Source organism: Phodopus roborovskii, unplaced genomic scaffold, assembly GCF_943737965.1.
Source record: "Phodopus roborovskii unplaced genomic scaffold, PHOROB, whole genome shotgun sequence".
NCBI classification, from domain to species: Eukaryota; Metazoa; Chordata; class Mammalia; order Rodentia; family Cricetidae; genus Phodopus; species Phodopus roborovskii.
In genome coordinates this window covers 2,486,057-2,539,018 of record NW_026126423.1, presented here as the reverse complement: position 1 = coordinate 2,539,018, position 52,962 = coordinate 2,486,057, and the positions used below count along the sequence as shown (strand labels likewise).

Here is a 52,962-nt window from a genome sequence, read left to right as displayed (position 1 = left end):
CCAGAGGGTGTTTTGCAAGCGCTGGGCTGCTGCACTTACACCCCACTCCCCTGACATCCCCAGCATAGCTGCTGTTTTACCCTCCTTTCCCATATAAGACCATTTTGTAGGTCTTGTCTACACGGGATATGCACTTGTTTTTAAAAACGGTTCTGGCGGTTGGTTCTTATTGTTTTGAGTAAGGATTTCACATAACTCAAGCAGGCCTTGACGTTGCTAGGTAGCCAGGGATGATCTTGCTCTTGTGAGCACCCTTTATCCACATTGCTTATACTGGGCTTACAGGCATGTACCACCATGTGGGCCTTTATGAGGAGCACGAGACTGAAGCCAGAGCCTGTGAGACCAGATCCAAGGAACGCAGGAACGCAGACTGGTGTTTGCTTCTTTTTTTCCTCCTCCTCTTCTTCCTCATCCGCCTCCTCTTCCTCCTCCTGTCTCCCTTCCCCTCCTGCTGCTGTTCCTCTCCTCCCCCTCCTCCTCATCTCTCCATCCTTTCTTCATCCCTAACCAATATGACTGTTAAGAATCACTCAGCTCCAGGTAACACCAGCAGGAAACTAACACAAAACACTGACAAGCAGTGATCAGAAGTTTGTGCACCCACAGAGTGCAGAGGAGTCACCCAAACCGGCCTTGAAGGGACAGCTCCTTGTCATGCTCTGCTCTGTCCTTCCCCCGTATGCATCTGACCATTAAACCCACACCACAGCTGCTGCTCAGAAAGAGGAGCAGGAGCCAGCACCTCCTGAGAGGCATCACCTTGCCCTTCAAGGAAGAAACCCTCAGAAAGTGCAGCCTGCATCTCCCTGGCCGGATCTGTGTGGTGGCCAGCCTGGCAACAAAGGAGGCTAGGATTCGATAGCTTTGTTTTGTAGCCTTCACAGCGCAAGAGGCCATGGCAAAGTGTGCCGCACACGCATTGAGTGCCCCGATTTATGTAGCCTTCTTTTGTTGTGGTGTGTATTTTTAGTGACAGTAACTGCATGGGTTTATTTTGGGAGCCTCTGTTCAATTCTATTCAGTATATCTGTTAGTGCCAGGACTGTGCTGTTTTTCTTCCTGTGGCCGTGTAGAAACACTTGAAATAATGTATGGTAAGATGTCCATCATTGTTCTTTTGGATCAGGTTGCTTTGGCTCTCCAGGGTCTGTTATGCTTGAATTTTACATTTTTTTCTACTTCTGTGAAGAATGGATTTGGGCTATTAATGGGGCCGCATCAAGTCTGTATTTTGCTTTTGGCAGCATAGACATTTTCACAAGGTAAATTCTTCTAACCCATGAGCATGAGAGAGAGCTTTCTGTCTCCTACTATTTTCCTGAGGCAATTATAAATGGGATTCTCTTTCTTGTTCTTTAGTATGTTTGTTAATATGAAGGGTACTGATCTTTGTATGTTAATATTGTATTCTGCCTCTGCTAAAAGTATTTATCATATGTAAGAATTTTCTGCTGGAGTCTTCAGGATCTTTTGTGTGTAGAATAATATTATCTGTAAATAAGGATAATTGGATTTTGTTGTTTACTGTTTATATCCCCCTTATTTTTAGGCTTTTTTTTTTTAATTGTTGATTCCTTGTGGATTTCACATCACGATTCCTGATCCCACTCATCTCCCCATTCCTTCATATCTGCCCTCTGCCCTCGTAACCTCCCCCAACAAAAAATACATGTAAAAGACAAACAGACCTTTTCAAACAGCTGATATTACACAAAAGATCTTTCAGATCCAATTCAGGTGTGATGGTCTCTACGGAACATCTATTAAGCATTCATTTGAGTGCGGGAAACACAACTCAAATTGGCTTTTTAAAAGGAGGCATTATTGACTTACCTGACAGAAAAAAATATTTACTTCCAGATGTTCCAATAAAGTGGTTATCAAATTGCAGCTGGATCATTATCTTTCCATATTGAGATTATATTGTCCTCTGTGGCTACTTAATTCTTCTTCTTTAGATTCCCCCCCCCCCTTGGGATTCATGAGGATTTTCAATATCCAGGCTTAGCAGCCCCACAGAAGGAAAACTCTTTCACAATGATTGTGAAACCCTCAGAATGTGGAGTCTCCCAGTTTCGGTTGGTATCCCAGAAACTCAATGTCCAGTCCAGCTGCTGCAACATGCAAGAGGCTTTATTGAACAGGAATCATTTGCGCAAACGGGCTCCCTCAAAGCGCAGGCTAGAGAGAAGCCCCCTCCCCCGGGCACAGGTGTTTTAAAAAGCAAAACCCACAAGCTTAGGGAGGGGGTGGGACCCTCTGTCCATTGAGTATGTGACCCTTTGAGGCCTGATGGCCTCGCTGTTAGGGTCAACAGACCTTAGGGCCTCGGGGTGTGCTAATTAATCTTGTCTGGGCAAACCGGAGGTGCAGCTATCTCTTTGTTTCTTAAGGACCCTATTCACCACCTGCTGACTCATGGAAAGGAGGGGCAGTGTGAATTCTTAGTATACTGCTATCTCAGGTCTGGTGGTTAGCAAATTCCACCCAGCATTCCAATTATTTGGGCTTCATTTCCTTTCTTTGCTATTTTAAGTCTTTCATAGACACTACAGACAACCACTCACTAGGCGGGAGTTATGTCTCCTGTGTGAAGCCTTTTCTCAATGGGAGAAGACGCTATCCCATAACCTGTGCTGTCCTCATCCCTGGATCACTGTTAGAGTGTGGGAGCTGGAGGGGCGAGCACAGCCTCATACAGATCGCATGGATAGAGAAGAGAGTGTGTGGATTCCAGAACGGGTGAGGATGGGATAATTTGGGGTTCCAGAGCTACAGATGCCCTGTGAAAAACCACTCATCCCAGCACGGGCTCTCAGATTACTCTTTTCCATCTCTTTGTCACCTGTCCCTCAGGCTGCTCTTGGATGGATGGCCTTTATCATCACACTCTCTTCCTCACAGTGTAGCCCCGACTGTCCCAGAACTCGCTCTGTAGACCAGGCTGGCCTCAAACTCACAGACATCTGCCTGCCTTCGCCTCCTGAGTATTGGGATTAAAGACATGCACCACCACTGCCTGGCTCCAAATTTTAATTTAGAAACCTCTTTGGACAGTTTGCAAACCAGGTGGTCAAGACATTTCAAATTATTTCCAGAGGAGACATAATGGGTCCTGAGTAGAGTCTCCGCAGTATCTCTAAGAGAAAGGATTATAGAATCTGATGGCTTATTCTATGGACCTTAACAGTCATTCTTGCACTTTAAATTTTTTTCTTTGCACCTCTGCCTTCTTATTAGGTAAATCCAAAACCCAACGAGCATGAACAGTAGACATCATGGACACGGTTGCTTTATTTCTATGTTTCCCTAAAGTTAAGTGGGTTTTTTACAAGATAGATACACCATTTTGCCTTCCTGTTTATAGTACCTTTCTGACTTCAAATACGGTTTGACATTCCGAATTATGGGAGAAAAGAGTTTTTTGTTTTTTTTTTTTTAAATCTATAAGTTCCCACACATAGCATACATTTTATGGCACGTTAAGTTTTGATTGTCAAGTTTAGGACAATCACAATTACACAAAGCTTTCCAATGTTTCCTTTTAAACTTCCGTTTCTGTTTGTAAATAGTATTATTCCTGTTGTTCAGAGGCGGCCAAGGTGGCTGATGCTGAGCACTGACAAGGGTGACTTGTTGGCCTATGTAGTTTGACTAACAAAAAGGGTAAAGAAACGAAAACATCTGCCATCTATAGAGTTGGGTTTGAGGCCAGCGAAAGCCACTGACAACCGCAGCACTGTTCAAAAACAAACACAACCCAAAACAAAACACAAAACATCTGGCCTTGAAATGAGGTGAAAAGTGAACCGCGATCCATGCCATTAGGATTTCCTTTAAGGGCCCCGCCCCCGCCCCGCCCCGGAGCCCGCCCTTCTGCTTCCAGAAAGCACAGCTCAGTTTCGGTCTTGGAGGTTGGCTCCCTGGCTTTCCCGACGCCCTGCCCTGCCCTGCCCTGCGCGCGGCTTGTGCGATGACGGTTGCTGGGTTCCTGGGCCGGTGAGACTTGCTAAAGGAATTGTAGGTCCGCCCGGTTTTCTCCATCCTTCTGCTCCAGGTCCTTGGGTACTGTTCCTGCTGTGGCCTCCAGGCGTTAGCTAAGGAAGGCCCCCTCCCTCCCCTCCCCTCCCACCTTCCCTCTCCTCCCATCTTCCCTTCCTTCCCCTCCCTTCCCTTCTTCCTTCCCTCACCTTCCATCTTCCCTCCCCTCTACCCCATCTCCTCCCTGATTCATTTCTTTCCTCCCTCAAAGTGTGTCTCTGGTTTTTCTTTTCTCAACAGCCCTTGCAAGTAAGAAAGAAGAGATCTTTCCATCAAGACCGACGGCAAAATTAACCCACTGGGCAGATGCTGTTTATACAAATGGCGAATCCGGGGAGATGAAGCTTCTTCACATGCACCTGTAATTGCAGATGTGTCCCAGGATTGGTTTCTGATTTCCTGAAGGCTTTCGTTCCTTCCCCCACACCCCTGACCCGGATTTCCCCTTGGACTTATTACACTGGACAAGCAATTAACATCAATGCTTTTGAAGGATTAAGGACTGTAATCGCAACACACAGTGAGTGTGTCGGGCATAGCGTTCAGGATCCCCGACGTGCTCTGTGGTGGCATTGTGCTTGGAATACTACCCTGTTAAGATGCCTTAAAAGCTTGTCACCATTAGGTTGTAAGGTTCCCTGCAGGAACTCAAGGTATCTTAAGACTGCAAACAAACTCCTGAAAGAACAGGTAGGTTGAGCAAAAGAATGCTAAATAGTTGCCTTTAAAATTGATTTTGCATATTTAATAGTTAGAATCCAGCCATATGTATACTTTTTCACACAGTACCTCAAACTCCATGAAAGATCAAATTGATTGATGGAGAGATGCAGTTAGCTCCTAGGATCTCATACTTCTGATTTTCTACAGGGATAAACTGAATTCACTGAGTCAAATAATTGTGGAACAGAAAAAAAAAAAAAAAAAAAAAAGCCTTACTATTGCCTGTGGGGAACTCATTTTCCATTTTCATTATCATGCCTATGAAAGGTATATACAGAAGCTGGGAAGGCAGTTTAGTCTATAGAGAGCCTCTTGTGCAGACAACTACAGAAAACAAAGCAGAATTCAAATACCTATCCTACATATGCCAGGCATCATGGCATGCCTCTATGACCCTAGCTGGAAGGATGAAGACAGATGGCCAGCCAGTCTAACCAGTGGGTGAGCCCCAGGGTCAATGAGAGACCCTGGCTCAAAAAGCAAAAGGAAACAGTTGGGGACATAGTCTAGTGAGAGCATTTTCATGGTGATCATGATGACCTGGGGTCAAGTCTCTGAATTTCAAGAAATGTTCATCACCCCTAGTAATTAGGGGTAAAAGTCATAAGGCATCATAGTATCTGTCATCTATCTATTTAAAATTCTATTTAGTATATATAAGTATACACTTACACATATAGTTTAAGTAAATATTTCCCATCTGGGACGACAGTGTGTATATACTAACAAAACCCCCAACATCAGGCATGAGAAGCCTCTGATTGTTGGTCAGGGTTGTCCAAGAGACTTCTAAACATAAGCTATTGCTCTTGCCGTTGATTGTGTCCCAGAGGTAGAAGTTAAGTCCCTTTTACTTAAGACATGTAACACAATAAGAAAAGACCCAGAGACAGATATTGGGGTTCAAGCTTCAAGCTGAAGATCATATAAGCAAAGCAGCCAGCCACTAGCTCTTACGTCTGTCTCAAGCTGAAAGGGCTCATCCTGTCCCCATGAATCCTCAGGCAAGAAGCTCTCACCGAGCCTCAGACTGCTGCCTCTCCTCACGGTGGCTGGAGAATTCAATGCCATAGCATCCTCAATGTGGCTGGAGAATGAATGCCAGCTCTGAGGCCCTGTTCTGTTTTCAATGAGTCCTGGAACTAAAGATGTGTGATCCCACGTGCTGAGATCATCTTTGTGTAATCTGTTTCTCTTTAGGACTGGATATATTTATTGTAGCTCAGTGTGGCCTTGAACTAACAAGAGATCTGTCTACCTCTTAATCCTGAGTCCTGGGATTAAAGGTGTGTACTACCCCTGTCTGAGCTCTACAGCTTGAGGCTGACTTTGCCTTCTAAATTCTCAGGCAAGCTTTAATGAATCACAAATATCACCACAAAGACACCATGCACTTCATACACAGTACCCTGATGATCTGACCTGGATGTCACCTGAAACCTCCCTGCATGAGGAGTAGCTAAGAAATATCTCAAAAGATGTTCACCATCCCTAGTAATTAGGGAAATACAAAGCAAAACAACCAGGATTTTACCATATCCTAGTCAGAATGGCAAAGATCAACAAATGCTGGACATGTGGAGAAATGGGAACCTTCATTTTTTTTTTTTTTTTTAAATTTTGACCACATTCTGTTCAGATCCTAAACCTATTTTTGAATGGGTCACTTTTTTAATTCATTGTTTTCTAAATTATTTATATGTTCTGGATAGTATCCCTCTCTCTCTGTCATATGGATAGCTGGTAGATTCACTCACATTCCATGGGCTTCCTCTTCACAACATTGTTTCTTTAGCTATGCAGAAACTTTTAGTCTTATGAGGTCCCATTTGTCATTTATTGCCTTTAGTTCCTGGGCAAATGGGATCCAGTTCAGAAAGTCCTTTCCTGTAGGGTATTGCCTATGTTTCATTCTGACAATTTCACATTTAAGTTCTTGGTCTAGTTAGAGCTGACTTTTGTTCTTTTTTGTTTTTTTCTCTTGTCTTTTTTGTTCAGGATGATATATAATTTCATTATTCTGTATGTGAACATCCAGTTTTCTCAGTACAGTTGATACTCTCTTCTCCAGTGTGTTTTTGGCATCTTTGTTGAACACTAAATGGTTGTACTATGGATATTCATGTTTAGGTCACTGATGTCAGAAAGCTCATGCTCTCCTACAACTCCAGCTCTAGGGGAAATCTAATATCTCTGGCCTCTGCACATGCACACACATGCACAAACCCACATGAAAATACACATAACAATTTAAAATTTAAAAACATCTTTAAAAATCTTGTTGCTTTCTAGATTTAGGCCATTATCTTTAGAGAAGGCATGTGCTGTGGTTTCTACTTTTTGAATTGGTTGAGGCTTTTTTATGGTCTGACATATCCTTGAGAATATTCCATGATGAGAATAATGAATATTCTTCATCCAAAAGGACATTTCCCACCAAATCTGTTTGGGATTCTTTGAAACTCTTTGGTCTGAGCACTCATAATATCTTTCTCAAGTTTTGTTTATGTATCTTATTTTATGCTTTTCCTGTGCCTTCCCTCTTCTGAAATATCCATAAATTAAGTATAGAAATATTTGTTTGGTGATAGTGCTAACTTCATTGTTTTTTAAAGTGCTTTTTGAGAAAAGGTTTCTCTGTGTAGCCCCGGTTGTTCTGAAACTTGGTATGTAGTCTAGGCTGGCCTAAAATAAAACCAGAGATCTACCTGCCTCTGCCTCCCAAGTACTGGAATTAAAGTTATGTCTGTCCCACCATGCCATGATTTTTTTATTATTATTATTAATTGATCTCACAAGAGCTGCATCAGGTTCAAAAATCCCTCCTACTACTTGACACCTAGTTTGTTGTTGAGAATCTTTTTTAAAAAAATAAAATCTCATTATTGTAATGAACTCAGAAACAAAAGTATCACACAGCTATATTAAGGTAGCCATTCAAACAGATTCCCAGTCCCAAACTGTACATATGATTCGGCTTGTAAACAGTTAGAATAGCCATTCTGAAGCATGGAGTTTTGTGTAGGTTTTACACTTTCACTGTCAATGGTGTTTTTCTTCATGTATCTGCTACAAAGGGGAAAGGGTGTTTTGGCATAATTGAAACTAGAAAAACAATGACCTTATGTCCTCTCTCATGACTCATGTGTTCTTTTCCTGTATACATCCTTCCTCATCATCTAGTATTACCCTTTCTAAGTAATCCCCGATTCTAGGGATGTTGAACACCTTTTAAACTGATTCTTGGCCCTTTGTGTTTCTTTTTTGGGAAACCACATTAATCACTTAACTCGTCTTAACTCTTTATTTTTTAATTTCACTTAACAAGTATTTCAGATCCAAGATTATTTGTTTCTTTTTGTGGTCCCTCTCTTTACTGAATTTCTTTTTCATGTAATAAATTTGTTTTTATTTTTGTTTGTTATTTTAGGATTCCCACTAGGTATTCTTCTGTGTACTAAATCTGCCCGGGATCATTGTTTTGAAGTCTTTTGGGGGCTCCTGCATCCTCCTTTCCTTTGGCCTCCATACTGCCTTTGGAGATGTGTACTGCCCTACTTTTTCATGATTCATATATCCCTATGTCTTGCATGCCTTGGATGTCCCGTTCATCTGTGACTTTCTCCTGACGACGGTTGATGTGTGTAGGTGACGCTGGCTTTGATTCCAGGTGGAGGCCATAGTGGGATCTTGATGGAGGCTCCTGAGGTATCATCATTTTTTCCAACCCTATGGCATCAAGTTTGCCGATGCCCCCATGTGTGCGGCCCATGCAGCCCCACAAACAGAATTCCCAGCAATTTCCCTGGGCTGCGTGTGTCTGCAGGGCTGGTGTGGCAGGCCATGAGGAGGATATGGCTAGTGAAAAAGCGGAAACACGGTCCTGTCAGGTGTTTGTGGCTGTGTAGGACAAGTCAGCGCTGGCAGACAGGCAGGTGTGATGCAAGTGGGCAGCAGCAGGAATGTGCTAGGTAAATATCAGTGGACTGGTGAGGCTGGGGTGGCTGTCCATGGAGCCTTGGTGGTGGTGGTGGTGCTTGACCCACTGTAGCACCAGCCCATCCACATAGTTGTGTGACAAAAGCCTTGGTCAAGGAGGGAACAGTATGAATGGATCGTCACTGCAACAGTGCAATGGTATCTCTCCAGCAGCTCTCCATACCAACATCAGTGTCCATGAGAGCTGTCAGGTCACCTAGCAGCAGAATTTCAGGTGTCCGTGGCATCAGTGGGGTTACTGTTTTCTTGTCATGGTAAACATTCTTAGTTTCAAAAGCTGTGGGCTTTTCTGGGTCTCTGCTCCTTGTTGTCTGCCTTAGCCACACTGTAGCCCAGCACTCTCTCCCATGTACTCCACCTCAGCATCAGCTTAGCTTTCTCTTCTTCTGGTCCATTGTGAAAGAGGAACTTCCGCAGGTCCTGTATAAGCATTCCTCCAGGTTTCATGTGTCGACTAGTATTCAGATGTTAACCCACCAGAGGAATGATTCTCTGATGGAGGAAAAGCACACACAGGAAGTAGCTTGTGGGAATCAGTTCTTGCCTTCCACCCTGTAATTCCCAGGGATTGAACTCTGTAACAAGTAAGGTTTTTCCGCCTGCCGCCTGGTCAGCCCCAAATAACACACTGAGACTCTGTATTAGATACAATTCTGTTGGCCAGTTACTTGTTTCTTATCGGCTAGCTCTGTCTTAATTATTAACCTATTTCTATGTATTTCCACGTGGTCTCCTTACTGGGGAGTGCGGCAGGCATCTGGTCTCCCCGTCTCTCCATCTTGTCCCTCCTTACTACTTCCTCCTTGTCTCCTAGTCCCTCCTATCTTCATTTCCTATTGGCCAACAGTGCTTTATTCATTAACCAGTATAAGAAACATATACAGAATGACATCTCCCATCATCTCCTCTTTTTTGTCTAAATAAAAAGAAGGGTTTTAACCTTAACATAGCAAAATATATCACACAACATTTATCAAATAAGAATCACAGTTAACAATATTTAGTCCATTAACATTTAGCGAGATTTAAGAAAATATTCTATCATCTATCCTGTCTTTGTATGTCTAAAGTTTATGTAACTTATCTGTAATCCTAAGAAAAACTATAACCATAACTATCTGTCTTCAACTCCTTCAAAGTATAGTATATAAACTCTAGAAATGACAGAGACATCTTGCCTGATCAGTCACCTGAAGTTCTTTTGTAATCTTCCATCTTCAGCCCATAGGCCATAGTGTGTCTGGCAGACTCTTCAGCAAAGCAGGAAACTTTAAACTGTCTTTTTGTATTGGCAGTTTGTCAGTCACTTTTCTCTGTGTCCTGTAGACTGTCTGGCAGACTCTTTCATGAAGCAGGAAATCTGTAGCAGTGTCCATCTTGAATCAGCAGTCACTTTCCTGTGGGTCCTGCATGTCCAGTTTATACAGCACAAAGTCAAACAGTCCAGACAAGAGCAGTATCTTGTCCAAATGGCTAGTCTTGCTATATTGAAAGTAAACATCATAACGTGTTTCTTCGATGTCCATCTTCCTTTCTGGTACAGGTAGTATTGCCAAGAGCAATTATGTCTCACTGTCACGAAAACCCTAAACCATTTTAAATGCCGCATTCTGTAAGTCTTTGAAAGGTTTGAAGAATGCCTATTCATTTTAAATACATCTCTGTATATCTAGAAAACTAACTAACTTAACTATAAGTTTTGACTATTATAGGTAACTATAATCTGCACTAAATTATACATTACATTTCTAAATGAGCTATAAAAACACAATACCTAAATAAGAGGAGAAATATACATATCATAAAATTGATCTTAAATTGTATCAATAAATGAAAATCCATTCCAAAGCAAAGTATCCATTTCTATACCATAATCCCCTATTTACCTTTAAAAAGAATTGGCTGTGATCATTAAACATTTATAACCAACCCCATTTAAATGAAAACAAACATTTATAAACAATATTTGGGAATTTGGGCATCGTTCTTTCCAAACTACTTCCTGCTGATTGGGGGCGCTGTTATGGGGAATCCTAAGAAGACACAGATATCCTGGCTGTAGTCTGCAAGGCTGCCTTGTTTAAGCTGTTTTGAATGGTGGATCACCAGGAACGCTGTTTCAGGGGGTCTGGCTTGATCAAACCACATTAGTCTGGAAGGAATCCACAGCTTTTTATTTTCTGTGGAAACAAAAATAGGAATCCTTTTCCCCAGTAACTTGTCCTTAGACTTAAATTTTGAAGTCAAAGCATTTTTAAAATATATAAATTGGATGGATCCAGCAGCATTTGTTTTAACAGTTATTGTTATTTTCTCAGCAGTCAAAAGATACAAAGACAATATAACACCATACAGTAACCAGATTCTCTCTGAGCTTTTCATCTTTAGGTGGCTTTATTATTACTCTGTTTCTTTTACTTTTTAGTTTTTATTTTTTGAGACAAGGTTTCTCTGTGTAACTCTTATTTGTCCTGGAATTCACTCTGCATACCAGGTTTACTTTGAAATCACAAGAGATCTAAATGCTTCTGTCTCCCAATTGCTGGGATTAAAGGCGTGTGTTACCCAGCTCCTCTCTGTCTATTTAAAACCATTTTATTTATTTATTTATTTATTTATTTATTTATTTATTTATTTATTTTTCCCAAGCCTATGTATTTTTAAAAACACACTGTAAACCTTTAGCTTTTACTTAATGTGAATCTGTCTTTACTGTAAATCTTTTTCTGGCCACGAGTCTTTTATCTGGTAAACAACAACATTGTTAAAATGAAAGTCTGTTGTTTATGCCGTGGTTTACCAAAGATGGTGGCGGGTACCTTTACCGCCAGCAATGACAGGTGTGGTCACTGCCCTGGTCAGCGCTGCCATCCAGCAGGCATGCTGCCGGCTTGGAGATGTGGTTACTGCCATTGCCATCTCTCAGACACACCAATAAATTGTTAGCAGAGTTATTTAAAAGCCATGCGGTTTTTTGCCACTTATGCTGAGTCAGGAAACTTTTCTTAAAGGAGCCGCGCGAATATCTGCTTGTTTCTCCCAAAGCAGAGTCCAACCGAGAAAAATGCTACTACCAAGAAATCTTGCTTGTCTCTGTTCTTTTGTTTCTAAAACTCTTTTTTAAGCTTTTGTTAAATTTTAAGTGGAAGTTCTTATTAACCATGTGGACACCATATCTAAGGATTAGGGTTTTTCTGCCCGCCACCGGTCTTGTCCCGCCGCCGCACCAGCCCCAATTAACACACCGAGACTCTGTATTAGATACAATTCTGTTGGCCAGTTATTTGTTTCTTATCGGCTAGCTCTGTCTTAGTTATTAACCCATTTCTATGTATTTCCACGTGGTCTCCTTGCCGGGGAGTGCAGCAGGCGTCTGGTCTCCCCAGTCTCTCCATGCTGACTCCCTCCTTACTACTTCCTCTTTCCTCCTTGTCTCCCAGTCCCTCCTATCTTGCTTTCCTATTGGCCAACAGTGCTTTATTCATTAGCCAGTATGAGAAACATATATACATAATGGCATCTCCCATCAGAACTCCGCTCATCAGACTTGGCAGCTGTTAGTATTACTCCATGAGCCATCATTGGCCTTAAGTGAGGATTTAGTTATTTATTGGGTTTTTTGTTTTGGGGTGTTTTTTTTGTTTGTTTGTTTGTTTGTTTGTTTTCTATAAAGGTATCTGACTTGGCTATGATAAAATTTTAGTATTTAAATATTGTAAACATTAATGTTACTTAACCAAATTTGTTTCCATATGGATTTATAGATTTGCCTCTTCTTTCTAATAATTATCTTTTAAATATCAGCATGTATGACACAGAATCAGTCAAGGAGGATGTTAATCTCCAACCACCGTCTACAAATGAGCAACCACCTGTAGCTACTGAAGAGCCTACTACAATTACTCAGGTAAAAACTCAAAACTACACTGTGATATAGGATGTTGAAATCCATGTTGAGTTCTGGGGAGATGGCTCACTGGGAGAGCATGAGGATCTGAGCACCCATATGGGAAGCCAAGTGTGGTGCATGTACTTAGAGCAGAGGCAGGCGACAACTACCCTTGCTGAAACAGAGAGCCTCCTCTTCACTGAGGAATCTCAGGCCATGTAGCAAGACACCGTTTGGTTCTTTTATATAGATATATAGATTTCTCTTAGATGTGTCTGTAAAAAGTGACAGAAACATAATTTTGAAATGGCTATTAAATTTTAATGGGTTCTAGAAAATGAGCAGAAAGGGTAAGACAGATGAAAGGAATTACAGCAGAGTGCTTTGGACCTAGATTTGGTAGGTTTTTAGGAATATGGCAAATAATCACTTCCTTCTGTGTGGTAGAAAATTTCAGCAATTAAAATCAACAAAAGTTATGTATTTTGAAGAAACTGGAGGGGGTTTGTCTTCTAAGCATATAGAGTAAGCCATTAGGCCTTTTGTTAGTCTAGTTTTACTAAATAATTGCTTATGGTTGGAATTGTAAATTGCTGTCTTTTTAAATAGAGACACCAACAATTCTTAAGCCAGAAAGCCCAATGTAATATTATAAACCTCCCTCCTTTCTCTGTAATTAATTCATCCTAGTCTACATCCACTTATTGTACACTCTGAATTATAACGAAGGATGCTCTGATTTACTCTGGTGACTTGTGACTTATGAAAGTCAGCTGCCATGCTTTCAGCATTCCATACAGTGATGGAGACTCCAGAGAACCCTCTCCTGCACACTCAACAGACTGCTCATTAGATCTGAGAACCTTGTCTCGAAGAGCTGCAGAATGTTGGCTCATGAATCCATTTTAGCCCTCTGAGCCCTTGGTTATCGGTGCAGCCTAGCCTACAGTTCTGCAGAAGTACACTCAGAATGTCAGCAGCACACTTGCTGTTGGCACATATGTACACCTGGCCATCATGACAATGGTACGGTAGACACAAAGGTCACTATTCCAGGTTAACTCTGGGCTTGTTTATATTAGGAGAGGTTTCTCTTCATTCTCACAAACCACATGTATTTCACTAAGCCAGCAGTTTTGTAATTACATTAGCATTCAAAGGTTGGGAGAGAAGACTGACATATACCATAAATACCAAAATGTTATGTGTAAATATTAATGGAGGCAAGCTTGAATTTCTGAGGATGTGGCCTCTGATGTTCTCATCTTTTCAGTTACATTATTTTTCATATTTAATTTTGCAATTTCGTCATATTTTCACTTCAGGAAAGTTTCAGTGATTAATCTGAGGGAGATAAAGAAAGGGTGGACAGGTTCAGTTGTTGAGCCTGCACTAGAGACTCACTTGTTCAGTATAAAATGCTAACAGCAATGATGGAGACACAACTGTATTAACATGGTTCCTTGCAAAAAAGTCTACTATTATGTCCCCTCATTCTGAAGAGTGTGATGTGTGTTTACCATGTTGACAGTAATACAAATTTAGTTATGAAATGTAGCAAATGCCTACATTCATAAAATTACGTGGAGAGTACAGATCTTAAAAGAGTTCTTGTTTTATCTCAGATGTCCAGTGACCCCGGGAATGTTTCACATGAGGGAACAAAGGAAACAAAACAACAGGTGAACAGAAGTACAAATAGTTATTGTCCTCCACATGGAACAGTCAATAAAATAATTACAGATGGTATGTGAAATAAATGTACATGGGGAGGAAATGCGAAGTATATGTACCAAATAAAATGCAGATAATAAGGCCACTGCAGAAGGTGTATATCTCAGCTGGCAAGTTCAGTTCTGGGCAGTAATATGTAGACAAAATAAATATTTCCTCATTTTTTTTTTCAAACCCAAAGTATTACTGGATTTACAGTTTATTCTTTTCCATGTATTCTAATGTTAATTTGGGGGGTTAGAAGACACATTAATTGAAGGTGCTTGTTGGAGACTTCCTTTTGATGGTCTCAGTTAGCTAGAAGTAATATTATCCCTGGCAATATTAGGTTCTGAACATTAGGCTCCAGATTTTAAAACAGCTGTGGCCTTATGTAAAATTTGCATCTTATTGTTGCCAAATATTCGTGAAGAGTTTTTTCTTATTTTTTTAATTTACTTATTTTAATACATTGGTACTTTGCCTGCATATATGTCTATATGAGGTTGTCAGATCCCCTAGAATTGGAGTTGCGGACTGATGGGAGATGTCATTCTGTAAATATGTTTCTCTTATTGGTTAATGAATAAAGCACTGTTGGCCAATAGGAAAGCAAGATAGGTGGGACTAGGAGACAAGAAGGTTTCAGGAATAGGGAGGAGGAGGAGATCCAACATGTAGGACTTGAGAGAACAGAGGACCGGATCCTCTCTCCGGTAAGATAAGACCAAGTGGAAATACTTAGATTGATAGAAATGGGTTAATATTTAAGACAGAGATAGCCAATAAGAAATGCTAGGAGCAGGCTAACAACTTTGTATCTAATAAAGCGTCTCTGTGTGTTAATTGGGGCTTGTGCAGCTGTGGGACCAGGCTGGTGGGAAGACATGCTTGTAACAACAGACACCTGGGGCTGCCATGTGGATACTGGGAATTAAACCTGGATCCTTTGGAAGAGCAGCCAGTGCTCTTAACTGTGGAGCCATCTCTCCAGCCCCCTGGTTTTTTATTTCTTTATGAATGTTCTACACAATTGATGTAGGAGAGATTTTAACAACTTATACAGAACAAATATTAAAGAAGATTGTGGGTCAGTTCAGCAGCTTTCCTTTGAGAAAGGCAGATCCAGTGTAAAGAGAAGGAAGAAATGTTGAAAAGTTTGGGGATGTCATGCTAGAGCACATCTCCGAGGCTCTCGGCTAGGAGTGATGAATGTGAACAGAGAATTAGTGAAGAGATGGTTGACTTATTTCTTACCCAAACCATTGCCAAGATCTAAAACACCTTCTAGCAAAGGTAGTAAAAAGAACAGAGGAATCAAAGCAAACAGACGTCCTGAAATTGCCGGATAAATTCAGTAGTGATGAAGATGAAAATAAAAATGAGGGGTCTTTTAGAAGGCTGAGATACAGAGGAGAGGCAGCCACCAAAAAAAAAAAAAAAAAAGTCTAAAAAGGAAACGCCAAAGCTACTGCTAAAAGAAAAAAACAACCCCCCCAAAAAAAACGTAAAAAGTGCTAACGCTAAGAAGGCAGAAAGCACACAAGATGAGCGAAGGCAATTCAAACATGCAAGAAACCACCTCCAGACAAAGAGTTAAAGGAAATAGCAAAGAAATTATTGGCTGATGCTAACTTGAAGAAGTAACAATGAAGCAGATTTGAAGAGTGGCATATGAAAATTACTTAACTGAGAGAAAAGATCTCATTCAAATAACAGGAAAACTAGGCAGTAGTGACGCCCGCCTTTAGTTCCAGCACTGGGAAGGTGGAGGCAGGCAGATCTCTGTGAGTTCGAGGCCAGCCTGATCTACAGAGTGAGTTCCAGGACCGCCAGGGCCACACAGAGAAACCCTGACTCGGAAAACCACAAAAATCTAACAAACAGAATAAAAGCTGTAAAGACTGGTTCCTTGTTATGGTGGTGGGGTGGCTTGTCAGAAGAAGAAAGAGAATGTGCTTTCTTTTCTAAGCCTACTGGGTTTGGAGAACTCACTGCCAAACATTTGAGCTTGCTGCTTTAAGTTGGATTTCTCTACAGCTTTTAGCTTCAGCCTTGCATGATAATAATTGAGTCTGCTTTTTATGATTGCATATTTTGGATTTCTTTATGTAGTGTCTTACGTTCCTGAATTCTAGCTTGCTTAAGATACACTTTAATCAAGTAAAGCAAAAACTATTATAACCAGCCTTTATATGTGCTGAGAATAATGGAGTATTTACTATATGAAATATTGTGAATACATTGCTTCTGTCATTGTTTGCTCATATTACAGCACAGATGACGGTGTTGGAACTTTTTCTACCTGTGTATATATGTCAAGTTGTTGGCGTGATAGAAGTGACAGATGTTAGTTTGTATTTTTAAAACCACTTTAGGGCTGCAAAGATGACTCACCCGTTAAAGGCTAGGCTCACAACCAATTGTAAAAACCAATTTTCTTTACATAAGTTATTATTAGCATTTTTGTGCAGATCAGGTTTTAAACCCATATAGGTAAGTGCCTATGCACTTATAAACTAAAGACTGTCAGTGTTGAGGCAGGTGGCAAGACAGAGCAGTCAGAGTTCAGCGATGGGGACACTAAAGTGCTTTGCCCTGAAAGTGGCATCAGTTTGTGGTTGTGGCATTCAGTGTCAATGAAATTTTATATTGAGGATAAACCAAAATCAATATGCCAGATCTCCAAAAACTGGGAAAGGGTGAAATTAAGCACATTGGACTAGTGAATAGGTAACGTCTTTGAACCATATAAATTTTACTTACAGGAAACCTGGATATCTTCATAATTATGATTTAAAGTATCAGATGTAATGCCCAAAGACGGTGTGTAGGCAGTGTAGGTATCCCTGACTAGTAGTTCTCAAAAATGATAAATTTCCTTAATATTAAAAGTATTTGCAAAATCAAGGTTATTGGATTTTAAGTTTTTATCAATCAACATTTTAGGCGATAAACATGGTCCACCCCTGAATTTAACTAAATTTTGTTTTTTGACTGTCTTAATAAATAACCTATATTTAATTATAAAGACAAGCTGCTTGAAAAAAAATGGTATTTTATGTGTTTAACCTTTGAATCATATCATATATGGAGCAGACACAATAAAATAATGTTGAGCATTAACAGGTATTTCCATATATCTGACTTGGTTGGTATGCTTAAGAGTGACTGGAATAAGCAACATTAAATGGGAACTAAAAATTGCCCTTTCCTTTTAAATAATTTGCTATAAACCTTGGCACTGAAGAACAAATCAATGTGAAGAAGATGTTAAAGCCAGAGTGTTATAAGAAGTGTTCTCTCTTTTGGGGGGCCTTCCACCCAGCTTCCAAATGAATCACGCATGGAGGCTTATTCTTAGTTATGAATGCCGGCCTTAGCTTGGCTTGTTGCTAGCCAGCTTTTCTTAACTTGAATTAACCCTTCCACCTTTTCCCTCTGGGCTTTTATCTTTCTGCTTCTCTGTATCTTACTCCCTTCTTACTCTGTGGCTGCCAGGGTGGCTGGGTGGCCCTGATGTCCTCCTCTCCGCGCTTTGTTGTTGCTTTCTCCTCTTCTTCCTCCTTTCTCCTCCTATTCATCCTCTCTGCCTGCAGGCTCAGCCCATCCTTGCCCTGCCTCGCTATGGGCGGTTCAGCTCTTTATTAGGACCATCAAGTGTTTTAGACACGCACAGTAACACAGCTTCACAGAGTTAAACAAATGCAGCATGAACAGAAGTCACACCCCTTAAAATAATAACCTACCACACCTGAGTGAAGCTCCAGAGCTTTAGATTGGCTGTTCTAACTGTATAGAAGTTCTGCACAATGTGCAGTCTTTGATCACTGAGTTTTACTTTATTTTATTTTTGATTTTTTTTTTTTTTTTTTTTTTTTTTTTTGAGACAGGGTTTCTTCACATAGCTTTGTAGATCAGGGTGGTCTTGAACTCACAGAGATCCACCTGCCTCTGCCTCCTGAGTGCTGGGATTAAAGGTGTGGGCCACCACTGCCTGGGTAATAACCCATTTTTATTAAGTTGTTTGATTTCTTCTTCCCAAGATATTTTTTTGAGACAATTATGAATAGAATTCTTTTGTCTGGTTTCTTTTTTCTGTTGGCATTTTGGAAGGCTACTTATTTTTGTAGTTCATTTGTGCTATTTAATTTTGTTTTAGTTACGTCATGTGCATGTGTCTATCATGAGGTCTTTGCTTGACCTTGTCTGTATTTTCCCTTCCTCTCTTTATCTTTTCACCTAATCAGACCTTGCTAGTTTATTTTGTATATTCTACACTTGATGTTGGACAAAATACCAAATAGATTTATTTTAAAAGAAGTGCTTATTTAGTGAATATAAAATTAATAAAATTTTGTGAAATATGATTAAATATTAGAAAATATTTGGGCACATATTTATTTTATAGCCTTGGTAGAAGGAAAATATTAGGAATATGGCAAGAGGCAGGAAGTCCTAAGACCTCTTTTGTTAGTCTGTCTCTTCTTGAACAGTGAGTTTCTTCTGTCCCATAGCTCCTTGTACCTAAGGCCTTTATAAATGTCTGCTGTCAATGTTGTTTTGTTTTTCTTCTTGTGGGTTCACTGTGGACCCATTATGAAACTTAGTAGGCATCTGGTGATGTAGAAGGGCATTCTATTCAGGTAAGGGAACACTTTGAGGTGAGTTCATTTTCTCCTTCTACCTTGGCTTTGAGAAAAGATGTCTTCTTATTTCAGATCTCCAACTCCTTCCAGCTCTTTTGACTGCAGCACACATCTTCCTCTTGAGCTGGTTCTTCTCCCTGTTAGCAGCTCTCCTTGGTAGGCGTCCCATGGCTCCGGCATCTCCAACACCTTGGGTTCTCCAAGGCAATCCAGACTTCATCTTCACAGCTTCACACAATGCCCTTCATGCAGGGACACCCCGATGCATGCCTGGCCTCAGCAACTTTCATTAGTCATGGAGGGTGCTTCATTACCCTTTTCTTCTGTCCTCAACTCTAAAGTCAGAATCACATTGTTACTGAAAGACCCACAGAGTGCGGACCTTCACGCTCCCACTCAGGAAAGGCACCTCCCCCCAATCACTCACGAGAAGCAGTCTTGATGTAAAAGCATGAGGTCTTTTATATTCCAAGTGCACTGGGGTCCACAGTCATACGTCACGCAGGGGTAGAGGACTGAGGAACCATGAGGGCAAAAGTAAGATAACTTTTATAGGATTACAACAAAGCCCGCACATCTTAAACCAATCATCTCATAGCATCCAGAGCCCTCACGGTGCAGACCAATCAATTTAAACCATCCAAGCCCGCGCTTTATAGACCAATAAGTTTCCTATAGCCCCAGAGGTTTGCATTCGTACGGGTTCCTGGGTGGGGTGACAAAGCTCATGTACTCATAGGTCCTGTCCTAAATAGCAAAGAATGTGACCTTTCATCTATTTACTGGCTAAGGGTGTAAGACCCTCAGAATGAGGAGTCTCCCAGTTTCAGTCAGTACCCCCAAAAACTCAATGTCCAGTCCAGTTGCTGCAACTCGCAAGAGGCTTTAACGAACAGGAAACGTTTGTGCAAACGGGCTCCCACAGAGTGCAGGCCAGAGAGAAGCCCCATCCCCAAGGCACAGGTGTTTTTAAAGGCAAAACCCACAAGCTTAGGGAAGGGATGTGACCCTCTGACCATTGAGTATGTGACCCTTGGAGGCCTGATGGTCTTGCTATTAGGGTCAACAGACCTTAGGGCCTCGGGGTGTGCTAATTAATCTTGTCTGGGCAAACCGGAGGTACAGTTATCTCTTTGTTTCTTAAGGACCCTATTCACCACCTGCTGACTCACAAGAAAGGAGGGGCAGTGTGAATTCTTGGTATCTTGTTATCTCAGGGCCTTGTGAGGGGAAGTTAGCAAATTCCAAGGAACAGATACTGGTCTGGGTTAGCTTTCCAGGTTAGTCTGTCAGCTGATGGGGGCCACACCTATCAAACCACCACACCATGGAAGTGCTAGTATTGGGGTTAGAAGTGAGCCACAGCATAAAACTGTGCTTGGATGCTAACAACCACACTTAGGTAGTCAGAGTTGTGTGGCAAATGCTCTTACCTGCTGAGCCATCTCACTAGCCCTGTCCACCAATACTTCCTGCATATAAGGTACCTTGTAACTATTTCCACAGTGTCCAGGTTCATCTTCCCTCAGGCTTTGCCCCTTCTAATACTTATAAAAATATTACCCAAGTAGTTTTTTTAGTACTCAAGTTTAAAAATTTACTCTGCCATTGTGGTCTTGAATTAAGTTGATGATTTGTATCATAACCAGTCAGGCTTGTATTCCTCCTATAAAAATGTTTTAAAGCTCAAAAAAATCTCATCATATTTTTATGACATTTCTTCATAATGTGATGTTACGTTGTAGGCCATTGTGCCTCTAATAGGGGCAGAAGCAAGAAGACAACTTGGAAGCCAGCCTAAGTGACAAAGCCACATCCTACCTTAAAACAAAAAGAAAGGGAAAAATACTAAGATATTAGAAGAAACCTTTGTGCCTTGCAGAACTCAGGGTAGAGTACTAGCCTAGAATGTGTGAGATCCTAGGTTACAAAGAACAACAGTTCACATAGTATCTGTGTGTGTGTGTGTGTGTGTGTGTGTGTGTGTGTGTGTGTGTGCGCGCGCGCGCGCATGCATGTGTGGACATGTGTGTGTAATGAGAAGACAGGTGTTCTATTGTACATGTGTTGAACTCAGGACAAGTTCTGATTTCTCCTTCAATATTTACATGAGATCCAGAGAATGCCCTTAGATCATTGGGTTTTATGGCAAACACTTTTACCTGGCCTCCTTAAAATGCTTTTAAAAAAGAATCTAAGACTTATCCTATAAACTGATAGGATTTCTGAAAGATATCTTAATAGCTAACTTAATAAAAATATCTTAATAATAACAAGTATGTACTAGTAATCTACACTGTGTATAACTACATAAGTCTGCATGTGAATCTATTTAATAGATTCATTTTGGTCACATGTATTTGTCTATATAGAATTAATTCTTTTTTATATATTTCAGGAGTTACACTCATCGTATTATGGACTCTTCTCTGGTCCCTTATGGGCAATGAAGTTCTCCCTGGTGGAAATTTGTTTGGACTTATAATTATTTTTTACAGTGCCTTTCTTGGGGGGAAGATTTTAGAGCTCATTAGGATACCTGTGGTGCCCCCCCTTCCGCCTCTCCTTGGTGAGTGTATAATCAACTGTAGTCTTTGCTGACTGATTGTAAATTTTGAACATTTTCTGCATCTATTTAGTGTATTTACTGTATGTGGATAAGTAGGTTTATTCTCCACACACAGATTTCTTTACAGGCTAGTTTTGAAAATCCTCTACACAATTTGGGTTATTATTTAATAAGCTTCAACTTAGTTTAAAATACATTCCAGAAGAAAGGATACTTAGAAAAGGCTGAAGCTTTGTACCTGTCATGTAACTAATACTCTACACATATGATGATTATGACAAATGGGGCACTAGTATCCTATGATAACTGAGTATCATGTGTGGGCATTCCATCTGGATTGCATATACCCATCTGCCACTCCTGTATTGTTTCTTTATTCTTTTCTTCTTTTGTTCTGTGACTCTCCAGGTGGAAAGGAAAGTCAGTGGGAGATTTTTTCCCCCCTGAGGTCTTATGTCTTCTAAGCAACCAATACATCTAAATAGTAGAGATTATCTCAGTATCTTTTAACATGTGTATGATGCTCTTGAATCCAAAGCTCTCTTAATACTCACTGAATCTTTAACCCCTCCTCCACAAGCAGTGGCTTATCCTTCTTACTGATCTCTGTGGCCTGTTTTATCACTGTCCAATTCACCAAGACCAACACATAAGAGCTGCAAGATTCTTACCTCAATTCCTCTATGAAACCTTCCAGAGCCCCTGATTCTGCCAAAGAAGAGACTCCTTCCATGACCTGGCTTCTGCCTACTGTCTGAACGCTAATCCTTGCTGTGGATTAGCTGTGGATGCTGTGTCCCAGCATCACCACACTCAGGCATATTTGTGCTTCACATTCCTGTATCCATCCCACTTCCTCTGCTCGTACGAGACCTACCCCTGTGTATCTCTCTTGGAAACATTAACTTACTCAGATGCGCTTTGTTTTCTACTTTCTTTTTCTCCTCTCCCTCTGCTCTTAGGGATGTTACTGGCTGGTTTCACTATCAGGAATGTTCCGATTATTTATGAATTTGTCCGTATTCCTACCACGTGGTCTTCAGCTTTAAGAAACACTGCCCTTACTATTATCCTAATACGAGCTGGGCTTGGACTGGATCCACAAGTAAGATTCCTTTTCAATTTTGAGTAAAATTCTTTTACATATTAGAAAATAACAGATAAAAAGAAAGGATTTTTGTTATAGTTAGAAATTTCTAAGTAGAGTTTGAATGTAAACCAAAGTTAACAAAGACTTGACCGAAATACTGGTTTCACAATTTCTATTTCCAACCAATTATTTATATGAAGAGAAATCACCATAAGATCTCAATTAGAGATCATATCCAATAAGATGTGTAGAAATAGATGTACCTTAGGCAGTATCACTATTAACTGGGAGGCTTTTCTATGGGTACTATTTACTTCCAGTTAAGAAAGGATGATGTAATCCTATAAAAGCTTCCTTGTCTCCTTGTCTTCTTGTCTCTCTGTCTTAAAAAAGAGAGATTAAAATTTCAATAATTTGTTTTATGACTAACTGGAAATATTTTCCTGATTAACTTTACATTACTGCAACAGCTTATTTAAAATATTTCTTAAGATGGTATAACCTGGAGATCAGAAATTTGTTTGAATTACTGAAAGGTGACTAGTCATGGATATGAGAGCTGTAGAATCAAGTGTGGGAAGCATATATAGATTTAATGAAATTATACCAAGAAGGTAAATAATTATCTCTCGTGACATTATGAACCATTAAGAAAATAGAAAAGTACTTCCTTTTGAAATAGATTAATTTTTTATGTGATGTGTTAATATTTTTACTATTATTATTGTTACGTTAAATCATTCACCACTAATTAACTGGTGGGGAAAATCCAGTGAGATATTATCACTGTCATGTGAAGTGGAAAAATTAAAGAAGATATATGTAATCATGGCAAAGAAGCCTTTGAAGTCCCTGTAAGAGCACTTTATAAAGTGCGAAGTGCTATCCTTCAGAGAAATGCGGTGTCACAAATGTGTGCTCAGATGATCTTCTTGTTGACCACTGTAACTGTCTGAGCACTGCGCCTTCTCTGTTTCAGGCTTTGAAGCACCTGAAGGGCGTTTGTCTGAGGCTGTCGTTCGGTCCGTGCATCATAGAGGCCTGCTCAGCTGCTTTTTTCTCCCACTTCCTTATGAAGTTCCCTTGGCAATGGGGGTTCCTACTGGGGTAATATTTCCTTCCTTCCATGAAATCACACACTTAATTGTGTTTGGTTAAAGCTCTGGATACTCCAAATATTGTATAGCCAAGTTCTCCATTAAAATTGTTCTACCACGGGTGGGCAAGGACCCCCAAAAATCAGTTGACAGAAGATAGAGTCGTGTTCCATGTCTACCAAATCCAGCTGTGCATGCTGGCACACTCCTGGAATCCCACGCTAGGGATGGTGAGGGCAAAATCATACTTAGTTCAGGGCCAGTCAGAGGTGTGTAGCAAGATATGAATGAGAGATTTTATTATTGGACACATAAATAAAACTACTTCTTTTTAAAGCAATAAAAACACAAACCTTTTTCTCTCGGTGTAGGACCACATCTATTTTCTCTGTTATCCATCCCTTCATGTCAAAAGTCCTCAAGTTAGGAATCACGTGTCTGTAACTCCTGACTTCCTTTCATTAACTCTTGCTGCACTTACACATTTCAGTCATATCTGAAAAAAAATAAAAGGTTACCCATTGCATCCTCACTGCCAAATAGTGTGCGTTTCAAACTTTTATTGTGAAATACCCCAATACATACATACATGCACACATTATCTGTGCTGGTAATCAAACCCACTGTCTCAAGTATATGAGGCAAGTATCTGATCACCAAACTACACCCTCGTCTTGTTTTTATTAGTTATAAAATTAAAATCCATCCATGTGAAATGCCTTCTGATTATACCTTCAGGCTTAAAGACCACAGGCATCACATCTTCTGCAATGATGCTGTTCCCTATGTGAGTATCTTCTAGTAACTCCAAACAGTACTCTGTCTTGACCTCTGATAGCGGCTGCACTGAACATGTTCTATATACTGGAACTATTCATACAGCTTCTTTAGTAAAATGCCAGTTCCAATCTTTTGCCAGTTTTAAAAATTGAGTTCCTTGATTTCTTACTGAATTTTAAATATGTATAATCTTTTCTATGTGAATGGATCTTCTGCCTGCATGTATCTGAGCACTACGCGCATGCCATACCCACAGAGACTAGAGGAAGGTGTCAGATCTCCTGGAACTGGAATTACAGATGATTGTGAGCTGCTGTGTTGGTTCTGGAAAACCTAGATCCTCTGGAAGAGCAGCCAGTGCTCGTAACCACTGAGCCATTCTTCAGCTTTTTATGTTTTTTTTTTTTTAATTCTAGACCAAATTCATTCATCTAGTATATACATTATATATACTATTATATACATTATATATACTATTATATATACTTTTCCTTCTAATACATGGCTTGCCTTTTAATTCCTTTATTAACTAGTTAAATAATTAGTGACTAAAACAACAGAAATCCATTTCTTAAAGTTCTGAAGGTTAGAAGGCCACGATGAAGATGTTGGCAGGACTGATTTCTCTTGAGGCCACTCTACCTGGCTCGCAGATTGTCGCCCCCTTCCTGTATCTTTGCATGACCCGTCCTCTCTTCATAGGCATCCTTGGGGACTCTTCCTGTTCTTATAAGACATTGGTCCTCTTTGATTTGTTTCCACCCTCATGACCACCACAACTTTAAATAATTTTTCAAAGGCTGTGTCTCTGAATCCAGCTTCATTGATGGTTAGTTTCACATGCGAATTTGTGAGGATGGGGACAGAGTTCAGTCCCCGTAACAGTTCCTAACTTGGCAAACCTTTCTTCCTGTTTGCCCTTAAAGTTATCTTTTCCTTCTAGCATTTGAGTAAAGGAATAATGTAGGACCAATATTAGATCTATTTTTTAATTCTTATTCTTCTGTGGTGTCTGATTTCCAATTCTATCTATAAGCTATTAATTTCCAGATACATAACTCAAGTTTAATTCCTTTAAGCACAGGAGGCACATAACAGCTTCTCCAAGTGATGCTGTCACTGAAAAGAAGAGGGTCCTACCCTCTGAGTGTCCAGTTCTTGAACACCAGAAATGCCCAGCCAAAATTGTTAGGTACTGCAGTAATGCACGCATTTTTGTCATATTTGCTGTCTGCCACAGATTCTTCTATGAGCTTTCACGTTAACTCATGTTTATAATTCTCATGATGGATTCGCTCTCACATTATCCCAGTTTTACAGTCACATGATGGTTAGATGGTTAAACGAATCTCTTCAAGTTATACAACGTGCTGTGATTCGAGTATGTGTCAAGTGAAGTAAAGACTTAAACATAAAATGTACATTTTATAAAGTAGAAAATATTAAGTTTTTTTAAGTTTAAAAAACAAAGCATTTGTTTGTTTTAAACAGGCAGGGAAAGTGATCTGTAGCAATGTACAGCGTGATACTTATGTGTATCATGGAATGGTCGAACCTAATTGCAATATGTATTACCTAGCAGCATGGTACTTAGAAATACATGTGTACCATGGAATGGTCAAATCTAATTGCAATATGTATTACTTAGCAGTTATTTTTTTTTGATGGGGGAAAGATGTACCACCCACTTTGTTAGGACTACTCAACAATGTCATACATCATCTGTTGTCTCTGTGTACCACAGCAAATCTCTTGAGTCTATTCCTCCTGTCTGGCTGTATTTTGTATCTTGACCTGGGTCTTCCCAATCTCCCCATTAATTTTTAATGGTGTCTCAGAGGAGATTTAAAAATTGATTTCTGTTTCTTTTATGATTTGTTTTATTTGCATAACATCACAGATTTTTTTCGACACAGATTTTTAAAAATCTCTCAAAGAAGTTTCATAGTACAAGCTTTTAGGCTTAGGCAGGTGCATGCGTTACCATGGGTCAGTTTTCACTGTGTGCCATGTGATAGGAGCCATGTTGCTTTTGCTTTGCTTTTCTCTGATGCTGTGTAGTTGTTTCTGTACCAGTTCCTGCAGGTGGTGTCCACATTATGTCACTGTCACAGCTTTGCTGAACAACAACCTGCGCATGTGTGGGGGTTTTATTTCTGAATGTGTCTTCCATTGCTTTGATCTGGATGTCTGGTCTTACTACATTTTCTTCATTACCATACCTTTCTGGAGAATCTTGAAATACGGTTATTTTAGTCTTCTAGATTAATTATTTTGCAGGGTTGGATTATTAGTTCTGAGTTCTTTACATTTTCTTACTCATTTTAGATGAGTTTGTCAGTTATTATAAACAAAAATAGTTTCTTGGATTTTTAATTGGATTTGAATTGACTGTGTAGCTAATTTGGAATTAGTTAACTTGCACAGTGTTGACCTAACACCCCCCCCCCCCCCCCCCGGTGTTTTCAAGACAGGGTTTCTCTGTAGCTTTGGAGCCTGTCCTGGAACTGACTCTGTAGACCAGGCTGGCCTTGAACTCACAGAGTTCTGTCTGCCTCTGCCTCCTGAATGCTGTGATTAAAGGCATGCACCACCACCGCCCAGCTGAATCTTGCTTAATTTTTCAATCAATGCTTTGTAGTTTTTAGATGTTTAATGTCAATATTATACATGCTTTTAAAGTTGATTCCTAAGTATTTCTATGTTTTGATACTCGTGTAAAGTTTGTTTTTATTTTAACTTCCAGCTACTTGTTGCTATTGCTATTCTATAGAAAAATGTAATATATATAATGTTTTTAAAGTGTATTTTGTTTGTTTTAAAGATGTGTGTGTGTGTATGTGTGTAAAAAGACATCCATAGAAAATATACAAATGGCCAACATCTGAAATTCTTGTCATCTGTAAGTATTAGAAAACAGAAGTAAAAGGATATTATTGCACATACACTGGGCTGAGTATATGTGTAAATATTGGCAAGGATGTGGAGAATCTGGGTCTGCTGTGTTCTGCCTGTGGGACTGTGAAACAGTGCCTCTGATGAGGAAGGGTTTGAGTATCTACTGTGTGTGGTTAGTGCACCTTTAAAAGTGGAGCACGTCTTCTGCAGCAGTGTTAGACACTGGGCTTGTGTGTTCCTTCTTAAATCCTCTGACTAGAATACTTTTGGTTTCCTATCCCTCGAGGATTCTCCTCTTGTCCACTACTTGCATTATAAATTTTCTTTTTATATGGATATCTTCATTCTAAACGATGTTCAGATAGAGCGGAGACGTGCATTTGTGCTCAGTCCACAAATGGTTTTTGTTTTTTGGTTTTTTTTTTGTCCAGTTTCTTTTTTCTTTTTTTTTTTTTTTTTTACAGGAACAAGTTTATTATTCTGTCAAATTCCCTTTTTGGGTAAGAATTCCATTACATTTTTGTGCTTTGTTTGTTCCATTGAGTATTTTTTATTTATTTTTTATTTTTTTTCATTTTTTTTATTTATAATTTTTTTATTTTATTTTATATAACAAAGTCCAATTAAATGAAAACAAACATTTATACACAATATTTGGGAATTTGGGCGTCGTTCTTTCCAAACTACTTCCTGCTGGTAAGGGGCGCTGTCTTGGGGGATTCGAAGAAGATTCAGATATCCTAGCTGTAGTCTGTAGGGCTGTTTTGTCCAGCTGTTTGGAATGTAGGATCAGCTTGTACTCTGTTTCAGGCGGTCTGACGTGATCAAACCACATTAGTCTGGAAGGAGTCCACAGCTTTTCATTTTCTGTGGAAACAAAAATAGAAATACTTTTCCCCAGTAACTTGTTCTTCAAGTTAAATTTTGGAGTCAAAGCATTTTTTTTTTTTAATTTATTATTTTACATGTCGATCCCAGTTCCCTCTCCCTCCCTCCCTCCAGCTCTCCCTCCCTCCTTCCCTCCCTTTTACCCTCTCTGCCCTCTCACATGCACTCTAAACACCCTCCCTCCCATCCCCCCACCACAATTCCATATGTAGGGGAATGCCATCCAGTTGGGGTCATGTAGATCTGACAGGTCCTGTGAAGTAGGGACTAGGGCTTCTCTCCTGTCTCTAGATTAAGGCAGTTATCCCTCCATGGGGGATATGTTTGCAAAGTCCTTTTGTGCACCAGGGATACATCCTGGCTCCACTGTCTGAGGTCCCTTAGACTGCTCAGACCTTCTGGCTGAGACCCATATTCAGGGGGGTCCGAGTCAGACCCCTGCTGGCTTCCCAGCTATCAGTCTAGTGGCCCTTAGCTCCTCCTTGTTCAGGTAAGCTGTCTCTATGTACTTCTACCGCATGGTCTTGTCCTCTCCATCTGCTTCTGGGTTCTAGTTCGACTCAGTGTTTATGTATGGGTGTTTGCTGCTATTTTCAACAGGCATTAGTTGAGGGCTCCATGGAGAAGTTAGTTGTTGATCTCACTCTCCGGGAAGGGCATTTATGATAGCCTTTCCATGGAAGCTGAGATTGTTAGTTGGGAGCAGTCTTGTAGTTCTCTCGACCTTTCTTTGTGTTCAACTTTATCTTCAAACCAATATTGGCTCCCTCTTTTATGTTCTCTCTCTCTGTCTCTGTCTCTGTCTTTCTCTCTCTTTCCTATCTTCCATTCCTAACCAGGCTCAATCCTCCTGGTCGCACATGCCTTCCTCTCCTCCCCCTCATTTTCTCCTACTTCTCTCTCCATTCGCTGTCCTCCCCCACTTCACCTGAGCTCTGGGGGACTTGTCCCTTCCCAGTTCTGTGAGGGACTTTATATGAATCTCTTAGAATATCCTAGTTCCTCTGGTGATGTGAATTATAGGCTGGTGATCATTTGATCTAGTTCTAAAATCCATATATGAGTGAGTACATACTGTGTTTCTCTTTTTGTGACTGGGTTACCTCATTCAGGATGGTTTCTTCAAGTGCCATCCACTTGCCTGCGAATTTCAAGATATCATTATTTTTTTTTTTTTGTCTGCAGAGTAGTATTCCATTGTGTAGATGTGCCACATCTTCATTAACCATTCTTCAATTGAGGGGCATCTAGGTTGCTTCCAGGTTCTTGTTATTACAAATAGTGCTGCTATGAACATAGTTGAACAGATGTCTTTGTTGCATGGATGTGAATCCTTTGGGTATATGTCTAAGAGGGGGATTGCCGGGTCCTGTGGTAAACTAATTCCCATTTTCCTGAGGAACCGCCATACTGATCTCCAAAATGGCTGTATGAGTTTGCACTCCCACCAGCAGTGGAGGAGTGTTCCCCTTTCTCCACATCCTCTCCAACATAAGTCATCACCAGTGTTTCTAATTTCAGCCATTCTGGCAGGGGTAAGATGGTATCTCAAAGTTGTTTTGATTTGCATTTCCCTGATAGCTAAGGATGTGGAGCATTTTCTTAAGTGTCTTTCAGCCTTTTTGATTTCCTCCATTGAGAATTCTTTCTTCAGTTCTGTACCCCATTTTTTAATAGGGTTATTTGGTGTTTTGTTGACTAGTTTCCTGAGTTCTTTGTGTATTTTGGAGATCAGCCCTTTGTCGGATATAGGATTAGTGAAAATCTTTTCCCAGTCAGTGGGCTGCCGTTTGGTCTTGTCAACTGTGTCCTTTGCCTTACAGAAGCTTCTAAGTTTGAAGAGGTCCCATTTATTAATTGTTTCTTTCAGTGTCTGTCCCCTGGAGTTATGTTCAAGAAGCGGTCTCCTATACCAATTTGTTCAAGGGTACCTCCTACTTTCTCTTCTAAGAGGTTCAATGTGGCTGGATTGATGTTGAGGTCTTTGATCCATTTGGACTTGAGTTTTGTGCATGGCGACAGACATTGGTCTATCTGCAGTCTTCTACACACCCTCATCCAATTGTGCCAGCACCATTTGTTGAAGAGGCTGTCTTTGCCCCATTGTATAATTTTAGCTGTTTTGTCAAAAATCGGGTGTTCATAGGTGCGTGGATTAATATCAGGATTTTCAATTCGATTCCATTGGTCTACCTGTCTATTTTTATGCCAATACCAGGCTGTTTTCAGAACTATAGCTCTGTAGTAGAGCTTAAAGTCAGGAATGGTGATGCCTCCTGACGTTCTTTTATTGTATAGGGTTGTTTTGGCTATCCTGGGTCTTTTGTTTTTCCATATAAAGTTGATTATTATCCTTTCAAGGTCGGTGAAGAATTGTGGTGGGATTTTAATGGGGATTGCATTGAATCTGTAGATTGCTTTTGGTGAGATTGCCATTTTTACTATGTTTATCCTACCTAACCAAGAGCATGGGACATCTTTCCATTTTCTGGTATCTTCTTTAATTTCTTTCTTTAGAGTCACAAAGTTCTTATTATATAGGTCTTTTACTTGTTTGGTAAGTGTTACACCAAGATACTTTATGTTGCTTGTGGCTATTGTAAAGGGTGATGTTTCTCTGATTTCTTTCTCTGTCTCTTTGTCGTCTGAAAAAAATAGGGCTACTGATTTTTTTGAGTTTATCTTGTATTCTGCTAGTTTGCTGAAGGTGCTTATCAGCTGTAGGAGTTCTGGTAGAGTTTATTGGGTCGCTTATGTAAACTATCATATCATCTGCAAATAGAGACAGTTTGACTTCTTCCTTTCCAATTTGGATCCCCTTGATCTCCTTTTGTTGTCTTATAGCATTAGCTAGAACTTCTAGTATGATATTGAAGAGATATGGAGAGAGAGGACAGCCTTGTCTTGTTCCTGATTTTAGAGGAATTGGCTTAAGTTTCTCTCCATTCAGTTTGATGTTGGCAGTTGGTTTGCTGTATATTGCTCTTATTATGTTTAGGTATGTTCCTGTTATCCCTGACCTCTCCAATACCTTTATCATGAAATGTAACGAATTTGGTTTTTCTGCCTGCCGCCGCCCGGTCTTGTCCTGCTGCTGTGCCACTAGCCCCAAATAATACACAGAGACTCTGTATTTGATACAATACTGTTGGCCCGGTTACTTGTTTCTTATCGGCTAGCTCTGTCTTAATTATTAACCCATTTCTGTTGATCTATGTATTTCTCTTACCGGGGAGCCGGCAGCATACTGCTTTCTCCAGACTCTCCATCTTGACTCCTCCTTACTACTTCCTATTTCCTCCTTGTCTCCTAGTCCCTCCTACCTTCCTTTCCTATTGGCCAACAGTGCTTTATTATTAACCAGTATGAGAAACATATACAGAATGACATCTCCCATCATCTCCTCTTTTCTGTCTAAAAAGAAGGGTTTTAACCTTAACATAGCAAAATATATAACATAACACTTATCCAATAAGAATCACAGTTAACAATATTTAGTCCATTAACATTTAGCAAGATTTGAAGAAAATATTCCATCATCTATTTTATCTTTGTGAGTTAAAGTCCTATATGTAATTTATCTTTAAGCTTAACTAAGGAAAACTATAACCATAACTATCTGTCTTCAACTCCATCAAAGACCACAGAAGGATAGTATATAAACTCTAGAAATGACAGAGACAACTCACTGCATCGTCACCCGAAGTTCTTTTGTAATCTTCCATCTTCAGCCCATAGGCCATAGTGTGTCTGACAGACTCTCCAGTAAAGCAGAAAACTTTATACTGTCTTCTTGTATTGGCAGTTTGTCAGTCACTTTTCTCTGTGTCCTACATACTGTCTCGCAGACTCTTCCATGAAGCAGGAACTCTGTAGCAATGTCCATCGTGAATCAGCAGTCACTTTTCTGTGGGCCCTGCATGTCCAGTTTATATAGCACAAAGTCAAACAGTCCAGACAAGAGCAGTATTTTGTCCAAATGGCTAGTCTTGCCATATTGGAAGTAAACTCCATAATGAGTTTCTTCAATGTCCATCTTCATCTTCCTTTCTGACACAGGTGGTGTTGCCAGGAACAATTATGTCTCATTGTCAAGAAAAACCCTAAACCATTTTAAATGCCATATTCTGTAGGTCTTTGAAAGATTTGAAGAATATCTATCTATCTCAAATACATCTGCATATCTAGAAAACCTAACTCACCTAGCTATGTTTTGACTATTATAGGTAACTATCTAAAATCTGTACTAAATTATACATTACATTTTTAAATGAGCTATATAAACACAATACATAAACAAGAAGAGAAATATACATATACAACATTGACCTTAAATTGTATCAATAAATGAAAATCCATTCCAAAACAAAGTATTCATATCTATACCATAATTCCCTTTTTACCTTTAAAAAGAATTGGCTATGATCATTAACCATTTATAACCAAGTCCATTTAAATGAAAACAAACATTTATAAACAATATTTGGGAATTTGGGCGTCGTTCTTTCCAAACTACTTCCTGCTGACAGGGGGCGCTGTCATGGGGGATCCTGAGAAGATGTAGAAATCCTGGCTGTAGTCTGCAAGACTGCCTTGTTTAAGCTGTTTTGAACGTTGTATCACCAGCAATTCTGTTTCAGGGGGTCTGGCTTGATCAAACCACATTAGTCTGGAAGGAATCCACAGCTTTTTATTTTCTGTGGAAACAAAATTAGAAATCCTTTTCCCCAGTAACTTGTCCTTAAACTTAAATGTTGGAGTCAAAGCATTTTTAAAATATATAAATTGAATTAATCCAGCAGCATTTCCTTTAACAGTTGTTGTTTCCTCAGCAGTCAAACAATACAAAGACAATATAATACCGTACAGTATACAAATTTTCTCCATCTGTGGCTTTTTATTATTCTGTTTCTTTTCTATTTTTTGAGACAGGGTTTCTCCTTGTAACTCTTATCTGTCCTGGAATTTACTCTGCATACCAGGTTTACTTTGCAAATCACAGAGATCTGCTTGCCTCTGTCTCCTGAGTGCTGGGATTAAAGGCGTGTGCTACAACACCCAGTTCCTCTTTGTCTCTTTAAAACCATTTTTTTCATGTCTGCGTATATTTTAAAACACACTGTAAACCTTTAGAGGTTTTTCTTAATATGAATCTGTCTTTACTGTAAATCTTTATCTTTTTTTTTTGGCCATGAGTCTTTATCTGTTAAACAACAACATTGCTAAAATGAAAGTCATAGCTGTATCAGCCACGGTTTACCAAAGATGGTGGCCGGTACTTTTACCGCCAGCACGGAAAGCTGTGCTCACCGCCTTGGTCTGCGTTGCCACCCAGAAAGCATGCTGCCGGCTTGGAGATGTGGTCACTGCCATTGCCATCTCTCATACACACCAATAAATTGTTAGCAGAGTTATTTAAAAGCTGTGCGGTTTTTTGCCGCTTAAGCTGAGTCAGGAACCTTCCCTTTAAGGAGCCGCGCAAATATCTGCTTGTCTCTCGCAAAACAGAGTCCAACCGAGAAAACTGCTGTTACCAAGAAACCTTGCTTATCTCTGTTCTTTTGTTTCTAAAACCCTTTTTTAACCTTTTGTTAAATTTTAAGTGGAAGTTCTTACTAGCCACGTGGGCGCCATCTGTAACGAGTACTGTTTTTCTGCCTGCCGCCGCCCGGTCTTGTCCTGCTGCTGTGCCACTAGCCCCAAATAATACACAGAGACTCTGTATTTGATACAATACTGTTGGCCCGGTTACTTGTTTCTTATCGGCTAGCTCTGTCTTAATTATTAACCCATTTCTGTTGATCTATGTATTTCTCTTACCGGGGAGCCGGCAGCATACTGCTTTCTCCAGACTCTCCATCTTGACTCCTCCTTACTACTTCCTATTTCCTCCTTGTCTCCTAGTCCCTCCTACCTTCCTTTCCTATTGGCCAACAGTGCTTTATTATTAACCAGTATGAGAAACATATACAGAATGACATCTCCCATCAATGAAAGGGTGTTGAATTTTGTCGAAGGCTTTTTCCGCATCTAGGGAGATAATCATATGGTTTTTCTTTTTCAGTTTGTTTATATGGTGGATCACGTTGATAGATTTTCGTATGTTAAACAATCCCTGCAATCCAGGGATGAAGTCTACTTGATCATGGTGGATGATTTCTCTGATGTATTTTTGAATTCGGTTTGCCAGTATTTTATTGAGTATTTTTGCATCGATGTTCATCAGGGATATTGGTCTGTAGTTTTCTTTCTTAGTTGTGTCTTTGTGAGGTTTGGGTACCAAAGTTATTGTGGCCTCATAAAAAGAGTTTGGCAATAATCTTGTGGAACAGTTTGAGGAGTAGTGGTATTAGTTCTTCCTTGAATGTCTGGTAGAATTCTGCACTGAATCCATCTGGCCCTGGACTTTTTTTCGTTGGAAGGCTTTTGATGACTGCTTCTATTTCATTGCCGGTTATAGGTCTATTTAAGTTGTTTGTTCTTGATTTAATTTTGGTAAGTGATAGTTATCCAGAAACTTGTCCATTTCCTTTGAATTTTCAATTTTTGTGGAATACAGATTTTCAAAGTATGACCTGAAAATTGTCTGGATTTCCTCTGTGTCTGTTGTTATGTTCCCCATTTCGTTTCTGATTTTGTTAATTTGCATGTTCTGTCTCTGCTTTTTCGTTAATTTGGATAAAGGTTTGTCTATCTTGTTGATTTTCTCAAAAAACTAACTCTTTGTTGCATTGATTTTTTTGTATAGTTTTCCTGGTTTCTATTTTGTTGATTTCAGCCCTCAAGTTGATTATTTCCTGGCGTCTACTCCTGCGGGGTGAATTCGCTTCTCTCTGTTCTAAGGTTGTCAGTTGGGCTGTTAATTCTTTTATGTGACTATCCTCTGTTTTCTTCATATGGGCACTTAGTGCAATGAACTTCCCTCGTAGCACTGCTTTCAAGGTGTCCCATAAGTTCGGGTATGTTGTATCCTCATTCTCGTTGAATATTAGAAAGTCTTTAATTTCTTTCTTTATTTCTTCTTTGACCCAGGAGTGGTGCAATTGCACATTGTTAAGTTTCCATGAATTTGCAGGTTTTCTGCTATTTGTGTTGTTGTTGAATTCCAATTTTAAAGCATGGTGGTCCGATAAGATACAGGGGACTATTCCTATTCTCTTGTATCTGTTGAGGTTTGTTATGTCTCCTAGTATGTGGTCGATTTTAGAGAAGGTTCCATGTGGAGCAGAGAAGAAGGTATATTCTTTTGTCTTTGGATGGAATGTTCTATAGATGTCTGTTAACCCCAGTTGAGACATAACTTCTGTTAATTCTTTTGTTTCTTTGTTGAGTTTCTGATTTGTGGTCCTGTCTAGTGTTGAGAGTGGTGTATTGAAGTCTCCCACTATAAGTGTGTGAGGTTTTATATGAGCTTTGAGTTTTAGTAGTGTTTCTTTTACGAATGTGGGCGACTTTGTATTAGGGGCATAGATGTTCAGAATTGAGACTTTGTGTTGATGGATTTCTCCTGAGATGAATATGAAATGACCATCTTCATCTCTTTTGACTAGTTTTGGTTTGAAGTCTAACTTGTTAGATATTAAGATAGCTACGCCTGCTTGCTTCTTATTTCCATTTGATTGGAAAATCTTTTCCCAACCCTTTACCCTGAGGTAATGTCTATCTTTGGAGCTAAGATGTGTTTCTTGTATGCAGCAGAAGGATGGATTCTGTCTTCGTATCCATTCTGTTAGCCTGTGTCTTTTTATAGGTGAGTTAAGACCATTAATATTGAGGGTGAGTAAGGACCATTGATTGTTGATGCTTGTTTGATTTAGGTTTGTTGTTGGCAGTGGTGGTATTGTGAATATATTTGTTCTGCTTCACCCTAGGTTTCTGGTGTAGTTGGATTATCTGTTGCCTACATTTTTGTGGGCGTAGTTACCTTCCTTGGGTTGGAGTTTTCCTTCCAATACTTTCTGTAGGGCCGGATTTGTAGATACATATTGGGAAAATCTGTTTTGTCATTAAATATCTTGTTCTCTCCATCTATATTGATTGAGAGTTTTGCTGGATATAGTAGCCTAGGCTGGCATCCGTGTTCTCTTAATACTTTTAGAACATCTATCCAGGACCTTCTGGCCTTGAGGGTTTCCATGGAGAAGTCAGGTGTAATTTTGATAGGTCTGCCTTTATATGTTACCTGTCCTTTTTCCTTCGCTGCTCTTAATATTCTTTCTTTATTCTGTATGCTAGGTGTTTTGATTATTATACGTTGAGGGGTCTTTTTTCTTTGGTCCAGCCTATTTGGGGTTCTGTATGCTTCTGGTACTTTCATGGGCATGTCCTTCTTCAGATTTGGAAAGTTTTCCTCGATGATTTTGTTGAATATGTTTTCGGCACCTTTGAGCTGGGCTTCCTCACCTTCGTCTATGCCTATTATTCTTAGGATTGGCCTTTTCATGGTGTCCCACATTTCCTGGATGTTTTGTGTTAAGGATTTGTTGGATTTATGATTTTCTTTGGTCGATGAATCTATTTCTTCTAGTTTATCTTCTGCGCCTGAGATTCTCTCTTCCATCTCTTGAATTCTATTGGTTATGCTTATGTCCGTGGTTTCTGATTTTTTGCCCAGCTTTTCAATTTCCAGCCTTCCTTCCATTTGTGTTGCCTTTATTTTCTCAATTTCTGTTTTCAAGTCTTGAACCGTTTCCTTCACCTGGTTAATTGTTTTTTCTTGGCTTTCTGTACTTTCCTTAAGGAATTTGTTCATTTCTTCCACTTTTTTGTTTGTTTTTTCCTCCATTTCTTTAAGGGATTTTCTCACATCTTCTTTGAGGGCCTCTATCATTTTTATGATGGTGATTTTTAAGTCGTACCCTTCTGCTTCCTCTGCTTTGTTGTTGTGTTCCATTCTAGTTGGTGTAGATTCCCTAGATTCTGGTGGTGTCATGTTTGTCTTTCTGTTGTTAGGTGTTCTCTTGTATTGCCTTCTTCCCATAGTTTCTTCCAGTAGGTGTTGGTGGTGTCTCTTCCCTCTCTCTATGGTTCTGTCTGTAGTTCTGTGTGGTCCAAGCTCTCTAGGAGGTTTCTCTGCAGACAGGGATCCAGGGATGGGGTCAAGGATGAGGATCCAGAAGAAGATGCCAGCAGGTACACACAGTGGTCCTCTGGCCAATAGCTCTGGCCAATAGCCAGCAGAAGATCTTGCCCGCAGGAACTCCGAGTGGACCCACAGAGATAGGCATATCTCTGGGAGGGGCCCGGGACTCCAGCAGAGGACTGGAGGCGTGGTCAGAGACCAAGCCGGTGGAAATTGCAGGTGGTCCTCCGTGGATAGTCAGGTCTCCTTTGTTCGGAGTTGCTCCGAGAAGTCTCCGAAGTAGGGTGGACTGTTGGCTCCACCCTCTGTCCCAGTGCTCAACCAGAGCGGCAGGACCTTAGGTGGGGTAGGGCACAGGGTAGGGGGGGTAGGCTGGAGGTGGGGATGGTGGGGGTGTATCAAAGCTCCAAGGGTGCTCTCGATGGGGACCAGAGACAGGAGCAGCAGGATCAGGGGCCAATCCAGGGACTTCTGTCCAGTTTCTTAAGACACATCTCTGTGAACTTTTATTTAACTCTAAATGACATACAGCGTGCATTAACACCAGTAGGTGGCTTTCACTCAAAAGCAGAATGATGCCATGTGAAAACTGAGGGCAAAACACTAGTTGCTTAAAAGGACGGATGGGTTTTCAAAGTCTGCCTTTCAGTTTTGTTCTAGGCGCAGTCTCTCCTGCCGTTGTGGTTCCCTCCATGCTGTTGTTGCAAGAAAATGGATACGGTGTCGAGAAAGGCATTCCAACATTGCTAGTGGCTGCTAGCAGCATGGATGATGTTGTGGCCATCACCGGATTCAACACATTCTTGAGCATAGTCTTTTCCTCGGGTAAATAAGAAAACGTTTCGCTTATTCCTTTTGCTGTAGTTTTTGAAGCTGGGTTTCTGGCGTTCCCTCTATATTTATTAACCAAGACTTTAATGTCTCTTCATTCTTCATAGAAAGCTCATCTTGACCAGGTAAGATGCGTCAGTGGATTTCAAATTAAATTATAAAATTTCAAAAAGAAAAAAAATGACATGATTTTTCCAAAAGCCCCTACCTCATTTTAATAATGAACTTGTTCAATTAAATTACTTATCGGCATCCTTTGCATCCTTTATCTGATTTGTGCTTTGGAATTTTGTCAGTTTATAGTGTGGCTAATACATTGACTGAAGTGTAACTCTAGACAGGACCTGGAGGAAGAGTGACCACTCAGCCTTCCTGGAGCTTGGGGAGCTGGCAAAACAGGTGGCGTCGGGTGGGGAAACACCGGACCTCCAGCCACATAGCTGCGGCCCTGCAGTGAATGGCTGGGGAAGTCCACCGTGGCTCCGCTCCTACGCTGGTCATGCTCACTGTGAAGGCAAGCGAGCACAGTGCTACGCTCCCGAAGACACCTTCACGTAGTTATCGGGAAGTGGACGAAGATGGCGCAGCCACAGGAGAACAGGGGAGAAGACACTGAGCGAGACAATCCGATCTCAAAAGAGCTCCTTCGAATTCTTCATCTTAAAAAAAAAAAAAAAAAAAGTGTTTTCAAATGTTTGCATTTCCACAATTAGTGATGCTCCCATTACCAGTGTGGATAAGAGCTGGATGTGGTAGTGTGGCTACATCAGCATTTTAGGAGACTGAGAATGGGTCACGTGAACCCAGGAATCCAAGGCTCTTAAATATCAGAAAATGTATTTAAAAATATAATATGCTGTTGAATTCAGTTTACTCATATAAAAATTGAGGTTTCTTGCATCATTATCAGGAAGAGTGATCTGAAGTTTTCTTTTTTAATTTAACTTCTTTACTGATTCTTTGGCAGTTTCACATCATGCACCCCAATTCTGCTCACCCCTGCAGTGGCACCTCCCCACAAAAGAAAAAAAAAAAAAAGTAAGCAAGCAAGCAAATAGCAAAAATAAAAGCTGAACAAAACATCTCTCCAACGCCTCTTCATTTGTCCTGGTGGCATCGGGGCCTCCGTGTGTCACCCTTTTGTCCTATGAACTTTACCAGCAATTTTCACTGCAATAAGTCACCGTTCTGGTTCAAGGCCTCTGGTCTCTGGTACACTGTCATCACTGGATAGTTTTCTTACAGTATGGTTGGCTTTGGCATCAAGGTAGTAATGGCCTTGTAAAATGCATTTGGAGGTTCTTCCTCCTCTTTAGCATATATTTTCTAAAACTTTGCAAAGTAGGGATGTTTTTCCTTTATATGCTCAGCATAGTTTCAGAAGCTCTCTGGCTCAGGAGCATAGCTCTGATCTGTCCTTTGTTAGGTGAGGCAAAGGCCAATGCTTTAGGCAATCTCCAAAACTGCCCGTCTTCTCTTTGCCTTTCAGTGGAGAAGTAATGAGTGGCATACCTCCCCACCCCGTGCCAGCTTCGGGATGGGCTTCCAGCTGTACACGACACAATTCCAGCGGTTTCTACTTGTTTCCTTGCCATTGTTCTTGACTTTCCCCTTGCATGGATCACCACGTCTTCTTAATTGGCATATGGACTTCCACGAAGGCTCTTTGGCCATTTGTTATTGTTCAGTGGGTGTGTCTGTCCCAGGCCAGGTTCAGTATTCCCATTCCAGCATCTCAACCAGTGCCCCTCTCTTGTTTGGGGTGGAAATATTTCTAACACATACATATGTTTGTATGTTCATTCAATGCTTAGAATAAAACCAAACAATTTTTTTAAATTGAGGAGCAAGTTGGGGGGGGGGGTTCTTTACTCTTTTAAATACACAATGACTTGTAGGAAATAATCATATTAAAACATCGAAGACCTAATTGACTTATCTATATCTGAGACTAACTTTGGCATACAAATGTTTTATGTGGTTGTTACTGGTAAGTTGTCCTTTGAGCATTTAAGTGGCTTGTTTATTTTTCACACAACATATGGGAATTGTCAGTGTGGTCTAACCCAGCCCATACCAATGCTCCTGTCACTTGCTCTCAACTTTTCTCCCTTACTTGGTCTCATGGGTTGAGTGTAAGGAGAACACACTATTTCTTTGTTTTCTGACCCATTTATACAATGGATATTTTTAATTGTGTGTTTATATTAAATTATTAGGAATAGACATTTAACTTCACATAACTCTGAATATGTATTCACATATGTCACTATGAAAGGTTCAATTTTGTAATTTGTTCTATGAAATGTACTCATGAACCACATAGGTCTTATTCTATAATGGATAATGTATATGAAAATATTTTTCAGTGAAAAGTTTCTTTTAATTTGTGCCCTTACAGGTAGTGTGATTAGCAATATCCTATCGTCCTTGCGGAACGTATTTATTGGTGTGCTGTTAGGAATTGCTATGGGATTTTTTATTCAGTATTTCCCAAGTGGAGATCAGGTAAATTAAAAAAAAAAAAAAAAAATCTGGTTTGTAGAACTTCAGTGTGTTAGTCAGCCTCTCATCGCTGTAATGAACTGCCTGGGACTCTCTTAGCCTGTAGAACAGAAGGGTTAGTTGCCCACAGTTGTGACGGTTACAGTCTGCTGTCACCCTGCCTCGTCCCCTGGCAGCGTACCCTTGCAGAAGGAGTGGCAGAGCCAACTATGAACCCTGGGACAGAGCAAAAGGAGGGAGGGACTGGAACTTAACAACTTCCTCAGAAGCATGCTTCCCTGATTTCCAGAGATTCCGCCAAGTCCCATACGATCGCCTGGCATCAAGCTTTTTAATGCAAGGATGTTAGGGGACAGTCCACATCCAAGCTACAGTGTGGGTGTAACATAAACCTTTCTGAGACAACTTTGGAAAGAACTGTGAAACATAAAGTTCCATACTTAAGACTCTTTCCCCAGAAGTTGCCTCTGATGCCTATGGCATACTTAAAACTGAGCATGATAGCGAGGCTAATGTCGCCGTGTCCTTATCTGGTGAATTAAAACACTGAGAACAATGTATGTGACTCCCCTCTCCCTTCCAGTCCAGTGTCATCCCCACTAAGTCATCTGCTGATGCTTGATAATTTTCTTAGTCTCTTTTTTCCCAAAATTTTCTCCTGAACATCTTTGTTTATCTATCCAATTTATCTGCCACTCCCTTTGACAAGGGCTTTAGACCTGGTTGCTTTTGGTGGCAGTGGTGGCAATTTCGAGACAAAGTCTCACTATGTAGGTAGGGCTGGTTTTGAACTTAACAATTGTCACTGTCCTGCCTCAGCTTGTAATTGCATCAAAGTTACCAGATCTTTTCAATAAAGAAATGTTCAAACAATGTACTTTTCACAACATTTTGGAGACTATTTAACACAACCTTTACAAATACTATAACAAAGGGTTAAAAGAAAGATAGATAATGCCACACCTTGTATGTTTAATGTAAAACAACTTCTAAATGTGTATTTCTAGGAGAAACTTACACGGAGGCGAGCCTTCCTTGTTCTGAGTATGTGTATTTCTGCTGTCTTAGGCTGTCAGTACTTTGGCTTACATGGATCTGGAGGATTGGTCACACTAGTGTTGTCGTTCATGGCAGCAAAAAAATGGGCTAAAGACAAGGTGAGTTTCCAATTTTATAACAGGTAAAATAGCTGGATTTTGAACTATACAATGGGCATGTAGGAAATGGTCTCCATCTAGATGTTCTGCATGGAGTGAGGAATTAAGTATTAAAGAAAACCACTTTGACGTAGGGTAAAATGAATTAGAAGCTGTGTTCTTATGTCAGAATTTTCCCCCGAGTTTCATATGATTTGATTATATAGCTCTTATTATTTTGGTCTTAAAATTTAGTTCTATAATTTACCCATGAAAACGTGTTCCTAAAATTTAGCATATCTGTGCCCCAAATGCTATATTGGGTTTTGTTTCTTTTTTTTTTTTTTTTTTTTTTTTTTTTTTCATTTTTATTCACATCTTACATTTTTTTAACGGAGAGTGGCATGGAGGTCAGAGAACAACTTATACAGTCAGTTGTTTCTTTATGCTGTGTGGGCCCTGGTACTAGAGCTCAGGTTATCATGCTTTGTGACAGGAACCTTTATCCATTGAGACATTTTACCTGTTCAACTTATACTTTTTTAACTGATGGCATAAAAGTGGTACAAAAAAAAAAAAAAAGACAACATGGTGATAAAGATTAAAACATATAGACTGTTTTACAAATAAAATAAAATAATAAAAATAGGCTGGTGTAATGACCCAGCAGGCAAGGGCAAAAAACAAACAAACAAAACATATAGACTGAGTGCAAGAGATTCCTATATTCCTTACCCCCCAAATAGTCTTCTTAGTCTCCAAAATTAATCATTTTAACGAATACTATATTTGTAGGTGTGTGTATATATTCTGCTTTTAAAATAAAAATGTTCCTACAATGAACAGATTTCTTCATGTAGCCTTTTCATATATACAAGTATCTTGTAGGAATGGATTCATAGAAATGGGGTTCCTGGGATAAAAAATAATCTTTTATTTTGACTGATATCACTAGGAAAGATTTTCAGTACTTATACTCTTGCCAACAGAATAGGAATCTTACTGAAAACAACTTTGAAGTAGTCAACTTGAGTCTAGGGAAACAGGCCTAACAAACTACCAGAATATTTTCTTCCTACCTGTTTATGACCTGTCTAAATGGACTGGGTTCCAATATTGTCACTGGGCAGGTTTTCCCACTCTCTTCTGATGGACCAGGAAATTGCATGGGCTATGAGTGTTCTCATCCCTCATTCTGTGTTTCCATCTCTACTTCTGAATATTATGAGGACTCCAAAAACTTTTTCTTTTCTGTAATATAGTGATGGCATGATACTGTGTAAGGAGCAGGTTTTTCCTGCTGGCCTGGATCCACCGCAGCACCATCCCCAATTAACACACCTAGACTCTGTATTAGGTATAATTCTGTTGGCCAGTTACTTGTTTCTTATTGGCTAGCTCTGTCTTAATTATTAACCCATTTCTGTTAATCTAAGTATTTCCACGTGGTCTTCTTACTGGAGAGTGGGCCCGGACCTCTGTTCTCTCCAGTCTCTCCATGCTGACTCCTCCTTCCTACTTCCTCTTTCCTTCTTGTCTCCTAGTCCCACCTGTCTTGCTTTCCTATTGGCCAACAGTGCTTTATTCATTAACCAGTATGGAAACGTATTTACGCAATGACATCTCCCATCAATACTGCTTATTGTATAGCTTTGTGTATTTCCTTAACAAAATTCTGCTTGGATAAATGATGTTGCTCAATTTTCATAAATTAAGTTTTAACTTTTTCCCTAAAAATGAAATATCATCAGTTTATTAAATTTTAAAAACGGTTTAAAAATTCTGAAATGCAGTCAAATATATGTGCACAATAACTAGACAATGTAAAATTCTGAAGTACAGTTACCTTTACAGGCCATAACTGAAATGTATCTCTCTTTCCTATAGGTTGGAGTCCAAAAAGTTGTTGCAAACACATGGAATATTTTTCAGCCACTTCTTTTTGGCTTAGTTGGAACAGAAGTATCTGTTGAATCTCTTGAATCGAGAACTATTGGTAAGAGTACATAAAGCAAAGAGGAGATAAAATCCAGCTTTTTAAAATTATGAGTGCTTTATTTTTGTGTATACCATACGTTTGAATACCCTGTACACCTTCAGATATTGCATCTACTCTGTTTTTCTCTACCTGTGCATTTCTTTATTTGCAGTTAAAGACAACCCAAGCGATCCAAAGAAATAGCTTACAGGAAACATTAGATATCCTTCTAGGCTTCTGTCTGCATCTCTGTAAACAGGTCCCCCAGAAGGCAGTTCACCATCAAATGCAATCCATTCAGCAGATACTACCTCAAGTGAACTGAACGTCACGCCATCTATCTTTCTTTCGTGGTACATCCACCGTCACAGAATCTAGTCCTTTAGTAGGAACCTCCATGAAGGCCAGGGAGATGGCTCGGCTGGGAATTGCTAGACATGCAATCCTTAGGACCTAAATTTGATCCAGGCACCCACGTAAAAACCAGTCTCAGCAGCACTGGGAAGCAGAGACAGGAGGCTCTCTGAAGCTTGCCAGTGTAGCCAATTAGTAAGCTCCAAGGACAGTCACAGACCTTGTCTACAAAAGAAAGCCATTGAAGGGTCAACAGACTGCTTGCACTTCCAGAGGACTCAGGTTCAATTCCAGCACCCACATGGCAGCTAACAACTGTCTCTAACTCCAAGGTCTGACACCCTCACACAGACATACATGCAGGCAAAACACCAATACAAATGAAATAAAAGTAAACAAATTATTTTTTTAAAAAAGAAGCCATTGAGTAAGACACCAAACATAAACTCCTGGCCTGCCTGAATGTGCATGCACACCCCAGCACACACACACACACACACACACACACACACACACACACCAAAACACCTCATTTTTACTTTGTATTTTTTATAAATACTATTTTTACTTAAAATAGATATAATGAAGCAACAGCCTCAAAATATTTTCAGAAATTTTAGAATTCATCTCTCTAGGCAAAAAAGGCTTCCTCCCAATTGCTTTGTTTTTTACATTTGTTTATATGTATTATAGGCATGTGTGTTGCTACCTTGGGTTTGGCATTATCTGCTCGAATTTTAGCCACTTTTACATTGATGTCTTTTGCTGAATTTCGTTTTAAGGAGAAAGTATTTATTGCTTTATCATGGATCCCCAAAGCTACAGTTCAGGTAGGAACATACTAAGTCATTCATAATAATTTCGGTTTTGATAAGTTTTAAATGTTCGATGTGAGAGACTGGAGAAATGGCTCAGCAGTTAAGAACGCTAGCTGCTCTTCCAGAGGATCAGGGTTCAATTCTCAGCACACATATGGCAACTCCCGACAGTCTGTAACTTCAGTTCCAGGAGATCCGACACCTGTACACAGAGTATATACAGGCAAAAATACCAGTGTGTATCAAATAAGTAAAACTTAAAAAAAAAAGAAAGAAAAAGAAAAGGGTTCCCATCCTCCCTCCATCCTCATTCTAAATGAAAAATATTTTTGTAATGACAAATTGTGATCTTATTTACTTTACTTTTACCATGTTTGATTGATGACTCCTTTTTAAAACCTAGAACTGAGGAGAATGCTCAAGGGGAAAGAGTGTTTTTGCTGTGCAAGTGTGGAACAGGAGTTTGGATCCCTAGCACCTAAAACAGGCTCGGCCTCAATCCTAGGGCTGGGTGTGGGGAGGGCGGGGCAAAGATGACTGGACTAAAGCAGGGAACGGCTGAGGAGTACAGCTGACATCCGGCCTCCCCATGAGCACAAACAGGCACATAACTCATGCATGCATGTGCACACGTGCATGCAGACCACATACACACACACACATACAGACACACACTCATATACACATACATACACACACAGACACACATACACACACACAAACATAGACACACACATACACAGACACACACACATACATACAGATACGCACAGACACACATACATACATGCACAGACACACACACAGACATATACACACACACAGACACACACATACACACACAGACACACACACATACACAGACACACATACATACACACACACATACAGACACACACAGACACACACATCGATTAAAACATTTGTTTTTAAATCAATTGTTCTGAAATTTAAGAATACTTTTAAATGGCAAATACTTTCTAAATTTTATGAAAATGTTTTTTTCTCTATTTCCTAAATATGGAAATAAGCCGAGGCATGGTGACAGAACCTTTTTCCAGCACCTGGGAGGCAGAGGCAGGCAGATCTCTATAAGTTCACGGCCAGCGTGATCTACATAGAGAATTCTAGGACAGCCAGTGCTACCTAGATAGACCCAGTCAAAAAAAAAAAGTATAAAATAAGAACATATAATATGGGACTGTATTTATATTGTTGCGTGCTATAGAGGCAAATGTTATACCTTTAGAGATACATTTGTTTTTGTAAGTGTATCTTTCCTTATCCTGCCACTCACTCTACCACACAAATCATAGATATTATTTTAATTAGACATTTGTTTTTATGATATGTGACTATATAGGAAGGACAGAGATAGTGTCTTTTGAGGGCATTTTATTTGTTTCTTTTTCATTCTTCCCCTACTGTTTGACACAATACCTAGCAGGAAGAAAGTTGTCTTGAAAATTGTATTGCAACTGAAGGAAGACAGGATTTATTTCATCCTACACTTCCTTCATCAAGGGAAGTCAGCACAGGAACTCAAGGAACCTGGCCGCCGGGACTGAAGCTAAAGTCGTAGAGGTCCTTGCTTACTGGCTTGTTTTCCTTCACTTGTTTTCTTATACCATTCAAGACCACAGCCCAAGGGTAGCACATCCCACAGCGGACTGCACCCCCCCCCACATCAGTCATTAATCAAGAAAATGCTGTACAGAGTTGCCTACGACAGTCTGATGGAGACATTTTCTCTATTGAGGTTCTTCTTCCCAGATAACTCGTGTCCAATTGACAAAATACAAAACAAACAAAAAAAACTAACCAGGATATGGGTAAACATGTCCTGCATGAACGATTGAATTAATGAAGACTTGGAGATTTGTCCTCTAATTCTATAACAATTTCCTCCTTTTAAAAGGCACCTGTTAACATTTAATGGCAGCATAAAACCTTGCTTTCTTGGGATTTTTTTCCCTCCATTTTATATACACATATATGTGTGGGACTTTTAAAATTATGTCTTACATTATGATGTTAATATGAGATGTGGGGGACAAGCAAGAAGGAAAAAGTGTGGATTAGTCTTAAGTCTGTCAAAGATGACAGAGTGTGCATCAACCCCAGCTGTCACCTTGACAAACAGAGAATCAGCGGGAAGAAGGGACTGCAGCTCCGGGAATGGTTTGTGGCCATGTTTGTGAGGCATTCTCTTGATTGCCAACGGGTGTGGGGGGCTTAACTGACCATGACTAGTGCCCCCTCTAGGCAGGGTGCCAGGGTTATACCAGAAGGAGGCTGACTGTGAGCCAGCAAGCAGGCTCTCCTCTAGCCTTGGCTTCAGTTCCTGTCTCCAGGTGCCTGCCTGACTTCCTGACCTCACTTCCCTTCGTGATGGATGATAACTGTAAGATGGAATGAACCTTTTCCTTGCCAAATTGTTTTTTTTTTCTTATTTTACATATCGATACCAGTTCTCTCTCGCTCTCATTCTCCCATGGCCCCCGACCCCACCTCCCATCCCATTCCCCACCTGTTCCCCAGGGAGGGTGAGGCCTCCCAGGAGGGATCATCAACATCTGTCAGGACATTTGGGGTAGGATCTAGGCCAGGCCCTCCCTCCTGCCTCTAGGCTAAGGGAGCATCCCTCCATGGAGAATGTGCTCCCAAAGTCCTTTTGTGCGCCAGGGATACATCCTGGTTCCACTGTCAGAGATCCCTTAGACTGCCCAGGCCTTCTAGCTGAGACCCACATTCAGGGGGTCTGAGTTGCTCCAATGCTGGTTTCCCAGCTATCAGTCTGGGGGTCCATGAGCTCCCCCTTGTTCAGGTCAGCTGTCCCTGTGGGTCTCTGCAGCCTGGTCTTGACCTCTTTTCTTATCACCCCTCCTTCTCTGCAACTGGATTCCAGGAGATCGGCTGCCAGATTGCTTTTGATTGCCATGTTTGTCACAGCAGTAGGAAGCAAACAAGGACACCAAGCATTCTCTCGGGCCTTTATTTAGAGATATTGGTGAAAATGAGAGTGGAAAACGGTAGAATAGCATAAAGAATTTAATTCAGAGATGGAAGCTCAGCTTGTTGATTGAATTTTCCAAGAAAATGATATTCAATCTGAGATACTTAGTGAGGATCATTTATCTTCTAATAGTAGTTTCCGTGCAGCAAGTTTGCCAAAAGGAGTAAATGAGTTAATAACTGTAAAGCTTTAATAATGACACTTTCTTCATGACAGATGCCACATAACTGTGCAAATGTTACCATTGTTGCTATTGCCATCCCTTTCCAATAATGTTTTTGGCAGTTCTCTTCTGTTCAAAACCTCATATAGACTTTAGGGTTCTTTAGAACCTGTTTTCTGTCTGATCCTTTTCTCCCTGGCATCTAGCACACTGGCTTGTGTTCAGTAAATAAGTTATTAAATGGGGCTAGAGAGAAAGTTCATTGCTTAAGAGTGCTCATTGCTCCCACAAAAGACCTGGATTCGCTTCCCAGTACCTACACAACAGCTCCCAACCATCTGCTACTCCAGTTCCAGTAGATTAATGCCCTCTTCCAGCCTCTGAGGGTCCCTCTGCTTTTTGCATGCATATGGTATGCGTACACACATGCAAGCAAACACCCATCCATATAAAATAAAAATAGTTTAAAGGTTATCATTAACAAAAACCCTCAAGCTGGGCATGGTGGTCCATGTGTTTAATCCCGGCTCTTGAGAGGCAGAGGCAAGTGGATCTCTGAGTTTGAGACCAGTCTGCTCTACAAATTGAGTTCCAGAATAGACAGGGCTGTTACACAGAGGAAAATCTGTCTCAAAAAAAAAAAAAAATTATTTTTAAAAGTCTTCAGTTGAGGTGGGTTATCTTCTTCCAAAATGCCCTCATCAAGTAATATTTCTGCCATTATGCTACTAATGTACGATTCCTTAGTTGGTGTTTATTTGTATTTAATGCCTGAAAATTTTAAGGCAGTTTCTGATTTGTATGTGTATTAATAAGTAAAAATAAAGACATATATATATATGTGTGTATGTATGTATGTATGCATGTATGTATGTCATCAGCCACAGTAGCTCATGCCTGTATTTCTAGTACTCAAGAGGTAGACATGGGCTGTACAGTGAGACCTTGTCTCAAAAACAAAAGAAAATAAGTAAATAAATGGTAACAGACACTGACTGGGGTTCCTGGGGGGGCAGGGCATGAACACCTTTCTAAGTCAGCAGGAATTTAAAAGAAAATATCTTCTCAGGGGCAAAGAAGAGTGACTGGAGAGAGAAACACGAAATCCCCTGAATCCCTGCTGTGTGCTGGGTGTCCTGTGCAGGCCTCTGCCCCATTGTCACAGCCATCCAGTGAGGTGGTATACTGCAGAGCCCTTTAAGCTATCACTCGCTCACCTGGTTGAGCAAGAACAAAATTTAAAGTCAATTAGCCAGATTCCAGCTCTGGCCAGTTTCTGACTCAGCCCACTGTAGGAGTCACAATGGGACGAGCACACACCCCTGGAGACATCAGTGTTTTGTGCTGTCTTGTTGCAGACACGGACCTAGGGGTATATGACAAAACCGTGTAAACCATACTGGTCCACTTATAAACCCAAATTTCTGGGAATAGTGTGAGCACACAAAAGGGGTGCTGAGGTGGGAATTCCACAGGGAGAAGAGAACACAATCAGCCCCCAAATGTCTGCCCTTTGATTTGTCCAATTAATGATCAAATGATACAAATTACTCCACATTTGGTTTTTTTCTTTCTAGTACTTTACCACCCAATTTCATTTTGTGTGCTTTTATAATAGAGCCTCTTGTGTTCATTATATTAACTCTGAGTAACATTTTTCTTTTGCCCTGTGTCCTCCCCAACTGCAGGCTGTCTTAGGTCCTCTGGCTCTAGAAACAGCAAGAAAGGTCATGGCACCCCAGCTCGAAGCATATGCAAAGGATGTCATGACAGTGGCCTTTCTAGCCATCCTGATCACAGCTCCAAATGGGGCCCTTCTTATCGGCATACTGGGACCCAAAATACTCGATCGTGGTGAGGTGATAGGCCCTTTAAAATTGGAGCTGTCAGATTTTGAACATCATTAAAATGTTTGCATCAACCCCCCTGCTTCATCTAATGAATTGTGTCACATGACAGAAAAAGGTTTTACCGTACAGAAGATTGGAGATTGTCCATAGAATGGAGTCAGTAAATGCACAACTTCTATACAGGGTTTTCCTCTGATTTATGCACCAGAAGTAAATTTAATAAAAAATGTAATAAAAATGTATTAAATGCAGTGCTTTTTTAGTTTAGTATTTGCATATTTCAAGAATAAAGTTGCCGACTGGCACACACCTTTGATCCCAGCACTTGGGAGGCAGAGGCAGGTACATCTCTGTGAGTCCCAGGCCAGCCTGGTCTACAGAACAAATTCCAGGACAGGTTCCAAGGCTACAGAGAAACCCTGTCTCAAAAAAAAAAAAAAAAAAGTTTTAATTAGTCAGTAAATAAATAAACAAACTTAGTCAGCAAATACTGTAGGTAAATGCAAAGTAACCTTAAGGCTGCTGAATTTTATGTTGTAATACAAAACAAGCATAAGAAAAACTCAATTAGCCTTAAGAGACAAAAAAAAAAAAAAAAAAAAAAAAAAAAAAAAAATACGACCTTTGAGTTCTGAGCTTGCCAAGAAGAAAGGCTAAATTTCAAGTGGGAGGAGCAGAAACCCCATCAGTTCTGATAACAAACTTGTCAGAGGCCAGGCACGGTGGCACACACCTTATTCCCAGCACTGGAGAGACAGACAAACTTCCTACGTGTCATCTGAGTAGACTTTGGTTTTAGTGCTGCCTGCCTGGGGAAACTGGTGGCAGACAGAAAGACTTCTATGCTCATGCCACTTCTATGATAACCTCACCAGCCTTGGATGAAACACTCACACTATCTGTATTCTTTGTTTGCAGAAATAAAATGAAATCACAAATGCAAATGAACTGAATTTGTTTTGTTTTTGAGACAGGGTTTTCTCTGTGTAGTTCTGGCTCTCCTGGAACTTGCTCTGTAGACCAGGCTGGCCTTGAACTTACAGAGATCCACCTTTGGCCTCCAAGTGCTGGGATTAAAGGTGTGCACCACCCCCGCCCAAGTGCAAATTTTTATTTTTTTGGGGGGGGGCGCTGAATATTTTCAACCCAGGCATTAAAAGCAGTCTACAGAAAGGAAAGTTAGTCAGCTACAATCTTCATCTGAGCAGCTTGTCATTAGCAGCCGTATTTTTCAGCATTAGCAGAAGGAATCGGCTATGCCAATCAAAAATTTGCTACAAGCACAGTGCAACTTCAGATTCTTGAAGAACAGCTTCTCAAAAAAGGCAGCTAGATGGTGTCCACGGCTGGAGTTGGGTCCCCAGACCCATGAAAAGGTGGGGATGTAAAGAGCTGACAGCACAGAGTTGTTCTCTGGCCTGTGTGTGTGCCATAGCACATTTACTCACACATGCACACATGTACTTTTAAATATAAACGTTTTTTAATTTGCCTTATTGCATGGCCTCTTAAAATTTATACAGACTTGACAATATCCCTGGGCAGAATTTAGCATCAATGCAGATGCTCTGTTCCTCTTTGACATAGCAACATCCTGAAGGGGAACAGATTGTAGAAAGAATCGCACAAAAACGTGCTAGGGATGCAAGGAAAGTTAAAAGCAATCTACAGTGTTACTCCTATTAAGACCAAGGCATTTTGAGAACTATATAACCAGACCTAACAAAAATTTAAAGTATTTCAGATAGTTCTTGGCAAGGCAGTAGCTACAATTGTCTCATCATTTTTTAATGCACTTACGACACAACACGGGTGATAAAAGATTTCTCTATCATTTATTAGCAAGCAGAATCCGTACACAAATATTAATGGACAAATGGGGAACCTGAACCTAATCTCAGGCTGCTTCCTACACCCGCAGTTGCAGACCCCACCCCACCCCGCCTCCACTCAGCAGTCTCTTGTTTCTGGATGGAAAAGGGGCCCCGCCCACCTCTTACTCGGTCATGTCCATCCCCAGTGAAAACTCCACCCTTTGGTCCAAACGCTCCTCTCAATTGGCTAGCAGACCAGTGATGGAATTCCTGTAACAGACAAGCTTCTTGACTTCAGCACTTTTGGCGAGTTCCAGACCAGCCAGGATCGTGTCTAGGCCAGGAAGAGCCTGTCCCACACACCTAAGTCACTCAAAAGACTAATGCAGGGGAAGTGGTGAAAATTAAAGCCAGCCTCTTCCAAACAGCAAGTTCTAGGAGTGTCAGGACTACACAGTAAGAAGATCCCCAAAATAAATCAACTTTCTATTTTAAATTGTATTATTTATTTATTTATTTATTTATTTATTTATTATGTGGTCTGCAATTTATTATGTAGACCAGGCTGGTCTCAAACTAAGACATAATACAGGCAGAACATCCATTACACATAAAAATAATAAGTAAAATGTTCAAAACATTATGAAGCCAGGGGTGGTGGTGGATTTTTATAATCCCTGCAGTCAGTAGGGCCAGCCTGGGCTACTTAATGAGTTCCAGGTACGTTTCGGCAACCAGGACATTAAACTTATAAACTTAGCATTTTCTGCTTTAGCTGGGCCAGGGAGTCAGGGGGCGCTGGGAGCACAGCTCAGTTGGTAAAATGCTTGTCTAGTAAAGTCCAGAATTCAATCCCAGTCCTACATAAACCGGGGATAACCAAAACCTCAGCAGGTAGAGGCAGGAGGATTCAAAGTTCAAATTCATTCTCAGCTAAGCGGGGAGGTCAAGGCCACGTGCTTTTACTGGACTGGAGAGATGGCGCAGCAACTAAGGACCCTTACTACGGCAGGCCCCAGGCAGGCAGGCAGGCAGGCAGGCAGGCAGGCAGGCGGGCGGGCGGGCGCCGCTACGAT

At 40.4% G+C, this 52,962-nt stretch overlaps 1 protein-coding gene across 5 annotated transcripts; it reads left to right on the top strand.

The window, feature by feature from the left end:
* The first annotated feature begins 4,485 nt into the window (after positions 1–4,485).
* Positions 4,486–50,275, top strand: LOC127222979 (sodium/hydrogen exchanger 9B1). Of its 5 annotated transcripts, none has more exons than XM_051185450.1 (12): positions 4,488–4,734; positions 12,571–12,673; positions 14,281–14,401; positions 21,416–21,586; positions 22,549–22,691; positions 23,656–23,783; positions 38,071–38,246; positions 40,654–40,760; positions 41,765–41,914; positions 43,781–43,889; positions 44,919–45,055; positions 49,911–50,273. In XM_051185450.1, exons 2-12 carry the CDS (start codon positions 12,572–12,574, stop codon positions 50,127–50,129), a joined length of 1,563 nt encoding a protein of 520 aa, XP_051041407.1. In that variant the 5' UTR covers positions 4,488–4,734; position 12,571; the 3' UTR covers positions 50,130–50,273. The 5 variants fall into 5 exon arrangements, with proteins under 5 accessions (XP_051041410.1, XP_051041407.1, XP_051041409.1 ...); XM_051185451.1 differs by lacking the exon at positions 4,488–4,734 and adding an exon at positions 5,949–6,053; XM_051185453.1 differs by lacking the exon at positions 44,919–45,055 and having other exon boundaries at positions 4,486–4,734; positions 49,911–50,275.
* Positions 50,276–52,962: the final 2,687 nt, after the last annotated feature.

What these genes read in the sequence shown, in the direction of transcription:
- LOC127222979 (XM_051185450.1), top strand. Translation starts at nt 12,572, where the DNA reads ATGTATGACACAGAATCAGTCAAGGAGGATGTTAATCTCCAACCACCG. An exon ending in GGCTTGGACTGGATCCACAA is followed by an intron (nt 22,692 to 23,655) that starts GTAAGATTCCTT and finishes TCTCTGTTTCAG; the next exon opens with GCTTTGAAGCACCTGAAGGG. An exon ending in GAGCATAGTCTTTTCCTCGG is followed by an intron (nt 38,247 to 40,653) that starts GTAAATAAGAAA and finishes GTGCCCTTACAG; the next exon opens with GTAGTGTGATTAGCAATATC.